Raw genomic sequence first — 72,089 nt, 5'->3', positions numbered from 1 at the left:
TCAGCAAATATTATAAATGATGGCTCTGTGGCCCAATCTTGTTTGTCTTTACAAACTGTAACTTGGCAAAGAAATATCATTCTTTCCTACTGATCATTCTTCACGCCTATACAAGTATATATGTGTATTCATGGGTAGAGTTCTAATTTTGGAGTTTCCTTGTGTTTGTAGGGACAAATATGACTGTTTTCCTTGATGAGGTTGACAAAGGTATTTGTAACCTTTGTTTCTTCATGTAGCCACTTTGCTTGCAGAAGTTATTTATTCCCTTATGATGACAGCTCACTTCATAGACTGCATCTATATTAAGTTGCATTTCTAGGGCTCCTTCAAGGTATTTTAAAATGCTCTGTTGGAAAACCTATGTTACCTAAAAAGCTGGATGATACATGTGACAGAAATGTTGGAGCAGCAATGGCTGTCCAGGGAGGGCCCTACTGGAACTTTTAGGAATCAATACAAGGAGATAGAACTAACCCTGATGGAATCTATCCTTGGATAAGTTACATAGTAGGCCACATTCTATTCCCTCAAGAACACTTTTAAGGAGATGACATCTAAATTAAATTAATTACAGCCTGATGAATGGTATTCAGTATCTCAGGGGAGAGGTTGGGAGGAGGATGGAGTTGTCACCAAATGAACATTAAAAACTGAGCTGCAAGAGGAGCAAGAGGAATAGGAGTAGTTATAGAGTCATGGAAATTTGGGGGTAAAACTTTAGAGATCATCTGTTCTGACTCATCCATTGCACAAATGAAAAATCTAAAAGAAGGAGAAATAAAGTCACTGTTTAAGGTAACTTGCCAGTGATCCAGGTTGAACCAATTGATTTAGGGCATCCACATTGTCAGTTGTTTCCACAACCCCACGGACATGATGTAGAAGTAAAAATGATGCATGAAGAGGAGGCAGAAAATAAGAACTCATCAGGGTAATCAAGAAGGCTTGGGGGATTGAATTACGAAAACCAAAAACCACCACAAAAATTAGAGTGAGACTTACAGTGGCAGGTAAAAACTAGTTTACAATTGGGGCAAAAATAGTTTAGGCATTTCCAGAGATGGGAGTAAACAAAAATCAGAATTGAACAGTGCAGGGGATCCCTGGGAGGCTCAGCGGCTTAGCGCCTCCTTCAGTCCAGGGTGTGATCCCAGAGGCCTGGGATCGAGTCCCACATCAGGCTCCCTGTGTGGAATCTGCTTCTCCCTCTGCCTGTGTCTCTGCTTCCTTCTCTCTCTCTCTCTCTCTCTCTCTCTCTCTCTCTCCCCCCCCCCCGTATGTGTTTCTCATGAATAAATAAAATCTTAAAAAAGAATTTAACAGTGCAAATACATACAGTTTTATTTATTTAAAAGTATCCCCCCCCCCCCCCCCCCAGAGTACAGGGGAAAGCTAGAAGACATCACTGTGGAGCTGCAGACTTGAAGCTGTGGAAGCTAGGGCAGGGAACTGCAGGGCAGAGGGAAAACATCCAGAACATGGCTATGGGATAGAAAAGACTGGGTGGTTGCCAAGAAACCAGCACAATTCCTAGCAGCCAACTTTAGTGAGGAGGTCAAGGTGACTGAAGAGAGGAAGTAAGGGACAAGGTGTTTAAAGAAGAAGGAACAAGGACAAACATTTTTAGGCATATCCTGCTTCTTTGATCTTTCTGCAGCCTCCCAGCACTATCTACTGCCCAGCTGTAATCCTGGTCAAACCCATTCATTCTCTGATTGGCCGTGGCATGTGACACCATTTTGGAACTCACCCTAACAGCCTATTTATTAGAGCATCAAGGTCCTCTTCACAGCCAGGCAGTGTTTTTCAACTGAATCTCTCACTTCTAAATAAGTATTTGAGCTGGTTATTTGGTGCATATAGCTGTAATCCTGATTGGAGTAAAATGATCTAACTTAATTTATTCTTATACAGTTAACTTAAATAATAATATTTATATAATTCTTAAATAATTATATTTATATAATTCTTAAATAATTCTTATGTAATAAAAAATTTTGTATGACTCTTAAACAATTTATGTATGATTATGCAAATCATAATAGAAAATATCCAAGTAAAGACTTTTGTATGCAAAGAAATAAAAAAATACCTCAAGTAAATAAACCCTAGTTTCCAAATATCTATCAGCTTGTAACTCTAAACGTCATCCAGTTTTTCTTTGACAAAAATCAGGGATGGGAACTTTGAATGTTTAGTGAAGACCTCACAAAACATTCTAATTGGCAGACCATGTCTCTTCACAGATACTCATCATTGATCATCTTCTGAGAAGCAAGTTGGACAATATTTTTGAGTTCTTAGTAGTAATTTTTTTAGTGGCAACATAACTCACAGAGATATTATGACTGCTGGACAGAGCAAGCTGATAGAAAATTAAGGATTGACAATTTTCTTTCAACTGTCATTATAATATTTATGGATGATTTAAGTATACTGGCACTCAATGAGGCATTATCTAGAAAGCACTCTTCTGTGGGAGCCTATGTGTTCAGAACAAAATAGTTGGGGTTTTGAGTTCTTAAACCTCTTAAAGTTCTTTTCTGTTACCCAGGAGAGTAAGTAGCAAGTTCATTTGTTCAGATGAATGGGTAACAGATTTTGAACAGAGAACTCTGTTGGATCAGTGGAACTTCTGTCACAGTCTTATCTCCAGGATGAGCAAAGGGCTTGGATGAATGCGCAGCACTGATACACCACGCCAGGATCCCTTTCCACTAAGCTGAGAAGGGGACATTTTTCTTTTCCTTCCAATTTTATATTTTCATAAAAAATAGATGTTAGTAATAATTTCTAGAAGTTGGATGATATTCTTAATTTAAAACTTATGATCTAATTTTAAAATCTGAAAAGTTGTTTCTTCTCCAGTAAAATTCACTGTTGTTTGGCTTGGCTTCTGCACCCATGCTGCAGTGAGCAACCAGAGGCCTCAAATTAGAAGAATGATTTCTTAACACTTGGTTGGGCTCCTGCTAGCTTCTAGCCCACAAAAACACTTCAGTGTGTTATAGAAACTGTTGGAAGTTTCTGCTTTTAAAATTGGTCACCTATGGAAAGAAGTTAAGATCAGAAGATTGGAAATGATAGCCACAGTTTTTCCTTCAACTGTATTATGCACCGTGAAAAAAAAAGGAATAGTAATCAACTCTTCATTAGCAATTATTTCCACCTTTGCCACATTCCTCTTTCCCTTCTCCTTCTTGTAAAAATTCAAGCACAATTTTCATTACTTATGTAGTGCCTCTTAAGTAAAACAATAAACCCTCGTTGTATAGCCCGAGTTAAAATGATCTGAACGTTCTTCATTAACATTTTACCAAAGTGTTACTCTTAAACTTGGGAACGATCAGGAGATTCTAGACTCATTTGAATGTGAGCTAGAGCTAGACAACTGAACTCCAATGAAAAATATTAGTCATATACCAACTACTAAGTTTTAACATGGATATATTTTTTCTTTTTCAATTTTTATTGTAAAAATATACACAAAATTTACCACCTTAACTATTTTAAGTATACAGTTCCACTGTATTAAATACATTTATGCTGCTGTGCAACGGTCAACACCATCCATCTCTACGGCTCTTTTCCTCTTTTTATAAAACGGAAACTTTGCCCATTAAATAATAATTTTTCATTATCCCTTCCCCCTGGACCTTTGTAACTACCATTCTACTTTCTGTCTTTATGATTTTGACTTTTGACTACTCTTACTACTTCATATAAGTGGAATCATACAGTATTTGTCTTTTTATGACTGGCTTATTTCACTTAGCTATAATGTCCTTAAGTTCACTTAGCCATAAATGTCCTTAAGTTTCATCCATATCATAGCATATTACAGAATTTCTTTTTTTTATTTTAAATATGAGTATAGCTGATGACCAATGTTACGTTAGTTTCAGGTGTACTACATAGTGATTTGACAAGTTTATATTTATGCTATACTCACCACAAGTGTGGCTACCATCACCATACAACACTATTACACTATTATTGACTATATTCCCAATGCTAAATTCCTATGACTTACTCATTTCATGACTAGTAGCCTGTATCTTCTACTCTCCTTCACTCATTTTGTCCATGTCCTTGCTCCCCTTCCATCTGGCAATCATCGGTCTGTTCTCTGTATTTATGGGTCTTTTTTTGTTCTTTGTTTTATTCATTTGGTTTTTAGATTCCGTGTATAAGTGAAATCATATGGTATTTATCTTTCCTTCTCTAACTTATTTCACTTAGCCACGTTGATCCACTTTTATTCTTTTCTTTCCAATGGACATAGTAAGAAAAGCCAAGAGAGGAACAAAACCACATTTAGCAGGAAAAATGTCACAACTCTAATAGCAATGATGAACAGAAATATTAATAATTAGTGATGGTGAAAATTGGCTTTTAAGCATTAAGCCCTTGTGTTAAGGCTAATTGCAAGCAAAAATGTATAGACTGCTCCCTCAGTTAGGTTCATTGACACAGATAAGATGTGCAATGCTTTTCTGGTGCTGGAATTTTCTCATCCATTTTAAAGTCCATTTTAATAGGGACTTTAATGCTATTAATTATTTTCTAAATTCTTATTTGGAAACTTTTAAACATTTTCCCATTTTACTGGATATTGTTTTGCAAACTTGATCCATGAAGACTTCTGCAGCAAAGAACTATATCCAGACTCTAACTTTTATGTAAGACATATGCCTCTATTGGTCCTCCCCCATGCTTTTACAAATTTGTAAATCACAGAATTAAAAGTGACTTCAAATGGTTCATGTCTAGACTGTAGGTGGAAGTGACTTGCAGAGACAGAACAGTAAGCCAGGACCAGGAAGGATAGGACTAAAAATAAATGTCAGACACTATACAAAGAGCATGACCAGGCATTGAGTGAAAAGACAGGTTTTCATAGTCAGGTAGCAGTGTGGAATCAGGGTAACAACAAAGATGAGGCAAGACAGTGAGAAGCTAGACAGGGTTTAGCTGCTTCTATTATTCTGTGACCATTGTTTAAGTCAGTTGTATTTCATAATTGACTGTATGCCATTTGAGATCAAGGACTTTGCTTATCTAGATTTGTAGACTTAGGACATGCTTTATATTACTGTATAAAATAGGAACAAAGTAAATATTGAATGAATGTGGCAAAGGCCAACTACAGGTGTGGGCTCTTCACACAAGTCTAAAAATAAACCAATATCCTAAATAAGTACACATTTTATTATAAAAGATTTTCTAAAGGGTAGATTTCACAATATCTAAATCTCAACACTAAAGAGTTTCTACCTTTTTACTTTATTAGCCTACCAAATTTCAGAAATGCAGAGCTGAAAATGGAGATTACCCTTTCCCAGTAGATTTCATCCTTTGGAGAGTAAGAGTGGGTTCCTCCTAGCTACACAAATCTCAATGTAGTCATAATGAAAACTTGCATAGGACTCTAACTTCTGGAAAGCAGGAACTGTATTGTATAATAAGCTTGGCACACTAAGCTTTTGCTGATGCTGCTACTTTGAATCTTCAGAAGCTTTCTGGTTTATTTGAAGAGAAGCTGTTAATCTTGGCAGTCTCTCTCTGATGCCAGTTTGCAGAGCTAAAAGCCTACTTTTAAGCTTAGGACTACTGGAAATGACACCAAAAAAGACCAGGCAAGTTGTCTCCATATTTTTTGACCTGTCTTGGCATTTCTTATAGTTCCATGTTTTACTGGAATGCTATATTATTCCCATGGTAGATAGTGCCAAACATGGAACAAGCAGGAAGATAGGGCTGGAAGGGGTGGCTTCAGTTCCTTCTCAGAAGTTAACACACCAGTGATGTCAGTGGATTATTTTCAAAGGTTTGTGAAAACAAACATGACTTTATATGAGGCAAATATGAGAAAAATGGAGAAGTAGTCTGGATACTGATATAAATGACATTCAATTTGTCATGCAAATATTTACACTATTAAAAAAGCTATGTGGTTTCAAACCTGAACTCAGTGCATAATAGATAGTGCTTATAAAACAAATTTCACAGTCTTTTCAAATGAATGGGGTTTTTAAAAAATATAAGTTCAGTAATTTTTATGTTGGTAAGAAGGCATTTTTGTTTTTATTTTAAATTCCTTTTTCCCAAAAGTTTTAAATTCAAATAAGATTGAGGAGTATTTACCTAGAGGAATTTTAATATAGACCATTAGGTGACACTGAATGGATGATAACAGGATTACAGTTACATAAGAAATTTTCCATATTTTTTATAAATGTGCATTAAAGTATATAATGGTAAAAGGACATGTTACAGGGATTTATTATAAAATACTTCAGAAAAAATGGAGGGAGAAAAGATAAAACAAGTGAGGCAAAATTATGAAAACTGTTGAATGTTTGATAATTTTATGAGAATGTGATTTATTTTTTTCTCTGTATATTTGTTTTTTCATATTTTTACTTATGAAGTGAAGGTCATATTGACATCCATAAAAATTGAATGGCTTATACCAAGTCTGGTATGTGGTACAAAGTGACTATTTCATCTGTGTGCAGAAATTGAACCAACGGTTGATCCAAATTGGTATCAACAATTCACAAGGGGATCCCTGGGTGGCTCAGCAGTTTATTGCCTGCCTTTGGCCCAGGCGTGGTCCTGGGGTCCCGGGATTGAGTCCCACATCAGGCTCCCTGCATGGAGCCTGCTTCTCTCTCTGCCTCTGTCTCTCTCTCTCTCTCTGTGTGTCTCTCATGAATAAATAAATAAAATCTTTTTAAAAAATAAAAAAAGTAAACACTTCACAATACTGGTTCCATAAAATCAACTATTGCTTAAAAATATTTTCCACTGTTAACTTAGTAAATATATACATTATTTTTTTCCTCCTCATTCATTTTTTAAAACCACACTTTTTCTTTAACCAAAATACTTAATTACCTTCTAATTTACTGAGATATTAAAACTGATGGCAAATCTTGGGCTAATAATTGTGTGTGAAAAATTTTGAAATGTGTGTAAATAAAGAAGAGTTCTAATTAGGTTAGGTCTTCAAAATCAGAATGTGGCTTCATTCTGTAATGTCATGGACTCCTATAACAGAAAAGATGTCCAAATGAAATATGAATGCAAAAACATTCTAAAACACAAATACATTTCAAACAATCCACTCGTTAATCTTCCTATAATAACAGATATAGTTTTTAACTCCTGATAAAAATATTTTCTAGCACACCCAATTTAGATCTTTTCTGTAAGAACAAGAGAAAGTGTACAAATAAATAATAAAATAAATGTTCTGGCCAGCTAAATTTGATATATGGTAATCAAATATTCCAGAACCATTGTCCAATTTCCAGGCTGGTTTTCCTCCTATGGTTGTGTCCTTGTGCACTTTCATGCACCTGCTGTCCTAACCTTGTCAGGGAAGGAAAATCTCCTCTCTGGAGGTGATCTCTGTCCCCCTCAGTGGATTAGGTTGACTGTGTGGTTACAGTCCATTGGCTTTGATCCTGAGATGCAAATGTTCTCCTCCTGCTCCGCATAGTCCCTCTCTGTCTTGGAATCTGATCCTTTGTCGGCAGCAAACGCTCACTGTGGGCTTGTCACAATGATTTAGGAAAGGCATATTTTACCAAAATAAGAAGCCCAGTGGTGTAGCTGGAAGTGATCAAAAGCCATCGGCAAGCTCACAGATTGCTTTTCATGCGAGATTGGCCTTTGGGTCTTTTGGAGGAAGAAACCTCTACATCTACATGATGAAAGCCAATGCTTGGTCACAAAACTATGATTCCCAACAGAAAGGAAAAATGTTTATCCAAGTAGAAGGGCACATAGATGTGAATAAATGAATGAATGACTCAGATCCTTATAGATCCTCCCATTGAACATTTCATTTGTGTTTTTTTTTCCCCCTTGGTCATTCATTCATTTCCTCATTTATTCTTTCATTCTCTCTGATAGGCATTGTGCTATATGCTGGGAATAAAACAAAATGCAAGAGAGATATGTTTCTGCCCCCATAGAATTTACATTATAGTGGTAGATGTTGACAAGCCATCAGGCATTGAGTAAAAGAGAGATACAAAGAGTAATAGCTCATTCGCTCTTCACTGTCATCTGATCTATTTAGAACTGGAGCAAAACTGAAGGCAATATATTTTCCAAGTGATTCGGGGGCAACTTCGGCCTTTGCACTCCTATATGAGAAGACTTGATTAGTGGAGAAATGGCTTCAAGGAGATCAGCCTTGTGATTGGAAACCAAAGAGATGACCTGGTCATTCTCAGTATAGGTGGTCTAGTGCCAGTATCAAAGCATAGAAAAAGTTATGAAGAGACACACAGAGTGGTCAGATAAGGTCATTTTATTATCACTAAAAGTAGAAAAAGTTAAGATACCTATCTAAGAATTGGTTGGTTGATTGGTATTCTTTCTGAAACTGTATCCCTCAACTGCTCCCAGGTACCTTCTTACTCCCCATCCCGGGAATGCTCCCTCTACCTTCTTATTCCACTTGAAGTTCTGCTAACATGCCTTTTTGGAAATCAGTGTCACAATACAAGATGCTGTTATCATTTATCAATTATTAGTTCTGCGTGTGTTCTCACCATCTGCTTTATTTTATTCTACAGTGAAATCACCATTTCTAAGAGAGGAAGAATCTTTTGGGCTTAATGGTATCTTTGCTGCTCCTCTCATAATTCTTTGATTATCAATGTCTATTATAAAAATTCTCATCTTATCATTCCCTAGCAGCAAAAAAATATTGTTAATTGATCAGAAGACCTGACCAATGCATAGTAGTTGACAGGCAAAGGGCGGATATTTGGGAACAGGGAGGTAGGGAGGAAGAAGGGAGGGGAGCAAGAAATGGAGTGAAACAAAGAACTTAAGTTATATAGGTCCTAGAATGTTCACTTTATTTTTGCCATTTTCAAATCTGTCATCTTAAAGAAAGAAACCTATGAAATACATAGAATAAAACATGTGATATCTGTAACTTGTGAGAAAGTTGATTATTTTGGGTGAGGGAAATGAGGAAGAAGTTAGAAAAAACACTTGATTGGAAACATATAGTTATTGATCTGGTTTGGCTCCTAGTTTTCTGTGTGGTCATGAGATAATCACTTAACATGTTTGGTCTATAGGACCTCATTTATAGAATAAGGATGATCAGAGTTCTGGGGGAAAAATTTAAGCAAAAATTATAAATAGAGAAGTAAAAAGTTTTGAAGAGTTGGATGAGAGAATTTGATTGCTTATTATGTCCATTAGTTAAGATTTATTCATTTATTTTTCAGATAGTTTACTCTTGTTTATCAAAATAAACTTTAATAGCTCTAATGAATTGGGGAGAGAATACTGAAGGCATCACTTTAGTGGGGAGGTGGGAGGATTTTAGAGTCTGACACCAGTCTTCTGGATAAATGATCTCTAACTTGCTCAGATGTGGGCATAAGAAGCTTTGCCAGCCATTGGCAGGTCGGCTGTATGAAAGCTTTCTGTGATTCTTTCCCTTAATACTGACCCCATGGTTCTGTCGCAGTGAGGTTAACACTTTGGAATCCTACTTACTGCCCCAAAGCAAAGAAAACTTTCTGTTGCCACTTGTTTGGTTCATTTCCTAAATGAGAGAAGAAAACCAATGTGCTGCAGGAAATGTGTTATTTTTGTCTGAACTCAGTTTTTATTCATTCAGAGATGAAGAGGGGATAATCCAGCCACATCTCCCTTGCCCTACCCACATTTACATAGAAGTAAGCTTTGTCTGTCAAATTTGTTTTGTTGAAAAGCCCTGAAGGCCAAGAGCAACACATTACCACAGATTCCTGTCTTGCTAGAGATATGTGGGCTAACCTGAAAGAGGACCAGAACTTCAGAATCTATTTGAATGGGTCATGTACTGAAGGTCCAACCATTGCAGTTAAGGCTCATGTTTTCAATGGATTGTAGATCAGATTCTTCAAACTGCAAAGCAACATCTGCTGCTCCAGTCCTAACTATATGCCAATTACTGTGAAAGAGATTTCTGCTTGGGCCAGATGCAGCTCCTATGATTAAACTCATCTGTGCATTTCTTATATGCAGCCCATTGTCTACAGAGGGCTCTTAGCCAGCTCTAAAGGGTGAATGGAGCTCAATGCAACACTCTGCTATAATGATGCCATTTGTCAGCTTGCTAAATCTTGTAAAAGAATACAATTAAGTTTTCTAAAAATTCCAGCTTTCTCCCCTCCCCATCACAACCAATCTTGGAGGTAGTCATCCCATCAATTATTTTATACTTCAGCCGGGTGTTGTTGTTGTTTTTAATCATCTCTCCAGTTTAGAACTAATAGCAATTGTTCCTCAAAGGAGGGATCCTCAAGAAGATGCCAGAGGACTAAACAAAGATAATTCACAGTGTGCTGAGAAGCTTAGGGCAGCTTCTTGTAAGTAATGAGAAAATCTTTTGAGAACAGAAAATGCAATTATAGTCATTCTTAAAACAGATAGGCTTTACAATAAAGTTGGCACAGTGAAGTACATGAGAGAACCATAGATAAGTTTGTTTTGATTTGGGAAGACTTGTAGTTTCATGTCATGTGGCTCTTACTTGGGGTTTCTATGCTGTTTTGGTTTTCATCTAACCCTTCAATAAGAATTTACGTGTCTCCTGTGCATTAAGCATTATGGAAATAAAAATTAAAGAAGTCACTATTTTCAAGAAGTTTACAATATTATTTATACCAAAAAAACTTATACAACAAATTATGAAAAAAACTATTATTGAAAAAATATGTAGGGTCCTGTTGTGGTAACAGAGAAGCGAGAATGCCATTGATAAAAGTCATTCGCTAACAGTGACCTCCTGTTTTGGTACAAAAAAAAAAAAAAAAACTATAAAAGCTTTCCAAAGTGGCTCAATTGTGTACAATCTTCCCCCATACTGTGAAAATCAGGCCTAACCTATAGACTGTAAATGTGTGATGGAATAGACTGGAAATTTACCCCAGATTTGATCAGTGATGAGGATGTCTGAAAATTGCTTTGGATCATAGAAGAACCCTTATAAAGCATGCTCAGATGAAAACCCATCTGAAGTATTTTCAGAATTGACCAGATAATATTTGTAGAGAACTTATAAACATTTCATTGATGAATATGTTGACAAACGCACACAATCAAGCCTGCATCCCTCAAGGAGGAAAGGGGCTTGTGTTCAGGAGTGGAGGAAGACAATTCTAACAAACAGGAGGTTGTACTTTTGTGTAATTGGGAGGGTGGGGCAGAAAGAAGGCTTTGCAGCATTGACATCCAGTTGTCCTCAGCATTCCTGCTTTTGGAGAACCACATTGTTCACTGGGTTCTGACACTAGAAGGAAAATGGATAAAAGGGAAGGAGTTAGCTGAATGCTACAGCAATCACCAGTTCAATTTTCCATCTGAGTCAGATTCTGAGAGCAACACCATGAGAGAATTTTCTCCCCTTCCCAGTCCTAAAGGGTTTATATTTGGGCCATAGCCAGCAGTGGAGAATAGGGCAGATTGTGTTATTTATAGAGAATAGTTGCTGGTTTATTTTCCAAACAACTGACTAAGATCCTGTGGAAAACAACATTAAAACAACATTTGTAAACCAGCTTGCAAATAGGAAACTCCATGTACAACAGGATATTCTGGCCGTTTGGTTTTAATCATCTCTGACTAAATGTTTCAGGAAGTAGCTTTAGCTAAAATTATATCTATTTGATATATATACCTGCCTTATTCCTCTTGGAGATATATAGGAATGCATGACATAGGAACAAAGGTAGAGTTTGCACTCTTCTCAAGCAGGTAAAAAAAAGTTTTTCTTTTTACCCCTATTCTGAAATAAAATTATAAATCACCTAGGATACATCAGGTCAGGGGAAAAAAAGTGGATTAAGTGCACATCATAATAAACTGACCTCCCAACCATAAGCCCTAATGTTTGGAAGGGCTTCAAAGTGCCCCCTGTAGCCTTTGACCAAAGCCTGGCAGCTCTGAAGAGGAGCTCAGTAATAGGGACAAAGACTGCCAGCTGCACATGTGCCAAAGCCAGCCAAAGTGAGCTGGCAGGAAGGGCAGCCAGCAAACCGACATTGCCAAGACATACAGGCCAGGGTGACGGGAGGCAGAGGACGGTTTCCAAGGGAGCAGAATTGTTTTTAATTACTTGCTGTAGTGTTATTCTCAGCCTTGTTCTTTGTGATTGTATGTGGGTTGTTTCAATCCTACATCCATCATTCCCTCTGACAAGGTTATTGAGCCAGAGAATGTGAAGTGACTTATTTTCAAACAGGGTGGGGACAGACATGAGAGTGAGACAACCATATCAGGCTGGGCTGGAAAGCCCACATCTCTCCAAATGATGCATCCCAACAGAGACAAGGTTTTTGCTGCACTAAATTCGAGCAACTGGTAATGAAGTGTGTCTAAGAAGTAATTTAAGAAGCCAATGCCAACCTTTCCATTTATTCTAGTTAATTTCTTTATTCCTCATTCTCTACCTGTTTCCAAATCCTCATGCATTATTTCTCGGAATAGGGCAATCTTTATAACCAACTGGATAGAATAGCAAATCTTAGTGATAATAGCTACTCTTTATTAATCTGCTGCTGCTACACTGCAGGTTCTACACAGGTGTTCAATCATTATAACCACCATAGATATTATCAATCCCTGCTTTACAGATTAGCATCTATAGGAGATTAGAGTTTCAAAGAAATACCACAGGTCAACAGGCAAAGATACACCAGAAACAAATGCTTCGATGGTAGAGTGCAGCAGGCTGTGACAGTACATGAGGGTCATCTAGCTTAAACCCCCGGGGGTTGGGGGGAAGGTGAGGAAATGGCTGGGGGATGTCATTGGAGGAAGTTCTACTTACAATGAACAATGAAATAATGAAGAATGTAGAATATGTAAGAATAATGGAGAATAAGTAAGAATTAGCCAGGTAATGAGAGTGGGAAGAGTTTTTAGGAGAAGGGGACCACTTATGCGACAGGCTTGAAACAAAAAAGGTCACACCAGCTTAAAGCGGTTAGAACACAGAGCATCAAAGCTAAGACAGAAAATGAGAAGTTTTCCTAATCCATGCAGAAAAGTTTAAATTCCTTCTTAGATGAAATACTCAAATGATTTAAAGATTTGCAATTTAGAAACTAGATTGCAAAGAGGAGAAATGGAAGTCAGAATGCCCCCACATAAGGGGCAATTCCAATTATCTAGGCACCGGTAATTCTGTAGTGGTGATGCTCTGAATAAGGAAGGATCTTGAAGAAGAATCCGTGGGCATGGTGATTAGATGTGGCTGGTGGAATGGGGAAAGGCAATGGTTAAATATGCTAACTACACTATGGTCTTGAAAAATTGTGTGGACAAAAATGTTATTCGCTAAAAGAGAAACTACAGGAGAAGGAAGAAGAGAGAGAGAGAGTGTGTGTGTGTGTGTGTGTGTGTGTGTGTGTGTGTGTACACTGTAGTGTTGATGAAGGATGGTTAGGCAATGAATTCTGATTGGGAACACATTAATAGAGAGAGGCATAGTAGTTTGTGTACACCTTGCGTGTGAGGCCCATCAAATCTGGAACTACGCATTCTAAAGCTATTGTCTTTATCTCTGCAAAGTTCCAGGCAGAGGAAAGGATGGTAGGACCTTCAGCACTCTGGCTCTTGGCAAAGGTAGAGGACCCCTATCCTCCTTGTCTGCTTGCCCATCATCTCCAATGCCCAGACTTGTCTAGAAACCTAAGCTGTTCTCCTTGCTTTGTCTCTACTGAGGCTAAGGAGATATTGACCACCTTTGCAACAAGCTCTGTTCCTGGACTTGCTGATCTAAGTCAAGAGGGTGGATGAGTTTATCAAAGGAATGTACCTAGAAGTAAGAAGTCCCAGAAAAAAAGAAAAAAGACTCTTTCTCCTTTAACTGTAGTTTCAGTCTTCTTAGTTCTTAGCAGAACACTAACCTGGTTCTAGATTATCTAGTAATTCTCTAGGGTACTAAATCTACTGTCAGAAAATTTCTCTTCTACCTTATAGCCATGGTCAGTTTATTCTCTTTGTAAATTAAAAACCAGCCCAGTTTGAAGCTAAAATTCTTATCTGGGGACATAGAGCAAAGAAAACTATGATGTAGATGTTTAGCTATTCAAAGCCTAAGGAGCTTGAACAGAATTTGAGTATTCTCAGGCCTCTGCGCTATTATTAATAGAATTCTTCAACATAACTCCATACTTCCAATAACATCTTGATGCTTGTTTGCATCATTTCTCCATGCCCACTGCAACTACCTTGGCTCTTGCTCCTTGGTGTCTCATTTCTGCAGTATCCTCCTAATTGGTTTCCACGGTCCTTCATTTACCTTGTTGACCCCTTCTGGATAATTTTCCAAAATGCTTCTTTTCACAACACTCTCCCCCTTTTCCTCTAGTTTCTGCATAGGACTTGCCGTCCTGTAAGAACCAATCAGAATTTCTTAGCTTATCATTTAAGTCTCCCCAGTATCTGAAACACATGATTGTTCCATTAAACCACCACCGTTTCCTCCACGTGCATGCAACATCATTTCTACCTTTTTGCTTTTCTGTTGTTCTCTACAACTAGATATTTTCTCTGGACATCAGTCCAAATATTGCATTTTCTTAAAACCCAAATTGAGCACTTTTCCCATTTTTAAAATCAAATAAACAACCCTTTTTAACTAGCCACTACTTTTTTCCCTTTTTTAAATATCTGCAGTACATATACTATGTAAATGCAGAAACCTGAAGGGATCCCAAAAATCATTTGGACCAAATGTCTCATCAAATATGTAAGCAGATCTCTCCTGAATTAAATTGACTTTACCAGTCTACTCTATGCAATGCTACACCTTATCTTACACTTTGATTGCTTAGGTTTGCAGGGTCTGTCCCTGTATTAAAGTGAAAATTTCTCAACCCTGCCTACCACATTTTTGGTATCCTCCTCAATGCCCAGTACCCTATTTAACTGAATTCAAACTGAATCAAGTTGCATTTTAAAATTCACTTAGGCTCATCTATTCAAGAAAACTAATGCTATATTATTTGAGGATTTAATTATCCACTTTTTAATTTTGTTTTCCAAATTTGGATTTTCACGGGTCTTATTTTTTCCAAGTGGACACAACTGGTCAAAATAGATTGAGAATATATCCATTATATTAGGCAGAGTCCCTTGGCTGCTAAAACTCTGCTGAAGTATTCCCAGCTCAGAGAGGGAAAAACGCACAGGTTATCACTTGGTTTACAGGCTTCTGAACATGAAGCAGATGCCTATGGATCTTTAGAATTGGATGTTTAGCCACTGTGAAGCTTCACAGCATGGGAGCACCTTACTCCTCTCCTGAGACAGCTTATATGTGATAGAAACAGGCATCAAGAATTCCTTGTTGCCTAGAGGGTTAAGAATAGAATGTAGTTCTTTCAGCATTAATGACAAAAGTGAAATCAAAACATAAGCAAAATAATGTGAGGTGTTTTATATAATTTCTCATGCATATTAGCTGAGTATCTGTATGCCTTTTTGTTTTTCAAGTCTTAATAACTCAGTACAACTAGTATTTACTTTTTTTCCAATATTAGGATAAAACTTTTTGAAATCTCATTCCATCCACATTACCTATAATTGGTGTGATAGTAAAAAAATGTATACCATCTCCAAGTTCCAGAGGTTGCATTATAATTTATTTGTTACTGATTTATTGTATTCTTTGAGTGTTTTTAATCAAAATTTATTTATATAGGAGACATTTCAAACGAAGTCATTTATCTCTTTTGGTATATAGAGTCATAGCCAACCACAACAGTAAATGTCAGTTTCTCAACCAACAACTCACACATGCTTGATACAAATGTTATAAATAAGTACATAAAGTTTTAGCATGCTTAATAAAAGCTTAATAGTTTGCTGACATGCTTATTTCTAGTTTCTTGGTGTAGTTCATTTCTAAAATATCTGGACTTGTGGAAATGATCCTCTTTAAACATTGCTAAGTTTTCACATCCACTGCACATAACTTGTCTGAGCTATTAAAGAAAAAAAAAATCCCATAAATCACGATGACATGAAGGGAGACAAATCAGCTCTATGCAACAGGAAAACAATTTGTCCTTCCCACCAAAATATCCTAAACAAGCAGCTAAAGAAACAGTTCTAGAGAAGAAAATACTGTTTAAAAGTTTTTGTCTTTGAAATAATGTTGCTTAAAATAATTTCCACATAAATTATACTCAGCATGCATGAAGATTGTGCAAAGATTCTGTTCTTTGTATTGTGGTTGAGATTTATAGACCTTAAAAGCCTTGAAGCTATTGGGCATTCATACTGAACTCAGTTGGAATAACATGGCAGGTTGTAGGTCACAGTAAAAGTGGGTAAACCTCTACATATCCGGTCTTCACTCTACAATGGAGCACAGGGTTTGGACCCAAATGAACAGCCTCACTAGTCCAATAGATTTAAAACCACCTGAGCTGATCAAACCAGGGAAATGATCCTTCTTTGTACAAAGATACAGCATAGAATCGGAGGCACTAAGGTTCAGCAACCCAAGGGTACTGATCAAGCAAAGAAAATGGGATCACACCTCCACAACACCTGCTTCCAGCATGAAGCTTGTAGCCTAGACTAAGAGAAAAATAGAGTAGATGCTGTGTCTCAGAAGATAGGGAAAAGAGGAGCCACAAAGAGAAGTTTATCTCGGTTGCTTTTGTAAACTTAACATTTTATTCAGGATTTGAAATATACTCAAAACCCACAAGAAAATTCCATTGAGTAGGTAAAGTCTTTCAAAAAACTTAATTTTATCTCCAAAATGCATGCCAAAGTAGTTTTTTGTTTTTTGTTTTTTTTTGTTTTGTTTTGTTTTGTTTTTTTTGTTTGAGGGGAAGTGGTTTTAGGGCTTTATGCCTATCATGTATAATACTTCATTGAAGACAATGTTATTTTGATTAAGTGGGGAAAAATAAAATAAAAGAAAAAGAGGCATAGGCAAATTAGGTATATGTATTTAGTAGCTGTATCAGTTTGTTAGGGCTGTGATAAATACAATAGACTGTGTGACTTAAGCAACAGATGACTTTGTCATGGTTCTGGAGGCTAGAAGTCCAATAAGGTATGAGCAGGTTTGGTTTCTTTTGAGGGCTCTCTCCTTGGCTTGTAGATGACCATCTTCTCTCTGTCTTCACACATGCTCTGTCCTCTATCTGTATATTGTCTGTGTCCAAATTTCCTCTTCTTATAAACACAAAAGTCATATTGGATTAGAGCCCACCCATATGGCTCATTTTACCTTAATTACTTCTTCAAAGGCCCCGTTGTCACATTTTCAGGTACTGGTGGTTAGGCATCAAAATTCATCCCATAATAGTAGCTTTAGATAAAAATTTAAGTAGAGACTTGAAATAGCCTCATATAGATAAAATGAGTCAAATTTATATATATATATATTTAAGATTTTACTTATTTATTCATGACAGACAGAGAGAGAGAGAGAAAGAAAGAGAGAGAGAGAGAGAGGCAGAGACACAGGCAGGGGGAGAAGCAGATCCACGCAGGGAGCCTGACCTGGGACTCCATCCCGGGTCTCCAGGATCATACCCCAAGCTGAAGTGGCGCCAAACTGCTGGGCCACCAGGGCTGCCGAGTCAAATATATTTTTGTCTACTGCCTCACAATAATCAAGGCAAATGTGGAGGTTGAGAGCTTGAGTTATCCAGCAGTATCAACACCCTCACATTTTGTTTCTCTGTATGCTAGTACATCCTTTGCAGCCTCATTTATGGCTATTACATTCATTTTTGTGTTCTACAGGTTCCTATGCTTCTTGGTAGTAAAACTACATAAATGCTATTAGGTGACTAGATTCCTGATTTTTCAATCTGTGGAATTCAACCCATGAGTAGGCCATTAAATAATTTAGTGAGTGATAATCATTATTTCAACCAAAAAGACTAAAAATTTTACAGTGTGTAAAAAAAAAAATGAATGTTGAGGTGATGTCACGGAATATAATCAAGTAAGAATGTCCGTAAAAGCAATAAAAACGAAGGTGAAATAGAATCAACTTTTTCAGAACTTGGAAAGTTAAACAAAGACTTTCAGCAAACTGAGGAGCTGGCTGGATCTTTGCAAAAACACGTCGTTTTGTAGCATTTTACCTTGCCCTAATTCTGTCTCCTGCAGTAGACTTGCAGAACAACAGCCACAATCATGAATCCAGCAGACTGGCTGCCACTGGAGGGGGTCCAACAAGGAGGGAGCTTTTTCATACTACATCCCCAGAGAATTGTCATTATTTGGAATGACAAATCCAAATTCTTGAAGAATCCACTCATAAGACTGGATTTTTATTTACCTGATTAGAGCTTGACCAGTGGAAACAGCTTTTACCCTAGGCACTTATTAAAAACAATCAGAGGCAACTGTTGAACATCACAGATGCCCGATGCAGTAAACAACAACTGAGGCAAATAACTGGCTAAAGCTTAAAAGGAAAATCTAAGAAATTATGTCCATTGGAAACTTTGCCAAGTTCTGATAAAATTCTAGGAATCTAGAAGGCCAAATGCATACAGTGGACTATGCTTGTGTCCAGGGCTGGGCACATCCTCAGGAAAGACCTGAGAGGGCCCTAAGCTCTCACCTTCAGGTGAAATTGGATCTCTGCACAATCAGGAAATTTCTTGTCCTAAGACACACAGGCCCCCTCCAAAAACCAATAAGTTGTATACTTTAAAATAGTAAATTTTAGCATATATGAATTACATCTCAGCTTTAAAATATATTGGTTATATACCTGAAATTAAGTAAAAATTAGAGTAGACAGCATTGACATAATGTTCATTGGAAGAAATCAGATACTCTGTTCACGTGAAATTCAAAAATAGACAAAAAATAGTTTATTGATGAAATTCTAGATAGTGGTTACCTCTTTGGGGAGTGTTTTGTGTAAGGGAACATGAGGGTACTTCTTGGGGCCTAGAAAAGTCCTATATCATAATTGAGGCTGTGGCAACATGAAGGTATTATATACCTCCATGTATAAATTCACCAAGTTGCACACTTAGGATATGTGTGCTTCACTCTAGGAGTTCTACCTCCATAAAAATGAAAAACAAAAATAAGGAGAGTAGCTATTTTTATGTCAACATTTTGCTTTAGTTGTACACTAATGTATACTAAAATCCAGTATACTGGATCATGATGTAAAACCCATTTATTTCTGTGGGCATAATCAAAGTGTTTGAAAATTCTGAACTAGAATCCTAGAATTCTGTGGAAAATCTGACTTGCTTTGAGATAGGACCAATCTGACTTATCAGGCACATTTCTGAGAATACAGTGAAAATAAAGTACAAGTTGTGGCAAGTGTTCTAACTAAATAATCAACAACACAGTGATTGATTCCAGCCTCATTATCAACACTCTGGCCCTAGCTTTCATTGTACTTTCTTCATGAACCTTCCTTCACATCAAAGCCAAAAATGACCTCTGGCTCTTCTAAAGCTTATGCTTTTTATTGGTGTCTCCATTCTAGTATATATAAACATCTGACCTTGACTTAGCATAGTGTTCTTGTACTATTTTCCTTTTCTAACTGTAAAATCCTAGATTCCAGTAATTATATTATTCTTTTCTTTTTTCTCCACAACACTCAGCGTAAGTGGTTTGTACCATACATTGCATAGAAGAATAATCATATTAAGAAATTAATAAATCAATTAACATAAGCTTTGAAATATATGCCTCACTAAAATTAACAATATAGAGAATAACAAAAGTTGACGAGGATGCAGAGAAAGGGGAGACCTCTCACACTTTTGGCGGGAATGCAAACTGGTACAGCTACTCTGGGAAGCAGGATGGAGATTCCTCAGAATGCTAAAAATAGAAGTATCCTACAGCCCAGCGATTGTATTACCCAGTATTTACCCAAAGGATAAAAAACACTGATCTGAAGATACACATGCACTCTGATGTTTATCGCGGCAATATCAGCAATAACCAAGTTATGGAAAGAGCCCAAATGTCCATCAACTGATGAACGGATAAAGAAGAGGTGGAATTTATATACAATGGAATATTACTCAGCTGTAAAAATGAATGAAATGTTGCCATATGTGGATGGAGCTAGAGTGTATTATGCTAAGCAAAATAAGTCAGAGAGAGACAAATACCATATGATTTTACTCATGTGGTATTAAAAAAAAAAAAACAACAACAGATGAACATAGGAGAAAGAAAAAACAAGAAAAGAGGGAGGCAAACCATAAAAGAGACTCTTAACTGTGGAGAACAAACTGAGGGTTGCTGGAGAGGAGGTGGACAGGAGTTGGGGTAAATGGGTGATGGCTCTTCAGGATGACGCTTGTTGTGACGAGCCCTGGGTGGTATATGTAAGCGATGAATCACTAAATTCTACCCCTGAAACTAATATAACACTATATGCTAACTAGAATTTAAATAAAAACTTGAAACATTAAACAAATGAAATATATGCCTAAAAGATCAAAAAAGATATTATGAGTAAAAAGCTAATATTTACGTACAAATAAAAGCTCATCAAACAATGTAGAAGTAATGGTGTGTGCATAAATATATGTATCCAGATATATTTGTATTACACAGTCTATTGAGTATGTATTTGGAAATTTAAAACAATCATTCATTAGTAGGTCAATGTGATTACTGTTTCGGATCTCAAAAGTTCCCTTTTTTATTCTGTGCCTTACATACAGGCTGCTGAACCAAGTTCATAGTTCACAGTGTCAGGGAAAGCTGGGGAAAACCAATAAGAAATGAAAGATTTTACCCTAGAATTATAGCAAAGGATTTTGACTCTTCAGCAAACAAGGCAATCATTTGTCATCACTTGGCTTGGAGGCACTCAGGAAATTTTGGAGATAGAGCTGAGCCATAGTCCTGAATCAAACTATTTTTCCCTGCGTATCTTCAAAAAATGATAAAAACAAAATTTGTTTCTCTAATTGAATCTTATTCTTTATGTGATATTTTTGACGAAGATGGAAATCACAGAAGCCAGATAGGAATCAAATATGTATTTCTTCAGGCCTGTGCCTTTCACAGGCAGCTCCTGGGCTGGCAGTTTAAACTGTATGTGCTCTCTCCCGTTGGTTACTGCTGCTATTCTTTGCTGATTGACTGTCGTTGACTGACCAGTGGGTGGTGAACAGCAGGAGAGAAAGACCACACAGCCTTAACAGCAATGAGGAAGCACTTTAGACATTTTTCAAGGCCTCAAGTTGTCTGGTGTTTATTTTCCTTCAAAGGCACACATGTAATGAATGGCTCAATCTTAGCTCTAAAAAGAGCAATTGCTTTTGAAAAGCAGAGTTCTTACAAAAATATACACCTCGTTAAAATCCAGGTATGACTAAATCCTCATTTTATTATAATCTTCTCCATGCCTCAATTTCAGCATCTTAAATAAGGCATGTGAATCTTAAGTCTTTTAATTTAAACATCTTAAATTAAGGTGTGTGAACCTACCCCTTAGCTGAATTCTTTACCACTAATTTTGAGTAAATAATAATAAAACAGCTTCCCCCAACTTCAGGATCTCTCAGTATCATGAAATTTGTAATTTAGAAAAGATAAGATCTGACATTCATAGATAATTATCTTTAGTCCGCATGACACCCAATCATCAGCTTGTTTTGTTTTAAGAGGGCAAAATAAAAGCAGTTTTCCTTAACTTTAACATTTGCATATTGAGTCAGGCTTAGGCATTAGCTTCAAATTCCCTTTTGTTAGTGTTAAGAAAGCTTCAGCAACCTAGATTTCAGATCAATGACCTAAGGATAGAAAGTTGCAAATAATCACTAATTGTCATGTCTGAGAAATTTATTTTTACCCTTCTTGCAAACAAATACATTTGTTATTGTTTCATGGATTCTGGTAGAAAACATAGGCCCCTGCTTCAGAGACAAAGGATTTTATTACAGCACAGCAAGCCACGTGAGCATCAGCGTGATGGTGATGTGTGCGTTCCATTTGTTCTGACTCCTATGGGGGTGGAGCAGAGAGCCGGGTGGAAGATCTGCACACAGTGGGTTTGCGTGCACTTAGAGAAAAGAAGGAAGCATCATGCCCAGGAGTGGTCAAGGGGGAATCCTGAATGTTCAAAATAGATCCATATAACCCCAACTCTTTTTCTACTGATGATTACCCAGAAGTCAAACAAACAAACAAACAAAAAAAGATGAACATGTTTCTGAGGACAGTGGCCTTCAGGGACCAAACTACTTCACTAAGGTGTCTAGACTGGGAGGGATGAGGGAGAGAGTGTCAAATATTTTTAAACTGATTTTTAAGGAAGACTTTCCAGATGCTCAGCAATAAGAGATTTGTTAAGATGGTAGGGAATGTGGAATGTCCATCAAATACCTTAATAATTAACCCATTTTGGACCAAGCCCATCTGGACCACTTTTTTTGTGACAAAACTATTTTTGAACTCTAAATAGACTGAAAAGCTGAAAACATAACACAGTTGAATTTCAAGCCCTATAGTGCTGTGGCCAGAGTTGGCTGGTTAGATGGGAAACTGAAGTTTCAACAATGGTAAAATAGCAATAGCCCATGAGGGGGTCAAGTTGATGTATTGAATTTGTCAGGAGTAGACAGGGTCAATGTCCCCAGCAGCGCGTCTTCCTTCTCTGCAATACGAATAGTTCGACCTTGGCAGGAATCACAAATCTAACAAACCGCGGTAGCTTCTGCATCTGAAACATAAAATCATTTACTGTGTATCTAGTCTCTGATGTGTCTCTGTTACCACATCTGGTGTGATAATGAATTCAGGTGGTGATGGCAGTGACCTGGGTGATGTAGGGCTTACCTTCTAGATTCTATTTGGTCTCATCAGGGAATGGGCCATTGCAATTGAGCTAAAGAAGAGTTTCTTTAATCTGCCACTGTGAGATCTTCTGAGTGGCAGCCAGATGACTAGATCACTAACAACAGTCCAGGTGTCAATAAAATGTAGCAAGGTTCATCAAGGAGAGGGCTGATCAGGGCTGGGAGTACTGACTTGAGAGCATCTGCTTTTGGTTTGTGTATCTAACCTGGAGGCTGAGCAGTGGCAATGGCCCAATGGAAAGCATCAGGCGTCAACTTAGCTAAACTATCATTGAACCAGGCCCTGATATCTAAGGGAATCTCTGTGACTCTAGGGACCCATTATTCCTGCTGCTTTACTTCAGGCAGTAGAGTGAGCGATAATTTTCTCTTTGAGGAGAAAGTTTCCTTTTCATGTAAAACTGAGATGACATCAAGGCCAGGCTAGCTGCACTAATAAACATGCTATTTCCATATAACTGGTGAAGCATATCAGGTCCTATCTACCTTGTTAGTCATCAAGTTCAAGTTTACTCACCCAGAAATAAGAATGTCAAACTGGAAAGTCACAAGGTCTACATGAGTAGGGTATTCAGTTCCATCAAGAGCATAGTAGCAGCAGGCCAACAGCTGTTACTTCAAAAGGGGTGTACTTGGTGGCTTGTCAGGCAGATGGCACTGTTTTGCTGGAAAATGACCTCTCTGACTATTCCTACAGCCTTTGCATCTTTAAAATTATGATGTCCCTTTCCCCTTCTGGGATTTTTTATTGGTTCTGTGGGATCATCCTGGAAAAGACAGTACGTGCAACAGACCCTGAGCGAGAAAATTCCCTCCAGCACTCATGGGGTGGGGACACGCAGGCATCTAACACACCATTCCACTATACATTCAGGTGTGGGAGCCACAGAAGAGTACACTGAGTCATCCCAGTGGGCCCCACACATGATGTCGCACTAACTCCTTTCAGTTAATGTAAGCCCCATCAAAACCCTAACAGTTGAATTTGAGCACCCTTTTCCCCTAAGGGAACACAGACCAACAGGATAACAGGTGTATGGGTTAGAGCCCATAGCATCAGCTTCAGGGAGACCACACTTTCTTCCAGCAGGGAATGCATGATGGGTGGGATGGCAGAGGAGACGGTCTCACAGAAGATAGTGCAGGGAGGTCGGGGACAGAGACTTTTTTTTTTCTCCTTTGGATCCCTTATTTCAGAGTGGAATGCAAACACAGCATTGCTTTCTTCTCTGTACACTTGCCAGCATCCAAGCACCTAGGACTCTTTCTGCCCCCACCCATGTCACTGTGGCTCCAACCTCACAGCCCTCCGTGCCTCTGGTCATCCTCTACCCAGGGTTCTATCTTTGTTGGCAGCCAAGTTGGGCTGTAGCAGGTTCACACACGGCTGCCTCTGCTTTCTAAGAAATGGTTTTTCATTTACTTTGTTTCAAGCAGCAGCTCATGTGCAGATCAGTTAAACAAACATCCTGTATTTTTGGTCCAACTAAAGATCTTTGTCAAATAACGAGGTCATTTTTGCTGATCTTCTTGCTGTAGAGGTTACTCAGCTCTGCGACCATGAGCCACCTTGCCTTTCAGGTGGCACAGTGAGGCTTACTCTCTCACTGTCATGGTAACAACCTTTCCTCCTCTTGTCTGGAGGATAGAGAGTTACAACCAAGGCGTCTTTCGGGAAGATGGCTTCAACATTACTTCTTACCACCTGCCTCATTAATAGGTAGGGCAAGGAAAGGTCCTTACTCTGTCTAGCACCCTCTATTCTCGCTTAGGCAAGAGTACTCCCTGTCAGATTTCATGGAGTCCTTTATATCCTTGAACCTGAACCTTGGGGTTTTGTCCTCCTTCTCTCAGAAAGCCACCTGTCTCTCAGTATCCTATCCTTGTCACCAAAATTATTGAGTCTGAGATTTTTTTTTTCTTTATAAACTAATAAGCTAACCTGTTACTGTTTTAAGGATATGAGGATACTGGCGGAAGATACAAGACTCCTGGATCAGAGACGATTACTCACAGCCCAGCAAGTGGCATAAGTATCAACATGTCGTCTTTGGTTCCCCTTGACCCCAGGTTCCATGGAGCGATACAAAAGGCCCACATGAATGCTGCCTGTACAAGTCAGCTTGCACTGCCCTGAGGAATACTTGTGGAACCTCGTGTTTGAGGGCAAGCAGCAAGCAAGCCTGCTCTTTGTCCTGAGGGAGACTTTGCTCCTCCCTTCCCCCAGGGTTATTCACTGCAAACTCAACTTTGTAAAATAGCCCGGGTAAGCAAGCTCAGTATCATGTGTTCTAGATACACTCAGGAAGGATATTCAGAGCCCATGGTGAGTGCCTCTCCCAAAATTGACATTATACATTGATTATATGCTGGATATTCTGCTAAGTCCTTTCCTACCTTATTGCATTTAATCTGCATGACAATTTTGAGTCAGGTACCATTAATATCATCCTCATTTAATGGATGAGAAAACTGACATTCATAGAGTCTAACAGGCTGAATTTGTATAATTGTAAGGGCAGAAACTAATATTGAAAACCAAGTCTGACACCAAAGCCCATTCTCTTATCCACTGTGACAAATGTCTCTCAAGCAGTAGATGTGAGCTATTGTAGTGTTCTTCAGAGTATTTTAATAGATGTAGACTTTTCAGGGTTGGACACTTCCATAAAGACACTAATAACTAAGAGGTTTAAATGCACACATTAGGAGAGCAGAACACATTTCTGATGAAAATACCTTGATAGTGATTGCCTTCCCTGTGTGGATATAGGGATGTTCATATGACATCTTGAAAGGTAAACATTTGCCTTGGTTTCCACCAGACTGTCCTAGTTTATACCTGTTGTTCCAACGTGTTCGTTAATAGTGCTCCCACAGAATATCAAAATAATTAATTCTCATGATTCTTAACCTGAGGGTAGTTTTCTTCAGAAAACATAGGGCAAACCACTAATTGGAAATGTTATGTATCAAAGGAGCATTTTCAAACTTTATATGTAAGAGCAGTCTTTTCAAATCAATTTGAGAATTTATCTACTACACCCAGTAGCAGCTTGATTGACATTTTCTAATGTGCATCATTGCTCTTCTGATCATTCCTACTTTGTTTTCCAGTTTTCTGATGACTCAGAAACTCCCCATCTATATCTAACAGATAAACTCTGGTCAATGTATACAGAAGACAGATACATTAGGAAGAAATAAAGGCCAGTTTCTACCTTGGAAATTTAGTTCTACATTCTAAAGTAATATTTAATACATATTTTAACTAACCAGGGCTATGTGCATGCCATTAGAAGCTCTAAACAAGAAAAATACTAAACTAAACGAAAAAAGCTCTAAACTTTAAATCAATTTCCACCTACACATGCATTACCTAGCAACATGCCTATGTATATCTGAAATATTACTGTGAAACATTCAGAGTGATAAGAGCATGAGTTACAGTTGAGCTTTTAGTTGAAATATACACATATAGGTGAACATCGAGGTGAGATGAAAATCTAAGTTGAATGAAAAAGAATTAAATTTTTGATAATTTCATTATTGGTAAAATTGCATCAGTTTGTAAAAGTGACAAGAATGATAATGCAGGTAGCAATAAAAACAGCAGGCACTACTTCCAGGAGTTTTTACCCTAATTGGAGAGAGAAGAGACTCTTAAGGAAAGTTATGCAGGTTTCTCCTATCCAAAGTAGAGCATTCCTAGGTAATCTTTCATGAGCCCAAATGGCATAACATAAAGAAGCAATTACTATTAATTTGCATGGAAAAATTTCAAACATTTCCAGATGCAAAAAAAAAAATAACCCGTTAGGCTTTTCTGATACCTTAAGACATATTTTGCTGATGGACACTCAAACCAATGTAAAACACAGATGCTCACACAGTTCAAAGCTACAGCCACTTGATGCGGAAATGCTGAATGTAGTTCCCAGGGAAGGAGTTTGAGGGGGTCACTTTTACTGCTCGTGTTGCATACTGCCTCTATAACAGAGCTCGCTGCAAAACAAAGGCCAAATGTCATTTTCACTTTTAACCTTTTTTTTCATAAAGCGGAAATCCTCTTTGGATTTCTTCCAGTTAGTGAAAACCGGTACTAACATAGGTCTTTCATAAAAATGAAGTGGCATATTGTAAACTTCAGAAAAACGGGGTGTACTACTGTAATCACGTGGTTGTTTCCTCCCAGGGCAATCTATAGATTGCTACTTGGCCTTTACACAGCATTCTCTTTGGTATGGAGAAACCAGTATGGAAATGGCCCCGAGTGAGAAAGGAGCTTGAAAGTGAAAGTTGCTTTGGGTCTGGACATCTGTAACAGAGAGAGTGAATGTATGCACAGCCTGTGGGAAGAGACATGTGGTTTAAGAGGTGTTAAAACCCATTTACTTTTAGTGAATTAGGCCACCTGCTGCACAGCAATATCCTGAGGGAATAGAGGACAGCTCAGTTTAGATGAGAGAAGGAGTCAAGACCAAAACATGGTAGTTATTTGGATAAGATTTTCAATCTATTGAGTTAGATGCCTCGGGAAGGAGCCCTTGATATTAAAGAGGTTCCAGCATGAGGATCTGGAGTTCCTGAGATTGTAGAAGAAGTATGGAAAGGGAATAAAAACAGGGGTGTGGGGACTTATGCATGAGGAGTGCGGTTTTTCTGCTCAGAGTGTCGTGATTTCATCCTGGAAAGAGCATCTGGCCCCAGTCATTTTTTATCGACATAATATGCCTTATATTTGCCATGTTGTAGGGATAATCATTCAGAATGCCAACCCTTGTGCATCCCATTAGGCTTGCTCTGAGGGGTGGCCCTTCTGAGGGATGAAAATTGTGCAACTTTAGGGAATACCTAAATACTATAATTAAAGTAGCAAATATGCAAGTAGGTAAACTCACAGTTAGAAGTAAGCCAGAAATTCTAAAGTATTTGGCCTAATTCCATTTAGCTCTTGGGGAAGTCACCTGACCTCTTTACCTGGATTTTTCCCATAGTTAACACAGGGCAAATCACTTCTCCCCTGCCTTGTTTCATGGGAATATATACTGGATACATTTTTTAAAAACTAAGGAGGAGTTCAGTATTATACTGAACATATGGAGTCTTCCTAGATGAACTTCAAAATATTCCATTATTTTTGTTTAAAAAAATGTAAAATTCCACTTCAATTACCCTTCCTTTGTACCATTTTCTTCACAGTGCTATCATTGTACATATTCTGAAATTAACAGACCTACTTCCTGCTGAAGCACCGATAGCAGATAAAACAGGGTTATGGACTCTAAAAAGAACAAAGGCCTATACACAAAAGACTTTTCTCTCCCAGGGGTAAGAAAAATTCAGCTTGAAGGATTGGCAAACATTCAGTACATTATTCAGCATACCTGTATATTATCTGGGTCCAGGCCGGCAAGCCTGCTAAATGGTGAGAACTGCTCTCCGGAGATTAATTCTGTTTCCTTTCATATTCCACATTGAAGCCTCTCTTGTTATAATTTACTTCCAGAACTTCAGTTCCCAGGTTACATGCAATATTAAAAGCAGTGGATTCACACGTTTAAATTGCTCTTCTTCCTCATTCTCATGCTTGTTTTCAGAAAACACACCAAAAAAAAAAAACCAACTAATTCAAACAACCTTATAATTTACAGATGGAGATTCTGTAGTGCCATCATGGAAGGTTTCTGCCCTCCTCATTGTTAAGCAAATTCTGTTAGGATCATGAAAAGAAGGTAAACTTCTCAAGGAAAATGACTGATAATTACCTCCTAGGACAAAGAGAATGGAGAACCATTGAAATACAGTCTCTTCTCATTTTTAGTCAGACAGGCTTTAATTTTGAAATCCAACACTATCGGGGATGGATGAAATCATAATACCTTTTAAGAGAAAAAGAAAATAAGAAACTTATGCTGTCATTTTGTCCCCATTTATAATCATTTCTTCAAAAAATTTGTAATTATGTAATTTTGTATTTATGTAATTCTCTTAAGACTTGAAATTTTTTTGAAGTGCCACCCCCACACCCCCACCAAAGACCAAATTAGTTTTATATGAGGCTCCTCTTCCCACAGAGAGAAAATCTCTACAATCATCTGATTGATGCACTGTGATATATTATTTGGATGATACCCTTCTCTGTCCTCAATCTTTAATTCACTTGATAAGCATATGAATATCCCCAAATATACCATATGCTCCTCTGCCTTCCGGACCAAGTCTTTAGGCACTACTTCAAATGTTGCTCCTCAGAGACCCTTCAACTTCATCCATTCGTCCATCTGAGTGTATGCACCCAGTTTCTCATGGTTAGTGCTAGAGGAGTCAAAGTGTATTCCTTCTCTAGGGCTACATCTATTATGTTCGTATTTTAATAGGGAAAAAAAAAGGAGAAAAGCTAAAATAAGACCAAAAAAAAAGAGAAAAAGAAAATGATCCAATAAGCTACTTTCATGTAGAGATAGTGAAATCTTGGAAGCCATGTTCTACGAATTCTTCTTTCTCTTGCCCATCAAAGCGAAAGCATACCTATAAGAACCAAAAGTAAGTGCCCTCCAACCATAATGCTGTTCAGTCAGAAATAGTAAAATGTAGTGGTTAGGAGGTCCAACCTGGAGCCTGATATCTAGTCCTGTTCTAATCCTGTTCTGCCCTTTGGAAAATTTCTTAAGCTACAAATTTTCAGTTTACCCATTGTCACATGGGGAGGTTTTACCTACATCATAAGACAATTGTGAGAATTAAGTCAATTACACTGGCAATATTTAGCTCTGGCTAAATATTTAGTATCTAGCATGAAGTATAGGAGTCAGTTATATTAGCTGTTGGCTATGAACCTGTCTTCAGTTCTTTGTGGTCCAGCCCTAAAAGTTTCATCAGATCAACAAAAAGAATCAAAGGAGTTAACAAATACTATTTCTTCATGGAAAAAAAGAGATTTTTTTAAAAAGTTGGCTTAGAATTTTAAAATAATCCTCATACTTTCTGCCCTAAAGGTTGGTTAACCTTGGTGGTAATCAAAATACTTGTTTACTCCCTTTTATCCTTTTTGTAACTATCAGGCTTATCAATTTTAGTCTCCTTGATACAGAGTGCTATGAAAATTACTACCTCTGTCTCTTCCACACTTTAAATCAACTGACCCAAAGTAAAATCAATCAATGAACCAATTTCCAGACATTGTCATTAAAAAAAAATATGGGTCTACTACTGAAATTATGACTAAAATGTGATTTCAGGAATACAAGGAAAATTAGTCCTGGGAGGAATTAAGTTTTAAAATTGTGATACCACGGTGCATTGCATTGGAATATGTGACCTGGACATCAGAAGTTAGGGGCATTAGAAGCACAGCAAGGGGAATAACATATGACTTACATTCTCATGAAGTTTGTACTTCTATAGCTGCATGTGGATTTCTACGAGTGTCAGGCCTAATTCCAGTTACTTTCCCATGTGCTGTCTGTCACAAATACTGTAAGCTGGTTCACTCAACTCCATTGTAATTCCCTTTAGCATGTCTTCTTATAATAAAGACTGGAAAACTAAAAACTACATTTCCAGACTCCCTTGCCATTAAGAATTTATCGGTATATAGTGGGGAGCTTTTTCTGGTTTTATTGTTCCTGGCTGTGTAGCATTCAAAATTTGTTCCCTTAACTTCCTGGAGCTTCTTTATCTTATCTAATACACTGTGATACATATCTTTCCCGTTAAACTAGTGTATTAGGGTTTTGCAGGGAAACAGATCCGAAATGATAGATATAGAGAGATTAATTTTAAGAAATTGGCTCATGCAATTGTGCAGCTTGACAAAACCAAAATGTACATGGAAGGCCATGGAGACAATTGTGGTTCCAGTCCCAAGATCTTCTGCTGGCAAAATTTCCTCTCCCAGGGAGGTCAGTCTTTTTCTATTAAGGGTTTCTATTGATTGGTTTTTGGGGGGATTCCTGGGTGGCTCAGCAATTTAGCTTCTGCCTTTGGCCCAGAGCATGATCCTGGAGTCCTAGGATCGAGTCCCACGTTGGGCTCCCTGCATGGAGCCTGCTCTTCCCTCTCTGCCTGTGTGTGTGTCTCTCTCTCTGTCTCTGTCATGAATGAATACATAAATAAAATCTTAAAAAAGAACTGGATATGGTCCATCCACACTACAGAGAATAATTCACTTCACTCAAAGTCTGTTGATTGAAATGTTAACCTTGGGATCCCTGGGTGGCGCAGCGGTTTGGCGCCTGCCTTTGGCCCGGGGCACGATCCTGGAGACTCGGGATCGAATCCCACGTCGGGCTCCTGGTGCATGGAGCCTGCTTCTCCCTCTGCCTGTGTCTCTGCCTCACTCTCTCTCTCTCTCTCTCTGTGACTATCATAAATAAATTTAAAAAAATAAAAAAAATGAAATGTTAACCTCACCTAAAAAAAATGGCTTCACAGAAAGATCTAGAATGTTTGTCCAAGAATCTAGGTATCATGGCCTCACCAAATTGACACATAAAATTAACCATCACAACTAGTTAGAGTGGATTTTGTGGTCCACAAATGAAAAACTCTAACATCACTTCATTTCACACAACCTCACAATAAACGGAGGGTTAAGAATTGCAATCCTTGTTTTATAGATGAAGAAACCAGTTTAGGAAAATGTTTTGCACTGCTCTGTGAAGTTAAAAAGCTGAAGATGATTTGAAGCCAGATTCAAGATCCCAAATCCAAGCTCCTTTGATTACAGTTCTGTTGCCAGTAAATTCTTTTAGGAAGATAAAGCTAAGCACATGGAAAAATTAAGAGCTAATACGAGAACAACTACTAACCCTAAATGTAAAAAGAAGTTATATATCTGTTACAGATCTACAATATGGGTCTAGAGTAGAGTTTTAAGGAAAAAGTGGATTTTAAGTTAGATAAGATTGATGTATACATGAAGGAAAGAGGAAAAAACATTCCAGATAAAGGAAACAGAACAAAACAAATGCAAGGAGTGGATATAGACCTGAATATGTGGAGGTTGGTTAAGTGTCTGGGCTGACTACAGAAGTAGTGAGGGGAAAATTTGATGTCTAGTTTGGAACAGATTATGGTACCGTTAAAATCGATAACATAGGTAACAGTCACAGGTTCTTGTGCTGAGAAGCATCTTGATAAATGTGGTGGTCAGCTATTATTCCTATTCTAGTGGTTCCTGGTCTTCATTTCTAGTCTTGGCACACCAACTCTGTATTTCCACCTGACCCCAAAACATGTTTTATAACCACCTCAAATCTCTCATTCCCAATGTCAACCATTTTTCTCCTAGACAGGCTCTTTTTTTAAACAATGAAATTGCTATTTCTCCCAGTCTTCCAAACTACATCTTTTATGTTTCCCTCTTTTTGTCCCCTGGATCTAATGTTCAACAGGGCATCATTTCTTCATTTCAATTGTCACTTGAGAGCCTGGTAAGATTTAATGCATCTCCCTCCATGTGCCCGGATTACAATAATAGCTTCCTAACAGATATCTCTGTTTCTGGAGGGTTGTAGAAAAATATGCTTATGTTCTCAACACAGTGACTGGCTCTCCTAATTCTGAATGTTATTTACGGCTTAGGTAGTAAAAAGGCTACCTCTTCTCTAAAGATTTGGCATAATTCTTAGAGAGAAGTGAGTGTATTAGATATATTCGCCAACCCCTGCCCCTAGGCAGAATTAATTATTCCCATAGGACTCTAAACTTGTCTAAAGATGGGATATATCACACTGTTTTATAGTTAATTATTTATATGCCTGTCTACCCCCAAAGAGTAAGATTTTTAATCCAGCACCATACCATTTTTCACCATTAAGCTCTACCCTCTAACCTGTCATATCTTCACTTCTGTGTAGCAAATTTAGAGCTAATTAGCATTATAATTACTGTTACAAACAATTATTTCACATAGCTCTTCCTCCATCTTTCTTGGCAAAGCCCCATCTCTGATTAAATTTACCTATCTTGCCCTTTCATGCCTGCCTCCAAACAATTGAATTCTGCTGAGAGTAATATAAAATCAAGATAACGGATCTCACTATAAATGCATGAAACACAAATATGAAATTATCACGCAACACAACAATATTTTCATACTTCTTATTTTTGTTTTACCACTTTCCAATTGACTAGCTTGCACCCTGAACTTGCTCCTGGAACCACCTATATTTCCCTGCTTCACATTCAGCTAATGGTTTTAGTTATATTTAAAATTTTAAAAGGAAGCAATCCAGCCATTAGTCTCTCCTCTACTCTCCACAAATCTGCTGATAAACCACTGTTTGCACACATACTTCCCCTTCCTTCCTGCAATTGCACATGAACTGTTGTTGCTAGAGTCCTCTTATATCCTGGATTCCAGACACTTTCCTTCTCAGGATCTTTGTTCCTGAACTTTTTCTGCACCAGTAAGTTTCTCTTTTCTCCTCTCTCAATCTCCCTTCCTTTCCTTCCCCCTGCTGGATTATATCTATCACCTCTCATTTTTTTTAAGTATTTTCATTGACCCTAGATCCTCCTCCAATAACACCCCATTTATATCCTCTTCATGGTTAAAGTCTCACCTCCACTTTTCCACCTCAGTCTCTTCTCAACTCACTCCAGTTAGGCTTCTCCTTATATCCTTCCACAGAGACTGCTTTTAATAAGGCAAACACTGACCTCCATATTGCCAAACCCAAAAGACACCTCTCTCTTCTTATTTTACTTGATCTCTCAAGAATGTTTTGTACAACTGATTGCTTCATTTTTTGTTTAAAATTTTATTTATTTATTTGAAAGTGAGAAATAGCAAACACAGCAGGGGAGGAGGAGAAGAGGGGCAGAGGGAGATTGAGAAGCAGACTCCCAGGTGATGGGGGCACTCCCACTCGAGGCTAGGTCCCAGGAAACTGAGATTATGACCTGAGCCAAACTCAGATGCCTAACTCACTGAGCCACCCAGCTGCCCCCAACTGATTGCTTTTTTTTTTTAATTAAAGATTTTACTTACTTATTCATGAGAGACACAGAGAGAGAGGCATAGGGAGAGGGAGAAGTAGGCTTCTTGTGGGAAGCCTGATGTGGACAGTACTCGATCCCAGGACCCTGGGATCACGACCTAAGCCAAAGGCAGATACTCACCCACTGAGCCACCCAGGTGCCCCCGATTGCTTCTTGAAAGGCTTTCACCTCCTAGCTTCAGTGAAGGATTATTTTCCTATTACTGGTCACTCTATCTCAGTGTCCTACTTGCTCAGATCACTACATTTTAGAGTGATATGGGACTCACTGCTGGTAATTTTTTCTTCTCCTTTTATACACTTTAGGTAGGTTAGTCTATTTGGTACCATGATTTTAAATATCATCTAGTTAGCAACGTATTCCATACTTCTATGTCTAAACCTAATCTAGTCTCCAAACTCGTATATCTAACTGCCCTTTTTATGTCTCTATTTAGAAGCTGTCTATTCAACTAAAACTTGACATCACCATCACAGAACTCCTTATTCCTACCCATTTACCCTCACAAACTTTTTATTATGAATTTTCCCCATCTTAGTGCTAATTCATTATCTAAATAGGTGCTCAAGCCAAAAAATGCTGAGACCATTACTGATTCATCTTTATTTCTACCTCCCACATTTAGTACATTAGTAGGATCTATAGACCTTCCTCAAAATATATGTCATATCTATCTACTTTCTGTTTCCCCTCTTGCCCCTTAATATGCCATTTCTGCACAATACCCAGTGGGATCCCATCAAACTACAAACCAGCTTATACTATTTCAATGTCCCCCCCCCCCCCGCCCTTCACCTTCCCATCAAACAGCACAAAATGCAAAACTTTTCCCTGACTTACCTCTAGCGTTTATCCTCTAAGACTCTTTCCCTCAACCATCATGCTTCCTCTGTACTTCCTTCAGCTCAAGCACAGCAGATGTGTTCCTACCTTGGAATTATTGCACTGTATCTCTGCTTTGAATGTTTCCTCCTGATCTTAATGGGACAAGTTCTTAATGGTTATTCAGATCTTGTTTCAAATGTCACCTCCTCAGATTTTCCCCCCTACTTATCAGTCTAAAGTAACTAATAAACTACTTTCTGCGATATGGTCCTTCTATAATTTTTTGCATAGTTAACATATGATTTTTCTTATTAAATAATTTATCCATTTATTCATTCTTTCTGTTATTTTTTTTATTATCTACCATATTAGATTGTAACCACCATGAAAATTTATTCCATTATCTGGCCTGTTCCCTACTCTATCTGTAGTGCCCAGAAAAGTGATTGGTAGATTTTAAGAATTCAATAATTGAAGTGAATGAATAATGAGATCTGTGGTAGTCATTAGTACCCTTGATAGAATTAGACTTCTTAGATCTTTGTAGTTGGATATGGCCATATAACAGTTTGGGCCCAATAGTTATGAGCAGAAGTGATGTGCGTCACTTCATCACTGCAAGAACCTAGAGAGTTCTCTTTCTTCCTGTCATGTGAATATTTGGGAAATCTATCAGCCTGTCCTGCAATGAGGACAGTGATGACATAGCAACAGAGCTTCCAGCCAACTCACAATAGACAGATACCATGAGCAAGAAATAACTGTTTCTTTTAAGTCACTGAGTTATTGAACTTTCATGTTACATAGCACAATCTAGGCTGTCCTGATAATAAAAGAGCTATCTTTGCATTTTTATCAAATAGCTTTGTATAAGGATGCCATATGTATTTTTTTTCCTTCAGCCTGTTTCTTCATCTATACATTTAGAAAAATAACCTTTACTTTTCAGGATATTTGTCAGAATTAATGTAAACCAAAGATAATATTTATCGAGCACTTCTATGTGCCACACAAAGTGCTAGCTAAGCTCTCATTATGTAAATATCCTGTATAATTCTTGCAACAGGGCAGCCCCGGTGGCGCAGCAGTTTAGCGCCGCCTGCAGCCCAGGGCGTGATCCTGGAGACCCTGGATCGAGTCCCACGTCAGGCTCTCTGTATGATGCCTGCTTCTCCCTCTGCCTGTGTCTCTGCCTCTCCCTCTCTGTCTCTATGAATAAATAAAATCTTAAAAAAAAAATTCTTGCAACAGCCTTTTAAGGCATGTTCTGTTACTCTGTCCATTTTACAGATTAAGAAACTGAGCTGCAGAAAGATCAGTTAACTTGCCTAAGATCATACAGGTAGTAGGTCATAAAGTTGGGACTTAGAATCCAAACCTAAGCAATTTGTCTCAAAAGCTTATGGTTTTTGAAAAAGATAAGGTATATACAGGATGCCTGGATAGCTCAGTCAGTTAAACAATCAACTCTTGATTTCAGCTCAGATCATGATCTCAGGGTTATTGATTGAGCCCAAAGTGGCACTTTGCATTGGACTCTCCCTTGTTCTCCACAATGGGCTCCATGCTGGCCATGGAGCCTACTTAGGATTCTCCCTCTCCCTCTCTCTCTGCCTCTTTCTTTCTCTCTAATAAAATTTTAAAAAAAAAAGGTATATAAAGTAGTTGTCGTATTGCCTAGCACCCATTATTTTCTCAGTGGGTGACTATAATTTACCAGTATATTGAATTTCTAGAGAACTACACAAATGCAAAGTATTTGGTTTTGTTATCTTAAAGACTTTGTCTTTTCTCAGCACTTAGTAATAAATGCCTAAAAAGCTATATTTACAGAAGAATAGAATAAGATGTGTTTACCTGGTTACTCTGATCAAGATAGACAACCATATAGACAGTCTTGGCTCCCAGTGATTTATTTAAGGAAGCCTAATACAGACTTTAAATATAGGTCTTTTTAAGGAACTCAATGAGTATGTAGGCAGTAGGCAAGTATCTAACTTCCCAGAAGTATATTTGGCATTGTGGGATCAAGTTGGAACTAACTGGAGAACAAGTAAAATTATTAAAGGATAGTATAGGTCCACATTTTTAAATGCCATTCTGTGTAGATAGAAAGTAAATCTAGTGAAAGTTTAAAGGAGGAAGATCACTGGATTGCCTTATTTAGAAGTTTGATATGGATGTTTCTAACTTTAGACAGTTATGTCACCATTAAATTACTGTGGAAATCAAGCTATATTTTAAATGAATTCTGCTTGGTGACTAAAAGGGTTCTAAATAAATTAAAATCCAAGTTTTCAACAAGTGTAAGAGGGACTTGATACATTCTTATTGTCAGAATGACATATAGCTTTATATACTTCAGGCTCTGTTTGCATCAAGTATAACTAGAACTTTTTATAACTCATTATAAATTCTAAATGTTAAAATCTAAATAGTCCTAGGTACAAATTTCCTAGATGACCAGATACATGTCTTGGAAAAGATGAAGCAAATTTAGCAAATTCTCTCAGGGAAAAGGAACTCTATGACGATGTAATGTTAAGTAGTTAACACTATAAATATATTGAAAATGAATTGGACAAAGATCACTCCTGCTGTTGAACCATATGGAAGACACTTAAGGAAGGAGTTGGTGTTGGTTGTGTTTATCTTCGCTACATAAACCCAACTGCACTCTAGGTATTAACATTAACTTTTGAAATCACAGTTGTTAAATTTTGAACAGAAGTGGGATATGGTTGCTAGAATTTTACTACTTCTTTTTAAGTGATGGAAACCTATGTATGAATTTCTGAGAACCTAGGACAGTTGAATTTTTTAGTGACTTGAACTAAAACAGCCTTCCATTCTGTAAGAACAAATTGCACTGGGTTAATCAAAATAATATTAGGCTTGAGATGTAATATTTTTAGATGAAGATAAGCTAAGTTGGGAAGAAAGCAAAGAAAGGAGGAAAAGAAAATGAAAGAAGAAAATGGCTGGAATAACTATGGCCCTTAATAAATAGTTTGTTAATAATCACTCTTCTATATCTTAAGTTGAGGACTCAGGAATATTCAAATTCACTATACTGGTTCCTTAAACTTGAAAAAAAAAGTGCCTGTTTTTTAATAGATACAGTTTGGAGGGTTAATTCTCAGCATATCAAAGAATAGGTCTGCCTCCCTCATTTTTCTTCCCATGATATTTGTAATGATTCACTCACCAGTGCAAGGAAATATTGTGAAAATATTGTTTATACATATGGAAAGCTGGTCTGCTTAAAAATAGGAAGTTATTTCCAAACTTAAAATGTATCTAAAGCATGAATTCTCCTTTGAAATGTCTTATAATAATGGCAGAGAAAGGATTTAACTAAAAATGTTAAGTACACATTGATGGCTAAAACAGTTAATATAATTATTGTAATTTTGCAGTTACTAATATAATATAGAAGATTTATCCCTCAAGACAGGGGACCCTAAGTACAGAGGTAAAGGTAATAGATATTCCACAAGGAGATGATGAGGCTCTGGGACGAGACCTCTTTCAATCCAGGCTCTGGCCATCTCTGCATTGTAAATAAGTGAAAATAAAGTTTGAACAAGCCACCCTGAAGTTAAGCCTTTCCATGGACCATGGTATTCCTTTGGAAGTATCACTCCGACCTGAGTCCCTACTACAGCTCAGCTCATTAGCCAAGGACGTTTCCCTGACTATCTCTGCCACTCATGGAAAGCTGTGTTCTCTATCAACCTAAACAAGCTAAGAACCAGGAGAGAGATTTCTTCCTTAAATATTTTGGGTAAATAGAGCAAGAAACAACAAAATACCTTTTTACAAAAATCAAAGCTTTGTTCTTGGTTTGCCTCTACATAGGATTAAGGTAAAATTGACTCTTAGGGAGGAAGCTAATAAATCTTAATAATGGTTTTGAATTAAAATCCAAACCCAAATCTTAAAAAAAAAAAAAAGAAAGAAAGAAAGAAAGAAAGAAAGAAAGAAAGAAAGAAAAGGAGTGCTTGAGGGATCCCTGGATGGCGCAGTGGTTTGGCGCCTGCCTTTGGCCCAGGGCGCGATCCTGGGAGACCCGGGATCGAGTCCCACGTCGGGCTCCCGGTGCACGGAGCCTGCTTCTCCCTCTGCCTGTGTCTCTGCCTCTCTCTCTCTCTGTGACTATCATAAATAAATAAGTAAATACCTTAAAAAAATTAAAAAAAAAAGGAGTGCTTGAAAAGCACTGCCTTAGGCTGCTAAAGACTTCACAGTGCATTTCTGTGGAGAGCCAAATGCTTATTTCTGATAATAGAGAAAGAGCAAAATGTGCTAGTTAGAAGACTAATTTCTTACGACAACATGAGAGTTAAATGAGTTGTATGAAGTCTCTCAAAGTTCCAGGTGAGATTTCAACCCCAAACCCCAGTCCTCAGTAGCATCTCTGAATAAACTACCTACCACCCTACAGCCAAGCAGCATTCCATCAATTATGAGTGCTCTGACAGACAAAAGTATAAGGTCTGGGCCAAATCTTTTACCTCCCATGGGAAATTTCCTTAGTGAAAGCAGTAGCTGGTTGATGATTAAGTCCATGCCTAAATATCATTTGTGCCTAGAAGCATACTAGAAAATTCCAGTACAACAAGACCAAATATCGATGCGGCCACCATAGAAAGCTGCCTGTTAAAGCCCTGTAATGTCACACACTTAACACGTTTTCTCCCCAGAGGGAGAAAAGCATTTTATAAATGCTCCGCCCCGTAGAAAAGATTGGTGGCCACAGAGATTTTACAGTCTGTATTGATTTCTTGAGTGGAAATAACAGATGCTGTTAATGAAACTTCTTGTGGGTATACATGCAATGTAACCTATCGCATCTCCCTTGGAGGTGAAATGTAAGTTCTTCCAGTCTGAGGTTAAGCTCATGTGTGCCTGCCAATAGCAACAGGGTGTACGCAGCAGCCTAAACTTTACCTCTGGGGGAAAATTTTATCTATTAGGAAAAAGAGTTACTTCTAACCTTGGTTACCACCTTCAAAACAAAGGATAAAGAGATTTCAGACTTTTTAAAATCTATGCAAGAGAACATAATAACAGAGAAAGAAAATAAGCATGTGTATTACTGATCTGTCGTCTTCTCTAAGAGAAATTATCACCAAATAAAAATCTTGTTAGCACCATTTGCTTTAAATATCTGAGCCCTGAAAAAAATATATATATATTCTATATATATATATATATATCTGAGCCCTGGTAGCTCAGTGGTTTAGTGCCACCTTCAGTCCAGGGCATGATTCTGGAAACCCAGAATAGAGTCCCAGGTCAGGTTCCCCGTGTGGAGCCTGCTTCTCCCTCTGCCTGTGTCTCTGTCTGTCTGTCTGTCTGTCTCTCCCCCTCTCTGTCTCCCATAAGTAAATAAATAAAATCTTTAAAAAATAAATCTGGTATCATCACTCATGGTTTGTAAAAAGATAAACCTAGGTAACTTTTGGTAAGTATAAATTACTACTACTTTGACTCAAAGTACCTTGAAGTACTCAAAGTATCATAGTTAATTATTTTTAGAGCAAAGATAAACTAAAAACTCTTGTCTAATTTAAAACCTGAAAAAAAAAATTGGTAAAGCTGAAATATTGCCTTCCTTGATAGAAACTTGTTCCTCTGGAATACCTTTTAAAGATATTGTCTTAGTATTTCATGGACTAGACATATTATGAACAACAATTTTTTCTATTCCTGTTTTTTTTTAAAATTGAAATGGTTAGAGCAAAGTGGGTTTTATCTAATACAGAGAAGAGAAGATTGAGACTAATATAATTTAATAATATGTTCATGTGTATGGAACATAGTTCTTCAAGGTACCAACGCTTGCTATTTAATATTCCATATATCCAAGAATAAGGGAGTATCTAGGGTTCCAGTATAAAAAACACGATAACAAGAATTTCAACATGATTACAGAATAGGAGATCTTCAGGCTTCAGTTCATTTTTAACACAATGATTTGAAAGAAATCTACCAACACAAGTGCTTTTGTGGGAGCTTTGGGATCCAGGTAGGAGATTCTAAAACACTGTTGAAGTCCAGTATTAACAGTGCTGTTTTTGGAAGGCAGGACTGCACCCTGGTGGCAGACTAAACAAACATGGTCCCACCTGCTGACTTAAAAGCAGCCTTATTCCCTTATGGACTTGGCTCTAGCCCTGCTTGGTCATGGTCCAGCAACCAGTGTCATCCAGCAATGAACCCAGAGGAGCACACCTATCTGTGGCCCCAGTAACAGGCTTTCCAGCTACAGACCCAACTGTGGACCCTGATGCAGCCTTGTGACCTGGCTCCAGCCCTGCTCCACCACCAGTCCAGAATTAATCCTACTCTCACAGAGACCTAGCAGAAGACATGCCTATCTGTACCCTCCACCTGTACCTCCCCCTTCTCCGTTCCAGTATTACTGGCCAGCCAACCTTAATCCTGAGACTGCAAATTCTGAAGCAGCCCTATGACTTGGCTCTGGCTCCCTCTACCACAGTTCTGCAGGTTATCCTGCCTACCCAGAGAGCCACCAGAAACCCAGAGGGAGCCTCCTCAGGAACCCAGTGGGAACCATCTATGCTTCTGGCAATAGGCCCACTGTCTGTCAAAAGCAGCCCTGTAACTGGCTCCCACCATGCTCAACAAAGGTCCCAGAGGCAATTTTGTCAAAGTCAGGATCTGGCAGGAACTATGCCTGCCCACGTCTCTAATGATAGGCCTGCCAACTGCAGACCCAGAAACAGCCATGTGACCTGGAACTAGGCCCACTTGAGTAAAATCCTGGAAGCAGACCCATTAGTCTGCAAACCCAGCAGGAGAAGGTCTTTAACTGCCAAACCCAGTCTGTAAACACACGAGAAAGTATTTGCTCCTCAAATGCATGGGTATAAATTCAAGGCTACATGGATGGTGAGTAATCAGCCAAACAAAGCTAATAAAGCTCCAGTAACCCATCTCATATATTGAGATTTTTTATCATGAGTGAGTCAAATGCATTTGACAACTTTGCAACTTTGTCAAATGCATTTTCTGAATTTATTGAGATTTGGCAAAACTCAACATCCATTCAGTAAGGTTATAGGATACAAAATCAACCTATGAAAATCAGTTACATTTCTATACACTACAACAAATTATCTGAGAAATTAAAACAATCACATTTATAATTGCATCAAAAACAATTAAAATTCTTAGGAATAAATTTAGCCAAGGATGTAAAAGATCTGTACACTGAAAACTGTAAGATATTGTTGAAAGAAATTGAAGAAGACACAATTATATGGAAAGATACCACATGCCCATGTAACAAATGACCATAGGAGAAAAAAAAAAAAAAGAGGCAAACCAAGAAAAAGGCTGTTGACTATAGAGAAAAACTGAAGGTTACTGGATGGGAGATGGGTGGGGAGATGGGTTAAATCCATGATGGGTATTAAGGCGGGTACTTGTGATGAGCACTGGGTGTTTTATGTAGATGAATCACTGAAATCTACACTGCATGTTAACTAACTGGAATTTAAATGAAAATTTGAAGGAACCCACCCAAAAAAACAAAACAACAAAAAAACGACCAAACAAAAATATACAATCTACCCAAAGCCATTTATAGATTCAAATGTAATCCCTATCAAAATTCCAATGACAAAAAAATTCCAATGACATTTTTCACAGAAAGAAAAAAACAATTCTAAAATTTGTATGAAACCACAAAAGACCCTGAATAGTCAAAATAATACTGAAGAAAAACAAAGCTGGAGGCATCATTCTTCCTGATTTCAAACTATATTACAAACCTGGTGTAATCAAAACAGTATAGTACTGGCATAAAAGCAGACACATAGACCAATACATAGAGTTGGAAACCCAGAAATAAACCCATGCATATATGGTCAAATAATATTTGACAAGGAGCCAAAATTATTCAGTGGGGCCAGAATATTCCCTTCAGTAACAGGTCTTAGGGAAACTATATTCACATGCAAAAGAGTGAAATGGGACCCCTATTTTACACCACTGACAAAAATTAATTCAAAATGTATTAAAGACTTAAATTTTTAATATTTTTCTAGAGAAGACCTATTTATCCAAATTCTTTTTATAATTTTCCAAAATATTTTTAGATCTATATTTTATCCAGAAATATCACTGTCATCCAATGGCATTAACATATGTTGTAGATATGTTTCCTAGTAGATATGATAAATTAGCTTATGTATAAGCATACTTCTAAATTAAAACCTACTTCTGTATTTGTGTGTGTGAGCGTTTTCCCTATAATTGAAAGGTAGCTTTATTTAGCTTTATTTATTTAGAGCTGGAGTCATGAGTTTTGAGTCAGGCTCTTCTGTGATTATTTGTGCAATCTTGAGCAAGTCATTTAACCTAAGTCTTGGTATTCTCAGTGGGTTAATAATCATAATGACTATTCTGGCATTTCACATAATTGCTGTAAAAGAAAATGATAATTGATAGAGAAGTGCTTTTCAGTCTGCTACCATATATTTGTAAATATCATATAGCAATATTTAAAAGATATTATATCATGTGCACTGGTATAATATAAAAATATCCTAGTTGCTTTGTGTTTCAAATTTAAGATCTTGTAAGCCTCCAACAATTGTAAAATTATCTAGAGATTATAAATTTTTAACGTATATGGTAGCTAATGACACAAATGAATACAAAAGAGATTAGAAATTACTTCATACTTTTTAATAAATTTTATTTTAATTTTTCTTCCTTAGCAGCTCACTATATTATTTATTTTACACTGGAATCACTAACAAATCAAAGGAAGTACTTTAGTTGAGTATGTTGACATTATATCTTGCTCTCAAAATTAGTATAACTGGGAGACAATGAAACTTGATGACATCAATTTTAACTAGTATACAGTTGTATTAAAATATAAATTATCAACAATCATACACCCACACAAAAAGACACATATACTTTTTTTCTGGTTTTGATTAAGAGTCTGAGGCTATCATTTTCCCTGTTGCTACCTCCCAATATGCAGTCCTTTATACACTTGGCATGCTCTGCCTCCATACCAGCTATCCTGTCTCAGTCTGCATTGTCTCCAACCTATTCAAGCCTCATCACTGCCCAGCCAATGTCACAGCCCCAACTGATATAGTTGATTTCTCTTGGGCACATCTTTAATCCTTTCCTCATAAAGCAGAATAAATAAACATAAGTAAAATCACATTATCCATCTATTTAAAACCCTCCAACAGCTGCTCTCTACACTCAAAATAAAAGACATATATCTTAATTTGGCCTAGCCCCAATCCTCCACATGATCTGCTGCCTCTCTCCTTCCTGACCTCATTTCATCTCTTCTCACACCACTCTTCTTCCAAAACTCCAGTTGCACTGATGCTTTCCTACCCTGTGACTCCTGTATTTGCTATTTCTTCCTTCCCAGAGAGCAGCGTGAAGGGATCTTACTCATCAAACACTGAATGAGGGCTTTAACATCATCATATTTTTTCTATTAGTCTATTTCTACTATCTAGCTAAAATAAATGGGTATGTAGTCTGATTTAGAGAAGTATGCTTGTTATACAATGATAGGATACCAGGACTCTCTTGGTTCTCCTCTTAAAGAGTAAATCCCTAAAATCTTCTCATATAAAAATGCTGAAGCTACTCTCTACTGCCTCTACTTGAAAGATATCTCAGACCTTTCCATGCACTGCTCCCTTCTATCATCCAGATCTTAGCTTAAATATCCTCTCCTCAGCAAGGCCTTTACTGACCATCCAATCTGAACATTGTTAGTCATTGTCTTTATATTGCCTTTTGTTCCTTGTTTATAGTCATTGTCAATCCCATAATAGGTATTCAATAAATGTAAGTTGAATGAACGATGGCATTTTAGTTTGTGTGCATGTACAAGAACTTGACAAGTACATAAGCAGCATGTTATGATAAGACTATATTTTCATAAGCAAATCTCTCTTTTTGAAGTTTCCCTTAACAGGATCAAAGTTAATTAGTTAATGTATTCTATTTCTCTACGGACATGAAGAGAAGAGAAAGAAAAGCCAAATAATTCCCCAAATACTTTTCACTAGTTATTTTTCCTATTCATCATTTCATTTTGGCTCTTTTATTTTAACTTATATTTTTTCAGATAAAGACAAGTTGTCAGATATATGAGTCTTTGAGAATACTATCACTTACTTGGATTATTTTAAGGCCAATTAAAGGGAAAACAATAACAACTGCCAGCCTTCATTTCCCAAAGTGACAGGTCATGGTTCTGTGTTGTGTTGTGGTGAATATATACGCATATTATAGTTTCTAAACAGTAAGTCTTGAAGACATGTTTCCTAAACCCATTATGCTTACTATGAATTTATGCCAATATTTTAACTCAAAGTTACCAAAATACTGAAAGCAACTTGAGATCTCATAGTAAGACTTTTAAATGTTAGGATTTCTGTTAATATGTAAACAGGTTTCCATATCAAGATTAGCTTCAGGTCACATTGCTTGAAAAGAAGGCATCACAGTTTTAGCTATTTTATGATTCAGTTTGGCATTTGCAGCAAGAAATTCAGGCTACCACCAAGACTTCACTATCTACTGTCTCAACACCATTTACAGTCCAATGAGGCAATCTGCTGAAATGTTCTGCATCTCTATTTTGTCTCTCAGCCACTCTTGTGCTTCTCCACCTTGGGATATAATTTTGGAAGATTCAATATGACATATTTTTTTAAGATTCTTGACAGACTGAAAGGAATGTAAAAAAAAAAGACCCCAAGAAACAAAACAAAACAAAACAAAACCCAAGTATTTTATTTTAAATCTGATTTTAAAAGCCTGACATTCTTGTATTGCATTCGTTTCATTAACAATGATTAATAATAGTATTCAATTTTTTTAAAGAAAAACAAAAACAAAGAAAAACCTTTACCTGATTTGCAAAGACAGCAAGGAAAATGTTCATTCATTCCAAAACATATTGATAAATTTATTAAGAGATTGCAATGTGCTAAGTGCTATGGAGAATACAGATGGAATCGTATATTTTTTATATTGCTTCTTTATCACTTTATTATATAGAGGAAAAATAAGAAATGTAAATATTTAACTATAATGTAAAGTGAAAAAGCAATCTGATCTTTTCTGCATCTTTCCAGATGCAGTTGAATGTGAGTGAAGAAAATCACAAAATCAGGTTGAGAAGTTTCCATTTCAAATCTCAATTGGGCACACAATAGTACCCATGAAATTTTATCTGCTTCTGCAATAAACTCACTTTCCCACTTTCAGAGGCAACACCTAAAAACTCTCCTCTCTCCTCTAGGAGTCAGGTTTATGTTCTGCAGCTCCCATGCTGGAAGACCTTAACCAGCACTTTATTGACAAAAATAGAAGCTATCTGATTCCCAGCTCTCACATCCCCACAACGAAATCTGTGCTCTAGCTACCCCTGCATCTATCTTCTCTTCTTCAGAATAAAATGATAGACTGCCATTTTTTTTTTTTTTTAGACTGCCATTTCTGTGGCCAAAGGCCACTACCTCCTTCCTTGTCCCTTGGGTCAAATCTTTAGAGTCTTTCTAAAACATGTGCTGCCTTGACTTCCTCTTCTTGTATCTTCAGTCTTCTTTTCTTCACTGGATCGTTAATGGACATGTTCTTCCATATGAAAGAAGAGAAACTTGCCACAACACCACATTGTCCAATTAGTTTTGTCCTATTTTTCAGCTTTCATCTGTTGTTACACTTGTTTTTTTTTTTTTTCTATTTTCTGAACTTCAGTTCATAATTCTATGTAAAAATTTTCTGATCAAAGACCTTGTCAAAGTTCCAGGTGATTTCCAGGCTTCCAGAATCAATGGATAATTTTCCCATGTTTTCTTAGCATCTAAGATTTTGCAAAATCAGACCATTGTTTCATTTTGCCTTTCTGGTCCTTTCAGAGTCCTTTCCTCTCTACATATCTCCCTAGATAATAGCTGCTATTCTTATGTCTTTTAAAGGTATTCTGTGCTATTAATGACCATATTCCTAATTTCAGCCTTGACATTCTCCTCTGAGATCCAGAATTGTATCCAGTTGCCTTCCTTTATTATCAGTTTGGGTCTGTAATATACATTTCCAACTTAATTGTCTATATCTGATTCATGAGGAAGATCAATTAATTCTACTTTTAAAATATATATGCAATCTGCCCATTTCACACCTTCTCCATTGATTTTCTCTGTTCCAGGTCATTATTGTCTCTTTCTTAGGCTATCCCATCAGCCTTGTAACTGTTCTACTTCTGCTCTTAGGCCCCTTTGCACAACAGGAAGAAAATAGTATTCTTCCAATCTTACTTGAATCATTTCTCTCCCCCAAGACAGAACAGTGGTGGACCAAGAAAATGATATTTAAAGAGGAATTAAAAGATAGTTAAGTTTTTGACTGTGGAAATTTAGGAAAAAATGTTTTCCAGAACAACAGACCAGCAATAGCAAAGACGTGGAAGTGAACAAGCATAAGAGGATACCTACAGATGAGTAAGTGGTTCTATTTTGTTATATCAGAAAGCACATTAAAATTAGTAGTAGGGATCCCTGGGTGGCGCAGCGGTTTGGCGCCTGCCTTTGGCCCAGGGCGCGATCCTGGAGATCCGGGATCAAATCCCACGTCGGGCTCCCGGTGCATGGAGCCTGCTTCTCCCTCTGCCTGTGTCTCTGCCTCTATCTCTCACTGTGTGCCTATCATAAATAAATAAAAATTAAAAAAAATAAAATAAAAATAAAATAAAATAAAATTAGTAGTAAACACTAAGGTGAGGGTTGAAGCCAGAGAGCCTCCAATTTGCTAGGTATTTGACATTTATTTGGTAATTTCATTTTATGCTCAATACTGAAAAATGAATGAAGCAATTTTCTGTTTGTGATTAATAAGCAGATCAATAGATTAATGCAAACTACACAGAGATTGTGTATTTAAGGTGATAAGTGGGTCATATGAACCTGTCATGCCTCAAGTATGTATCTTTATCTCATAAATAATTATGCCATCTTTTGCTTCTTTTGACATCAGTTGATGGCAAAAATAAAATATTGGTTTGACCCATATTTTTCTTTAAGAGAAGAGAATCTTTGACATAATTGAAAAGTCTACTGCCAGCCTGCTTCCCATGCATTTTTTCCTTCTGTGAGATATTCCTTTTAATTGGAAATTTTGTCATAGAGGTTATATATCCTTCATTCTACCCACTTTATAAATAAATACCTTTAAAATAACTTTTCAATGATGCAAAACTCAATATCTTGTTTTAAGGCTAAGGATACCTTGTCAATGTTCAAAACTACTTATGGATTATGTTGCACTCTTGCCCCATCCACAACGTTTTGCAGGACAGAGGGAAGTCCAGAAGTGAAAGGAATGCAAGCATCTCCCAAATTTCATTAAAAAAAATAAAAAAAACTTTATTGTCAGCATTGCTTCTAGGCCTTATGCTCAACATATATCCCTATTGACCACCATCACCCTCACTTTCCAGATTTCAAAATCTTTGGGAAGGGGCAAGTCATTTCACATTAAAATAAATTTTGGGACTAATTAAGGCAGGCATTCTGAATTGAACACCAGAGTGTCTGTGATTGTTGTATAATAATATGTGATGTAAATATATTGTAAATGAATAACTGAGTCAGGCATCAAGTCAATTCACAACCTTTTGGTACTTAGAGCTTTGGGCAGTAAAACAATTAGCACTTTGGAGGTTTGTGGTCAAGAGGTGCCCTTTGGGAGACATGCAATCAATAGGGCTGTGAGTCTGCTGAGCAATTTAAGGCTTCCAATTAAACATTTTAAAGAAAGTTTAATTCCAAATAACTGTATTGGCAAGACTAGGTATATGCAAGCTGCCAAAGTCAATATATTATATGCCATGAGGCAATTTTTACAATTGCAAGAACGTATGTAAAAAGAAAAAGACTGTTTTCTCTATAACCTAAGGTCAGTAAGCATGCACCCTCCCTCACCCAAGATACTTTCTTTAAAGTTTAATGAAGTTTTTTTTCCAAGATGTAAGATTTAATTTATCCCCTTATCTCCAAGCTTTATACCTCTATTTGAATACATATGTAGAAACAGATCATGTATATTTTTTAAAGAATGTATTTATTCATTGGAGAGAGAACATGAGCAGAGGAGGAACAGAGGGTGAAGTAGAGTCTATGCTGAGCATGGAGCCAGACATGGGCTCCATCCCAAGACTCCAAGATCATGGCCTGAGCAAAAAGCAAATGCTTGACTGACTGAGCCAATCAGGCATCCCAGATCATGTATATTTTAATTAGATGTAGATGATTTCAATTTTCTGATTCCATGTTCCTGCAAAGATGAAAGGGAAAACAAATGGGCAATGGGTATATCAACTAAAATATCTTTTTAAAAGAATAAAAGGTAATAAATATTTGGGATTTCCCTTGCATTCAAAGCCCCCTCCCTACCACTACCATCATTTTTAATCAGTTCTTATGTTACCAAGTGTTCCTATTTAGAACTGTACAATCATTGTTATAATTAGGACACAATGCTCCTTTGCTTCTTTGTAAAAATACATCAAGGATTGCTTCTGAGAGCACAAGCTCTCGGCAAAGCTGAAACAAACTCTTGATATCATTATCCATTTAAGAGTGGTCCCTGCAAATGTCTTTCTAAAGAAATTCTAGAAAAAATTTTCATGTATTTACAGTCATCCTGCTTCCACAAATACTATGAAGAGGATTAGATAGTATGAAATATTAATTTAAAAAATAAAACTAGTTAAAAGGCACAGAGAGACCTATATGCCCAGCCTTTGGGAATAGTTCAGTAATAAAAGATCATTATTATTTTCTTAACTAAATTTCTATAAGATTATCTTTCCTGTAATCAGAGAAAGTCAGGAATAGAAGGTTTCTCAAAAACTTTCTACTCTTATTCTCATGAGGGATGGGGTAGAGACCAGAAAAACTGGCTTATCTAGAAGTATACAACTTAGATAAATCATGATCATTTTAGCATGTTCTTGCTTGGTAACTTCAATGAGAAGAACCACCATGGTCTATCTCTAAAATGATACCTGAGAGAAATACATTTCTATTTAATTTAATGCACAGCATTCAGAGTCTCTGTTAAATGCAGCTGGAGTTTAGGAATATAGGTTATATCCAGAGGGCAATGGAAGTCAACATTAGTCTTTTTAAGAAGGTAATTTTGTCCTATTTCCATTTTTGAATGTTTATTCTTATTCTGTACACAGAAGTGATGGTAGGGATCCCAAGATGGGGAGAAGAGAGAAGACTAGAGATTATCTCATTAACTGGGTAGAGAGATTATGATAGAAATAGTGGATATGAAAAGAATTAAAAAAAATAAAGATTTCTAGAAATACAAGCCTAATTAGGCATAGAGGAAAGTGAGAGTGACAACTTAAGGAAGAAACCCAGGTGTTCTGCTTATACAACTTGGTAAGTGGTGGTAGTATTTAATAAGGAATACAGAATGCAATGAATTCATTTAATGCACTTGATACATAATAGGTGGTCAATAACTGTAGCTATAATTTGACAATTTGCTGCTTGTTCTTGCTATACTCTATAGATATTATAAGCAAATTGTTGACCTTATCCTAGATGTTTAAACTATCCATTGAGATAAACTAGCCACAGAATCACCATTTCCTTGTATCAGTTTCCTGAATCCCAATGCCCACAGGATGCTGTGAAGAGGACTAACTCAGGGCCACATGCAGTGGGTTGCATACAGAACAGAAACCCTAAGGAAACGTGAATGTTTTATAATGCACCATAAGCTAACATGCATTTTGCAGTAGAGGGAGGTACTATCTCTGTTTTCAATGGCCATATGTTTTCAATAAAAACATTTTTGAAAAAAAAATAAAAAAAAACATTTTTGAAAATATAGATCAGAATAAAGCCATCAGTGTTTCACCTGCAAGATTTATAGAAATACAAGAGACCCATGGAAAAGTATCTCCTGATGTTGAGCAGACACTGGGACCTACCTTTGGCTCTCACTTAGTAAGGTATAAAATCTTACATACCAATATATGTGCCTTTCCTTGAGTACTTTGGCCCAGACTGCATTCTTAAAACACTTATTGTTAAATTGGACAGTTCCATATTTCACTAAATTTGGCTAGCACTTATTGAAAGACTTTGGGTAAGACCTCAGGCTCAGTATATTTATGGATATAAAAATGAATGAGGTATGGTTTTTGCCTTCTAACTACTCATAATCCAGTGGAGGACATAGGCAACTAAGACCTAATGTAAATTAAGATAGAGAAAATTATGGGATAGTGGAAGAGAGAAATACCAATCTTGACTTAAGGTAGAGTTTGAGAAGGAAAAAGAAAGATATTAAAAGGGATGGCTGGATTGGTGTGGGGCAGAAGAGAAATATGAGTTTAATCACTCTGGCAACAGTATAAACAGTTTAAAGAGGAGAAGACTAGAGACAGTCTATCTCTAAATATAGTGCCAGGGAAAGTCTCAATGACAATTTGAATTAAGGCAGTATCAGTAGAAAGGAAGGAATCGACTGTTGAGGTAAAAGAGAGAATTGTGCCTCACTGTGTTGGTGAGAGTGAAAGAAAGAAAACAATTGTAAATAATCTAGGCCAGATCGGTTATGTGACCAAATCGCCCTGGTTTGGTGGTTGCCTCTTGTGTCAGTTCATGACCTAACTTGAGCATTCCATATCTTTCTTCTTCCCTGGGTCCAGTGTTTGGTTTAGAGGTGGGTTTGTGATGCAAGTCATTTGGCTACACTCAAATCCAGAACTTTAGACTTGAATTGTTAGAAACAGAATTTCCCTTTGTGCTGGCCATGGAGATATTAAGATGTAATGCTGACTCCTGAGTGGTACCTCAAAGAAAAGGCAGACAGAGAAGAAAGTCATGTGGAAAAAAAGCAAGATTAAGAGATGAAGAGAGATGGTAATATACTTTGAGACCTTCAAACCACCCATGCTGCAAATGAGAAACACTGCTGAATTTTTCAGTTTTAGGAACCAATTCCCCTTGTTTGAATTATGTTTCTTCCATTTGTGCTTGAAAACACTTTAACTGAATCAAGACTGCCTTACTTGAAATGTACTGAATTTTAGTCTCTCCAACAGACATACTCTAGAAAGTGTTGCTTCAGTGGGGACAGGGTTGGACTGTATGATATCTAAAATTTCTTCTGGTAGCAAGGATCCATGGAAGACTGAATTTTAAAGGAACATACAGGAGAGTGGAAGTGTATCTGTGTTAGTACTACATCTGTGGAACATAGTTTTGGATGCACCTTTGCACTTCCTATGGCATATTTCAACACAGTGAAATCAATTCCATAGAATGCATATAAATGCTCCTCTGTATTCTTCTAGTTCTATAACAGAATGAAAAAATAATGTTTAAGAAAAAAAGCAACAATAATGATGAAACACCATCAGCATAATGCAATGAGAAATATAGTCAGCCCCTTTTATATTCACATCAATCATGGCAGAACCAGAAATGGATATACAGCCTTGTTCGGATGTGTCTTACAGAATTACTTTAGAACACTGAGGCATAAAGCTCTTAGCTTAATGAGTTGGTAACATTTTGCAGATTTGCTTAAAACACATTGCTTTCCAGACTGTGTCAACAGACTCCAACAGTTCTTGCCAACACGCTCGTCCTAAACAATTACATTAAGATCCATAAGGCCGTGTTTACAGTTCTGAGAAGCAAATGTATTGTTAATGGGCCATAAACTATCCTCTGACTCAATGGATTGGCTTTTTGAAATTTGTGTAATAGTCAATGGAAAATTTCCAACATCCACTTGGCATGGAAGTGGAATTAGCTTGGGGACATAAAACTGAATGCGAGAAGCATCCCTTCCACACATTTCCAATCTGATGTGCTTTTTATATAGAATAAAACAATTTACACAAAATTTTGAAGGAAGATCGTTGCCATAGTTTATAATAGTTTTATATGTTGTAACAAAAAGTAAATAATCATTATGAACCATAAAAAAGTCCTATGTGTACAATATCCTTAATTTTCTCTCAAATAGTTTTTTAAATCTCTTGTGAAATAGCTGCATCAGTGAGTCACAAATAGTCTGTGAACAGACATTCAGTGCAGCTTCATGCTTGTCATGCTCATTATCTTTTTTCTGGTTGCCAAAAACCCAGTTGTTTCAATCTACTGTTTTTATCTTCCTATAAAACTCTATGCCTCTTGTACCTATTTTCCATCTTCTCATCTCCTTGCCACTTTCTATTCTTTTTCTCTATATTTCTGCTTCATTCCCTTCTCACTCCAGGCATCTTTCTTGTTTTAGGCTAATGTCTCTCAGTTTCTTTTTTCCAGATGGTTCCACATCCTCTTGCTGGTAATTTCCATTCGTCTCAATGTATTTTTTAAATTAACCAAATCAGGCTTTACAAGCTTTACTCCCCAAGTAGTTTTATTCTTTCAATGCCAGCCTTCTTCCTATATTTATAATCTTTCAATGATTTAATTGTTAAACATTTATAAATTCATATGTATCATATTTATATATATTAATCTGCAACTTTGAGCAAGGAATTATTCTAGGTACTGTACAAATACCAAGATATCTGGATCTGGTCACTAAGGAGTTTGGCAACTCTAAGAAAATCTATGTTGCAAGAATATCCTTGGTATAAATAAATGCTCTTCCCTTTTTGGGTCTATTAGTTTATGGGTGGCAAATACAGAGGAAAAACTTTTGTCTCTCTTTGGGAGCCCATCAGAAGTTTAGAAGGAAGAGAAAACAGGCTTTGATTTTTTTGCTGCAATATGTTCCTATTGCAAAGTAATGATGGAAGTGATGTGGCATTGAAGGCTGTGAGACTGAGAAAGCCGCCCCAGTGCCAGCCTTCGTGGTGCTGGTCCCTGGCACATTGCTTGTCCTGAGGCTGCTTCTGCAGACAGTGATAACAACAGCTAATATCTAGTATCTGCAGACTGCATATTAGGCCCTATTCCAAGCTTGCTACTCATGAGTAGTATCTCATTTATACAACAACTTGAAGGTCTTAAAGGTAAGGCCAATTCATTTCCCCCATTTCATAGATTAGGACAACTCAGCATCAAAGGTTAAGTCACTTTTTCAAAGTAGTGGGTTCAGATTTCAAATCCAGCTAGTCTAAGTCTGGAACTCACACTCACAAAATCAAATAATGAACATAGGGAATTCTCTGTATCCACTATCCTATCCTTTATCTTGTATCTTCTATACTATCCTGCCACAATGTCACCTTCTCAAAAGGCTTACATTGGCTAACCCACTTAAAATTTCAGTACTCCTGACCACCAACATTTACATTATTTACTTACTCTGACCCTATAGGATCCTGGGTGAATCATTTACACTCTGGGCATCTCAAGCCACGACCTTCTCATTGGAAGCTTCTTCTGGGCTAATACTAAGTTAAATGTCTTTGGCAGAGTTTTAGGTCTCCTTGGCACCTGGCTCATATATCTTTGTGATGCTTTTGGACTATAAACATAGTCTCTATCTTTCTGGGAACCATGTGAATCTGCTACTGGCACTATTTAGATCTGACTGTTGAACCAGTGGTTAATCTTCATGCACAAATGATGCAATGTAAACCTCATTAAAGGATGGGAGACTTATGATAAAAACTCAGGTGTCCTATGCTCAGATATACAAACCCTGTTCTTGGCTGATCTTAATAACTTTGTAATGAAAACCTTACATTATTGATTCCTGACATGGAAACACCATCTACCCCCAAACAAGAAATCCTGACTTTGGATAAGAAGCTGCTAGAATTTTTTTAAGATTTTTTTTTTTTAATTTGAAGAAGAGAGGGGCAGAAAAAGAGGGAGAGAATCTCAGCAGACTCAATGTGGGGTTTGATTCTCTGACCCCAAGATCATGACCTGAGCCAAAATCAAGAGCTGCTCAACTGACTGAGCCGCTCAGGCACCCCAAAGATGCTAGTGCCTTTATAGTATTCCTACTATTTATGAAATTGTATAGTAAAGTGTTACACTGTGTATCAAACTCCTGGGTTTTGTAAATAAGTTTAGTGCCAAAGAATTGTGTGACCTAGGACAAGTCATTTTTCCTATGTGAGCTTCAGTCTTCTCTTTTATAAACTTAGGTAACTCAACTAGAGGATATCTCTAAGCTCTTTATGAATTCTAACATTTTTTGATTATCTGGAAGGCTCAGAGAAACTAAAACTCAGTAGTCTTGACAACTGTGTGGGGTTTTGAATATTCATGCAGCTGTGGGCAAATTATAGGTAGGATAACTAGATGTTCTTTGCTCAGGATCATCCCAGTTGGCAACATCCCTCCATAATTATAAACAATACCCCCCTTTTAAGCTTGCATGATCTTTAACTTTCACCTTATGGTAATGTGCATCTCTAATGTTTGAAAGTTAATTTCTATTGTTATTTTTTCCAGTTTTATTGAGATATAATTGATGTACAGCATTGTATAAGTTATTTTTTATACTCTTTTCTAAGATTTTATCCAAATTCTGGTTAACATACAGTGTAATATTAGTTTCATGTGTACAATATAGTGATCCTATTCATCATCCTGTGCTCATTACAAGTATACCCATTTATTTCCATCACCCATTTAACCTATCCCCCACCCAACTCCTTTCTGATAACCATCAGTGTATTCTATATAGTTAAGACTCTTTCTTAGTTTGCCTCCCTCTCTTTATTTTCTCTTTGCTTGTTTTGTTTCTTAAATTCCACACATGAGGCAAATCACATGATGTTTGTCTTCTGACAAACATTCTGATGAACTTCTTTTACTTAGTAGGATACTCTCTACCTCCATTATGTCATTGCAAATGGCAAGATTTCATTCTTTTTTTGTGACTGAGTGACCTTCCATTGTATATATATATATATATGCCACTTCTTCCTTATTCATTCATCAGTTGATGGACATGTGGGCTGTTTCCATAATTTGGCTATTATAGATAAAGCTGCTATAAACACTGGGGTGCATGCATCCCACTGATAAGTTTAAAGTATACACCATAATGACTTGACTTACATATATTATGAAATGATTACCACAAATTATTTAGTTAACATACATCACCTCATATAATTACAAAAAAAATTCTTCTTTGTGATGAGAATGTTTGGGTTCTACTCTTTTAATATGACCATAATGGTATATTTGAAAGTTGCTAACTATAGTCATCATATTGTGGATTACATAACAAGTATTTATTTATCTTATAACTAGAAGTTTGTACTTTTTGATTACCTTCATCCAATCCCCTCTCCCCACACCACCACTCCCAAACTTTTGGTTACCACAAGTCTAATTAATCCCTTTTTTCTGAGTTTGGTTTTTGTTTTTAGACTCCACACATAAGTGAAATCATTCAGTATTTGTGTTTCTTTATTATACTTTGCATAATGTTCTCCAACCATGTCGTCACAAATGACAGAACTTCCTTCTTTTTACAACTGAACAGTATTCCAGTATGTATGTATGTATCCATTCATCTGTTGATGGACATTTAGATTGTTTTCATGTCTTAGCTATTATAAATAATGCTACAGTGAACATGTGGGTAGAGATATGCCTTGATCATTTCCTTTTAATTTATGCCCAGAAGTGGAATTGCTAGATCATATGGCAGTTCTATTTTTATATTTTTGAGAACCCTCAATACTGTTTTTCATAATGGCTATACTAATATACATTCCCACCCAGTCTGTAAGGATTCCCTTTTCTCCATATCTTCACCAGCATTTATCTCTTTTGTTTTGGGTAAAAACTATTCTATTAGGTGTGGGGCAATATCTCACTGTGGTTTTGATTTGCTTTTCCCTAATGATGAATGACATTAAGCAACTTTTCATGTACCTGTTGGCCATTTGAATATCTTCTTTGGAAAAACATCTAATCAGGTCCTTTGCCCGCTTTTTAAATTGGATTTTTTTTTTTTAGTTTGCTTTTGTTTTGCTATTGAGTTGTATGAACTCTTTATATATTTTGGATATTAACACCTTATCAGATGCATATTTTGCAATTTTTTCCTCTGATTCCAAAGGTTACCTTTTCATTTTATTGATAATTTCTTCAAATATATGTTAATTTTTTAAAAAGATCTTTATTTAGAGGGAAAGCAAGCATGCAAGCAGGGGAGAGGGGCAAAGGGAGACAGAGAGAATGTCAGGCAGGCTCCATACTCACAAGGAGCCCAACTTGGGCTGCATTTCACAGCCCTGAGATTATGATCTGAGCTGAAATGAAGAGTTGGACACTTAACTGACTGAGTCAACCAGGTGCTCCTGCATATTCATTTTTAATGTATTAACAGTAAAATTATGGGTTGCATTTTCTTTTACACATTTTCTCTTAATATTATACTGCTCATATTCTTGTATTTTGAGATAGGCTTCAATTTTATCTCTACACACTGAGATCATATATGTGCCTGTTAATTTTTTTCACTTCATCCATACATAGTTCTAACTTCCTTGTGTGTATATATATATTTATGTTCTTACCTATTGTGCTTTTATTTTTCTAGAATTGATGTCCAGATATTGGATCAATGGAACAAAGTTTATCTGGATTTTTAATTTTAATGTATATGTTATTTTACTTTCCCAAAAGCCATTAAAATTCATTCTTATTAGCATCATATCAGAGCTACACTGCTTTTTGAAATTGGTTTTCTATACTAACCATGGTAAAGAGTATCACACAAACAATTGAAAAAGCAGCTGGAGGCATCTCCAGATTCAGACGGACTTGAACTCTTCTAATGAAAGTGATCACGGTAAAATGTGCCTATCAATTTCCTTGGCTCAACACCTATAAGCTCATAAGGGGGCTAAAAGGCTCTTTGTTTTCATGCCCTCTCTCTACCATGAGCCTCAAAGTATAAGCTCTGCATTACTGTTCTCACTCATATTTTCTGAGGGTTATGGCTTTAACTCAATAACCAAAAGGACTGGACAGCAAAGACAGAGAATCAAGGAACATATAAATAAAACCTATAAAAGTGAGAATTTATATGGCTTAGTTCTAAAACAGTATCCAATTTACACAAATCCTCTCCCTCCATGTGATAAATCTACAAAGCAGTCCCATTCTTTATTCATGGCTCTCAGAGAATATTAAAGAAAATGTAATTCATGATCAATCTTGGCAACATTTTCTACCTGTTTTCTCTCTGTTATCTCCTTTCCTGCTCTGGAGAACCCCATCTTCTTCACATTTTATCATTCCCCAAAATGTTTCACCAAATTTTCCTCTTATCCTGTCTTCCCCACTTCCAACTCCATCTGCCTCTTTTTCTTTCTCTTGATTTTTTATTTGGTATATTATGTTAACTTTTCTCAAACCTTTCCTCTTCTCCCTACCTATAATCATTGCTTACTCTTATTTAAAGTTTAGTAAGTTGCAGTCTCGTTTCTATAAACTCTACCCTATTAACCCATTTCATTCTTCAAACAATGCTATAGGATAAATTCCATTATAATCTCTAGTTAAAGTTATGGAAAGGTTGAGTAAATTGCCCAAGTGCCCACATCTAGTCAGTGGCAGCTCCAGACCCTAAGCCAGGAAGTCTGGCATTAGGGCCCAAGCAAATAACCACTCTTTTCTGCTGCCTGTCTAGAATACTCCTCCTCTCTGAAGGTTCATCACAAAATACAGGATTCCCATGGTGATTCAGATAAGGCAGGATATTAATAAATGTTATCCTGTCACAGTCACATAAATAACTTAAGTGACTGTGTATTAGATTGTTACTTGGTTTCCAGTGGTGGACAGATACAGATATAGTTCATTCAGTTGATTTGACTATCTTCCTAGTCTTAATATTCAAAACCCACTAAATTTGATCTCCATACAGAAAGACCTAGGATTTCAAAGGTCAAATTCTATGATCCTGATACACAAAGAAAATACAATGTAGTGAGGGAGATAAAAAGGTTAATACTTTTGAAATAATTTAAGAACAATAAGATGTATATAAGCTTGCATTAATTCTCCAATTTCTCCCCCATAAAATTTATTAGGTTTTTTCTCTTCCAGCCTTATTATTTCCTTAACTACTCTTATATTTCCAACATTACTTCAGTGTGAATTATTGAGAAATTCCTATTATCCTGTTACTTATTTTTGAGTTATATTTTTAAAATGTCTCTTAGTATCTCTTTGCACAAGTGTGTATAGAAAATATACTTCAAAAGGGCAATATATGTGTGTATCAACAGTCTTCTAGATACCTTCTATTGTTTAAGAATTAACTCAAAGAGATGAGAATTCTACTTATTAATCACTAGTTTTGTGTTTTTATTCATTTTCTTCCTCAAGTAAACCAAATCAGTGTTTGAGTTTCTTTTTATTTTTAAGATTTTATTTATTTATTCACAAGAGACACAGAGAGAGAGAGAGAGAGAGAGAAGCAGAAACACAGGCAGAGGGAGAAGCAGGCTCCATGCAGGGAGCCCAACGTGGGACTTGATCCTGGGTCTCCAGGATCACACTTTGAGCTGAAGGCAGGCACTAAACTGCTAAGCCACCCGGGCTGCCCAGAGTTTGAGTTTCTTAATGATAAAATAGTTATTTAACTTGAAAGGTACCATATAAAATAAGAAATTGGTGACTGTAGATGATAGATATTAAGTATTACTATACTATAAAGAGAGTGTAAAAAGCAAATTAAGAAAATTGTGGGCAACCAGCAACCTCAAAAATGTTACTACTGTGATGTGAAGCCAGGACGAGAATTTTCTGAAGCATCATAATGAAGTATTGGATATGGTATAAAACTAAGTTAAGAAGAAGAAAAGAGAATTGTTAGCAGAGTTGTATTAAAAACAGAATGAGTATAGGATAGTAGGAACAAATAAATGAAAATGGACAACAGACAAGTAGTATAAAGTAATACTGTTTCCTGTTCATCCAAAGAGCCAAATGCAGGGGCTGATTATTGCTCTGTTCCAGTGGCAATTTGAAGGAAAAGATGGCTTTGGAAGCAATACAACAACCAACAATACAAACAACCTATATAGGTTGTTACTTTGATCTTAATAATCAAGTACCATTGTAGATGGATTTATGTGGATAATATAATGAGCCGATTTTGCTTATATACTGTCCAGCCCTGCCATTGTGGAAGAGAATGATTAAGGGATTCTCCAGGTAAAAAAAAAAAAAAAGTCACTATTTATACATTGTGCATTCTGAAAGCCTATGATAAGTTTGGAAGAAACAAAGTATTCATATCTGTTTTTAGCAAGCATAATGTCAGTCCCCAGGCTAAGGTTTTATAAGTTTCTGTGAACAAGTTTCACTTGTTTTAATGAATCCTTTAATTTGAGAAAAGGGAGAGATAATTGGGAACAAAATGTAACTATCTTGTTCATAAAAAAAACTAATTTATATCTTGTTTTACAAAAAGATAGAATTTCTTCATTTTTATAATTATATATGATTATTAAAATAAAAAAAAATACCTACCTAGTAAGAACCTAGCAAAGAACAGTTGGCACAAAACAAATAAAAACCTTGGGCAGCCCCAGTGGCTCAGCAGTTTAGTGCCACCTTTAGCCCAGGGTGTCATCCAGGAGACCCGGGATCGAGTCCCACATCAGGTTCCCTGCATGGAGTCTGCTTCTCCCTCTGCCTATATGTCTCTGCCTCTGTGTGTGTGTGTGTGTGTGTGTGTGTGTGTGTCATGAATAAATAAATAAAATCTAAAAAAAATTAAAACCTTTAATAAATGTTAGTTTTTCAATATATTATTAAATAATCACTACTCAGTTTTTCCCCTTAGTATATTTTCTACTTCCCATTATGTAGTGTATTTTATTTTTATTCTTATTTTATCTTTGTTTTTGTTATTGGCCAGTCTGCATTCTTTTGATAAGAAATCCCTGAATTTGTTATAAGTGGGATAATCAACTTTCTCACCAGATCCAGAGTAGAAGAGATCCATAAATAAATAGATAGTAAATTCCATGCCCCATCTACTGTGATTGAGGATAAGCAATGTGACTAAAAGCAAAAATAACAGGACAGTAATTAGTCTTAGACTTTCACTAAGGTAGGAAAAGGGATTCATTGAATTTGAATCTGGGAGAATGTAGGGCTAGAGCTTTTGTGGTCATCCAGGGACCACATATTTGAGATGGAAGTCAACACAAATGAAGCAAAGATGAAAATAAATAATAAATAGACAACCTAGGTGATAGTGGGTATCTGAAGCCTGTGAATTAAAGTGCATTATTAGACTGTTCAGTCATGTTAACTAATAACTTTCTTTTGTCCAGTCAATATTGACTATGTGTCCTCATTCTTGTATTCAAGGATTCTCCTCCCCACCTCGTCCTTTCATCATCATCAGAGAAATATATGAGACTTTGTCCTATCCCCAGTAGTCTGAGTCCTCTGGTGGGAGATTTCCTTTGTCCTATGCCTTTTGTCGTATCTCCTATAACCTAGTACTTTAGTGAAAGGATTTCCAAGAATATGTGAGCCAAAAATATAGAAAAATATCTCCCCTACATTTTTCCAGCTGAAAAGCTCCAGGAATTCTGATATTCCCTCACAAACAGCCAATGTATTAAGTGGTCTGAATCTCAAAACTAATAGAATAGAATAGAATAGTTTGGCTTTTTGAAGTTATCCATTGGCATGCCTTCAGGAGGAAGAAAAAATTCTTTGCTCTAGAAGAAATTTGCAAATAATTTGGACATATGAATAAGTCATTCTGTTATATTATGAAGTTCATTCTTTATAATAAGAAGGAAAGCAGACTCCAAATAGAATGTTCCAAGATATTCTGGTATTATCTTCTGATGTACTTTAAACTGACTATATATATACACACATAGATATATAAACTGAGACCATTATCAGGAATCAGCCAAATTCCCATGACTTTAGTGATGCATTTTTAGCTTATTTATCATGAAATCCTGACTTAAATGGTAAGAGTGAGTCACAGCTGATGTTGGTTGGAAAAACAGGCACAATAGACTTGGATTGAGGGTGATGGAGAATGGAATGAGTTAAAAACAGGCAAAGAAGAGGCTGAGGAGTGATAGCTGACTTAGAAGTGGTCAGAATCTGAAGGGCAAGATCCAAGGCAGGAGAGACATTTTATACACACACACACACACACACACACACACACACACACACACACACGGAAACTGAGGTTTCTGGTCTACAGGAACAGACTGCTTCCTGTGGCAGATCCTCAGTACTTTGGATAGCTCCCAAAGGCTCATAAGTACTTGAACTGCATCCAAGGCTTATTTCCCTAAGGCATTTTGCCCTACAACCCAAGTAGCTGACCCGCCATTTCCCTTCAAGCAAAGTTTTCTGATCATTCAAATGATAATAGTTTTGCTAAACTCAGTTTCTATGGTCTTGGAATAAACTTCCAAGACTTTACATTTTGGCATCAAATCAAAGAGTCAAGAATTTGTCTCTTAGTCTTCTGTATAGCATATACCAAAATTATCCCACAGCTATTATTTCAATACATGAAGATAAGGATATACAAGAATAGTCTTTGGAAGATTGTTTGAAGTATATAAATTCCAGAAGCAATTTTCATATTCACCTATAGGGGAATAAATTGTAGTATATCTATATAAAAATCATATATTGTAATGAATACAATGCATATACATAGACATACACTGATGCAAGATCATTCCCTAGGTATTTAAAAGATATCTTATTAAGATAATTTTTAAAGATGGAAGACATAAAAGACAAGTTTGTTGCAAAATAGTGTAGGCATTGTATGTTCTATGGAAAAAAATAGATTAAACATATATTCAAAAAATATTCAAAATATATACAAAAAATATTCCTAAGTTATACACACAAATAGTCTTTAGGAAGAAGGCCTATGGAACTGTTAGAATTTTTTACCATCATTATTTTTCAATAAAAAATGCTGTTTATAAGTATATTTTTAAAGTAAAGTTAAAGGAATGGTTATAGCCCTAATTATCATGCTTCTTTGTGTAGGTATGAGCTACTTCCATTAACAGATCTAGCAAGCTCCCTCCCCTAAGTATAAGCCATTGAGCAATTTAGCAGTTTCCTGTGGTATGCCACTATTTTTTAGTTTCTTTGTCTAAAACTCAAAAAATAAACTATGTTGACTCATAGACAAAAGAGCAAATATTCCGTTATTGGGAATCCAACTCTATTCAAAATCCTATTTGTGACTCTTCAACATGATTAAAGGAACACTCTCTAGCAGTTCACATGAACCTTCAGAGAAGCAATAAAGTGGGAACAAAAGTCACAGACATTTGTTCTGGAACAGTTCATTCTGTGCTTAACATGGTTAAGAACTTCCTTCCACAGAAAGCAGCTGCCAACAATTTCTCAGAATTTCATCCCACTCCAGAGTACATAATGATTTAGAATGAATTAGTGTCTCAGAAACCTAAAAGCTTCTGAAAAAGAACATCTCATATGTGGCCTTGGGGAGGAGGGGAGGATGGGACAGGAACTTAGATCATGTACCTATAACAAAGAAAAAGGACTTCATCTTTAAGCATCACTTATAATAAGAAGGGGGAGTTCATTCCTAGGAGGCCTTTTAACTACAATAAGATACACATAAGAAGTGTTCTCCAGATTTAGTTTGAAAACAAGTTGTGAGTAACTTTTTCTACAGAAAATTTAAATTTAAAAAGGAGGATTTGACTGATCTACTGTGAAAAGCAAGCAGTGGTTCCTATTTCTTGTTACACATGTGGAGAAAATGGTGATTTATGCAATAGAGAACAGAAAAGATAAATTTCCACTTACTGAACTCAAGGAACAGACATTCTAATGGAAGAAGTGAGTCAAGAAGTACAAGAAAGACTCAGATAAGAGCTACATTAAAATATTCAAACCTGCCATAGGAAAATATATGGCAATATGTTAATAGTATTTATCTCTGGTGGGATTGTGTTTTATCAATACTTAAGTACACTTCTTTATATTTTTCAGGATTCCTATCATAATTGTGTATTACTTTTAGGGAAAAATTAAATGTCTATTATTAAAGCCTCTAATAGTCCAAAATGGCAATTTAATTCTAAATAAAACAGAACTCACAGATATAATATGCACTACAAATTATGATAAACATACCTGGGATTATTATATCCCTCTGGTTTTATTATTTTTTATTATTATTTTTGTGCGTGAGTATCCCTTTGGTTTTAAACAAAAGCACATATTTAAATTAAACAGTGTAACAGGTATCACTATTTAGCTTTCAGGGTATAGGACAGCCACACTTTTCTACAAAGTTTTGCCCCCTAATGATCATTTAATTTCTCCTCTGAGTTCCCATAATATTTATTGACTTTACCATCATTTGGTATTTTATACTAGCTTTTATTATACCTATTTGTGTGTGTGTGTATTCTTTCCAACTCTACAGTATGCTCTTTGAGGATAATAACCAAATAGTATAAGTCTATGTGGCCTCTAAATGCCAGCCCAATATTTTGATTATTGTAAAATGTTAAGTAAATATTCATTGATTAATTACACAACCTAATTAATTGCTAAAGTTGTATAAAGTGACCTAATAACATAAGGTTAATATGACATTAACAATGAATTTATTGACTGAGTAAAATGATTATCTCACCTCTCCTGTCCCTCTGAATATATTATTAGAGACCTGGATATGCTGCTGGAAGGCACAGTAGGGCTTATTTTCTGGCCCCAAAATACCAGATATTAAAATTCAGCATTGTAACAAGTATAGCCACTTAGCCCCAGGATCATATGAAAATCTTCTCTCTACCTTCCCAGATAGACAAACAGTAGCATTGGGTGTGTCAGAGTCGTCTGACTTTTCTTTAACTTTTTCCATAGGTATGTTAATCCACCTGTATTATTTGTGGTAGTTCTTTGAGGAAATAATGACGAAATGATCCATATCCATCTTTGCTTCTTTCCTTCTAGGTTCAAAATTAAAAGTATCCAAATGTTACCACAGACCAGGTCTTCCATCTGGGCTTTCTATCCCAACTTTTTTAGAAACCAGTTTTTTTTTTAAAGATTTTATTTATTTATTCATGAGAGACACACAGAGAGAGGCAGAAACACAGGCAGAGGAAGAAGCAGGCTCCTTGCAGGAGCCTGCTGTGGGGCTCGATCCTGGGACTCTGGGATCACGCCTTGGGCTGAAGGCAGGCACTAAATCGCTGAGCCACCTAGGGATCCCTAGAAACTAGTTCTTTGAAGTACCTCTATCTATTTATTTATTTATTTATTTATTTATTTATTTATTTATTTATTATTTATTTATTTATTTATTGGGAGAGAGAGAAAGAGATTGAGAGTATGAGCAGAGGAAGGACAGAGGGAGAAGCAGACTTCCAGCCAAGCAGGGAGTCAGATATGGGAATGATCCCAGTCATGCCCTGAGCTGAAGTTTGACACTTAACTGACTGAGCCATCTGGGCACCCTCAGTATATCTCTCTTTAATCATTCTGCCATTGTCTCCTTTTCTTTGAACTTCACACATGCTTAGATTTTCCGTTTTTTTGAAAAATAATCTGACCTTGCTAATCAGGGCCCCAACTTTCTGCATTAATTTAAACCTTTCTTTGCTTATATTTCTTAATTCCTTGCCCTCCATTTTGATACCATTTATTCTTATCTCCCTTTTATCTGCAAAGTCACTGAACACAGACATGTAGGTCTATATAATAGTACCCAGAAATATTCAGGGCACAACCGGCACAAATGCACGTGGTGGTCTTGTTGATCTCACTCTACTTGCTCTCGTTCCCCTTTTCCTCCCCATCTCACCACGTTTCAAATAATACTATGTGCAGCTTGCAGATTAATTTTCCTAAAATATCATTCAAACATTTCTCAGATAGGATGAGATCTAAATGCCTATCTAGTGTTTTTGGTTCTCACAACTGTCTTTCCCACTTCATTTCTACTCTTGCCCAGAGATTTTCCACTCTGGCCACATCCATCTTCCACGAGATTTTGCACATCATCACTTTCTCACTGAGCATGTGCCATCCTCCTGCATTGAACATCCCATCCCCATCTCTACCTATGTAATTCCTACATATTATTTTAGGTAGTTTGAACCTTGTATGTCTATAGAGCTTTAATGACTATCTGAATTCACAAGGCTTTCTCTACCCACTCTGTGATTCTGATACTACTTATTACTATTCCACATGTATATACTGACTTTTCATTGTATTTATTTGTGAATGTGTATATGCTCTCTTTCCATTTAGTTTAAACCTCTAAAGTCAGAGAGTAGATATTATAACTCTTTGTGTCTTCCAAATTGTATAGCACAACATTTCACATGCAGTGATATACTTGGTAAAGGTTCATGATATAACAAGATCTTCTATAATTGGTAGGTTTTTATAACTATGCATACCATAAAATCCTATTTTGGCATTTTGTCATATAATAGTCTGTTTCACAGGAGAGGTTTTTTGTTTTGTGTTGCTTGTATATAAGTGTACACATACAAGCTCACCCTTCAAGTTACATAGTTACAGCAACATTCCCAAAGTAGGCATTCTGGTTATGAAGCTCTGTCTCTACTACTATTACAAGTAACAGTAATTTTTAAAAGTTAAGAAATAGGCTTCACTTAGTCATCCTTCTGGAAAATCAGTCTGCACATCAAGTTTCTGAAAACTCCCTTAGTGAAGTAGCAGGTTGGGGTTTATAAATTATGTTAATTAAAATAAAATCACCATGTTTGGGAGAATTCACTTCAGGGGTTGCTTTCTTAAGTGTTCATATTTTCCAAAGAAATCTCAATAACTGATCAAGGATTGGAGCTGAGTGGAAAAATAAAAAATGACACAATTCAAAAGAAATAACAGGAACATTTGTACTTATTTGGTGGAAAGAAAGGGAAATCCATGAACCTATATCTGTCCGCCTCTAAATTTTTCTTTTGAATGAAATTGATTTAAATACTACTATTCTAACTCAGTTAGAAAGATCATACAAACAGAATATTTTGTAAAATTCATATATAATAGCCCAAGAAATTGGCGTGAATCTCAGAACAGTACTGGACTCATAAACTGAGGGCTAAAAAAACAGAGCACGAATTGTCACCTTAATTTGACACCCAAATATCAGGAGCTTTCTTCAACAAAAAGCATGATAGAAAACCACAGAACAAAAATCCATTAAGTCAGATAAGCCTACTAAAGGCTCATAAGTTTCAGAATGAAGGTCTGTTCTCCACCCAACACAGAGCACAGTGGAAGAGGCTTTGGCTGCAACATGGTTTTCAAGTACTTATTAAAATATATGGTTATAGGTAAAAATATGTTTTTGGCTTAACTCAATAATTTTTCAGCAGAGTTTAAATTATCCTGTACTGAGTAACTATATTTTGGAGTACTATAAAATGGTTTAGTGGAAAGATGGCAAGTTTTTTTTAGTTAAACACGTTGGGTAGCTCTGCTACCAATCAGATATGTGACCTTAAGCAAGTTACTTAATCTTTGAGTCTCACTTATCTTTTCTATAAAACTGAAGACAACACACTCTTAGCACATGGAGGCCTAGAAAAAAAATATTAGTTTTTTTCTTTGCCCTCTTCTTTGTCTTTTTTCCTCCCTGGCATCCTTTCTTCTATGTCCCAAAGGCACAGCATAATATTGAAATGCTTTATATTACCAAAGAAAAAATTAGCTAACTTTGTATATTTTATATTCTTGTTAGAAATTAATTTGAAGAGGTTCTAGCTATGTTGACAGTATCAGTGAAATGTATCAGTTAAAAAGGGATATTTATCTAATTAGATCACTTTCTTTTCTATTCAACATGGACAAATACATATTTACATTAATATGAAAACATTTCAGGGAAGAAACTTGAAACTAGGTAATAACATGGGCAAAGAGAAAAACACAATGCAATCAGAAAAGATGGCATGGAGATGAAAAAAGTTAATTTTGAGTACAATTAATAGTCTTAACAGTTTGAAAATTTTTTATTTAGTCAGCAAATGAGTTTCTGAATACCCACTGTGTATCAGCCTTTATGCCTGAGTGCTCAGGATAAAAAGATGAATAAGACCTGGGCCATTTACCTCAATCTTACAGATTAATAAAGAATTGACATCTAACTTAAAAAATTCCCTTTTAATGTTCAAGTGCAACAACATAATGATTTGCAAGTTATCACAGAATGAGCATGGTGATGCTGCACAGAAGGTTGCTAAGTACTGTTTACAACTATCCTTTAAAGCTGGAAAGGAGGAAATGCATCATCCCCATTTCAGAAATGAGGACAACCAGAGTTCAATGACTTGCATAAAGCTTTTACCAGGGCTCAAAATCAAGTGTAACAACTCCTAAACCACTGCTTTTTCCAGAATGATCAAGTACTCAATCCAGTCTACCTGCACCATAGTCTTTCCATTTATACCTAGGGCTTTAAAATAATTTTCCATCCAACAATGTCAAAGGGCAGCAATACCATATTATTCTTGAACTCCGTAATAAGAGAAATGATAGAATTATCATGTATAATGCCAACAAAACATTATAAATAAGTTCATCATCATCATGGAATGAATGTTTGCCTTATTTCAATTTTATGCAGAAGTTCTGCCAGAGAAATAGGATTATAGAATATCTAACTGCTGTATTCTTTAGTTATGGAGTCTTGGTGAAGACATGATGGCTAGGTAGAGTAAGTGGTCCAGAGATCCCCTTGCATCAAAATAACAATTTAAAATACCTATGGTTTTGAATGTATTGAATTGAATGTTATTCCTGACCTGCCTGTACTGAGTTTTTTCTTAATACAGAATTCCTGTTATTGTCCTTCAACCAACAACTGAGTTTGAACATTAGTTATCCAAGTACAGCAATATCCCAGTGGACTTTCACAAGCACTCACTTTAAAAGTAAAATTCAATGTTAGCTTTTACCAAACTAAAGACCTCTTTTCCTACCTTGGAAATACTGTTTGGTGAAACAGTAAATTTAAAAACCTAATATGCTATATGGTTTTTCCAAATTTAATAGAGTTTCTTCATTCCCCATGGATTTTTCTTTCTATTGTATGAATATCATTTCTATTCTCTTTTGATTTGAATTACTCTTATAAGAAAGCACAGGGAACAAAAGTAAAATAAGAATGTGATGTGTTTATGACATTTTTTAGGTTATCCTAACATGCCTATACATGAAACGGAATTTTTGTTTTCTTTCTAAATGTAAGCTATGATTTTAAAGTTGAATTTCTGAGCCATAGAAGTTTTTTAAGGTTTTATTTATTTTTGAGAGAGAGAGAGAGAGAGCAAGTGGAGGGAGGCAGAGAAGCAAGCCGACTCTATGCTGAGCACAGAGCCTGTCATGGGGCTCGATGCCACAACCCTGAGATTCGTGACTCAATCCCAGGACCCTGAGATCATGACCTGAGCTGAAATCAAGAGTCGGATGTTTAACCAACTTAGCTACCCAGGCATCCCTGAGCCATAGAAGTTTTGCGAAAGATATGGATGTTTGGGTAGTATCTCTAACTTTTTGAACTTGCCCTTACATAAATTCTGTATGCCTTGCTTCAAGTCATAATTGATCTTCATAGTCAAATACAGGCAAGATAGACCAACATGAAGGTAATTTCTTCTATTTGCAATTCTCTTGAAATATAAAGTCAATGCATAGGTTTAGAAGACCATTTGAGTACCATAATGAGATATGCACGTGAATAGATTCTTACTATCAATTAGAATATGTTATACATTGACTTGAATTCTTTCAACAATTGACTTGATAAAATAAAAACCCTTCAGTAGTTTAAAACATAATTATGAGCTTACTCATATTAAGGAAGAAATTTTATTCTTAAAAATACATACCCCTATTTTATCAAATATTTTAGACCTTGAGAACATAATGTTTTACATACCTATATACCATTAACATTTATATTTACACTTAAAGACATTGCTGAGGTGGAAAATATAATTTATTTGCCTATCTATATATGATAGATAGGTAAATAGATTCAAAAGAGATGCACAGATTCCTGATGATACTTACCACCTGGGTGTCTACTTACAGTGTCAGCTTTGGGACATGGTCACAATCAGTATTGGTGTCTTTTTGCCTGCCTTGGGGAAGATGCATATAAAACTGTTGACAGGTTGGGGCACCTGGGTGGCTCAGCCAGTTAAGCATCTTCCTTTGGCTCAGGTCATGGTCCTGGGGTCCTGAGATCGAACCCCATGTCAGTCTCCCTGCTTAGCAAGGAATCTGCTTCTCTTTCTCTCCCCCTTCCTCTGTCTTCCACTCCCAGCTCATGCTCACTCTGTCTCTTTCTCTCTCTCTCTCTCAAATAATAAATTTTTTGTAAAAAAAAAAAAAAAAAAGTGTTGGCAGGAGTGGCAATCTATTCCCCATCCTGCCCTTCCAGATCATCTCTTTCACTTGAGACTATAGGTGCTGACAGAGCAGCAATGCCCACTTGCGTGTAGAATAGGAATAAAAATATAAACATTTGAATCCTCAAATTCTCCCCTTTTCCTTCTTCTAGCTTCTTAGAAGCAAAAGGTTCTTGCTTGCTGAACTGTTTCTAGAAGTCTTTTAGAGGATAAAGGGAAAATTCAGAGAAAAATGCAAGAAACCAGATAGGCCAAGTGGAAGCGGATAATCAATAACTGAGTGGAATGAAGAGGGAGAGGAGAGGCAAATGCCCATGAGTATCAGAGAAATATTTTGTAGTTAGGACTAGAGAGAGAGGATGTCTTTCAGGATCAACTCTCATAATTATGAGGGATTTTGGTAGAAACCAGAGATAGGAAGGGATATCTTAAAGTTTTACATTAATAATGTTTTCTTTGTAGAGTTTCCTCTGGAGTAATGTTTATCAAATATGCTCTTGATATTAAAATAGTTCTTAAATGTGCAGGACTGTCCCATACATTGCGGGATGTTTAGCATCTCTGGTCTCACTCACTAAATGCCACAGGTGCCCCTCCATCATCATAGTAACCCCAAATATTTCCACATATTTGCAAATGTCTCCAAGAGACATAACTGCTACTGATTGAGAAATGCAGCTCTGGAAATGATGTGCGTGCGTGTGTGTGTGTGGGGGGGGGGGACGCACAAGTGCACATACAAGCAGGCATATTCCAGTTATGTGTACAATTTAATTCTCACATATACTATATTTGGAGCACCTGCATAGAAGGTGTGCTGTTTTATACGCATAAGAAAGTGAACTTTAAAATGAAGAGAAAGAAGTGTGTTTCTAGTGGGCAATAAGTAACATGAAAGGCAAACCAGGAAAAATCAAGAAAGGAAGCCAACATTTCTTCACTGCCTGCTATGCAGTATAATTTACCAAAAACATAAGATGGCTCAATGACAAAACCAGTAACTAAACCCAGTTTGATATAATTCCAGAATCCATGATTTATTGAGTGTTGACAGGAGAACACTGAGTGGTTTTAAAAAATAATGAATACTTTAGAAGCTTAAGTACGAACAAAAGAATTTATTTTTCTTTAGGATTAAACAGCATCTATGCCTCATGTGAGTCATCCTCCCACTCTCATTGTAGTAATGCTATATATCATGCCTTCCATCAATAGATGTGGGGAGATTTTGAAGATATAGTTAAGAAATATAGCATGAACATTCTCAAAAAGGCTCACTCAAAATCAATTTCATTATTAGTAAATGAGAAGGTTTAGAGAAAACAACTGGAAAAGAACAAGTCTATGTCCTAAGGAAAGTGTTTGATTTCTTGACTTTCTTGGGCTAAGATCCAGAATCATTAGCAGAAATGTATTATAATAAAATCAACCAAAAACTCACATATTATTCATTTCAATGTTGTTTTGGAATAAGATGCTTTTACTGCTATAAATTCTGAATATTAAGTGAAAATCATATCCTTGCTTAAAACAGTCTTCAGATGGAAATGTTCTGAGTATGATTCAATTCTCTTCTTTAACTTTTCCATTAGCAAGGAGGAAATCCAAGCCCTGACCAGAACAACTTGAATGTGACTTGTGCCCAGCTGCCAGCTTGCAGGACTAGAAGTGGTCAAAGTAGCAGAGGCAAAATGGGCCCTGTGGCTCCTATGAGCTCTTTAACGCTACAAAAGAAATTTAAAGGAATTCTCAAAGCCTCGGGATAATTATCCTAGAAAGACTTCATTCATCAGGCTGACACAGATTCCTACCAGAGGTCAGGGCCATCCCAAGGGGTCTATTCTTTCCTGTGGCACTTCCCCAGAGTCACATAGAGTTTAGAATAGATTTCACCAGGGACA

The sequence above is a fragment of the Canis lupus genome, chromosome 2 (genome assembly GCF_048164855.1).
Source record: "Canis lupus baileyi chromosome 2, mCanLup2.hap1, whole genome shotgun sequence".
Lineage (NCBI taxonomy): Eukaryota > Metazoa > Chordata > Mammalia > Carnivora > Canidae > Canis > Canis lupus.
Note: the sequence above shows the minus strand (reverse complement) of the source record.